Source organism: Cnephaeus nilssonii, assembly GCF_951640355.1.
Source record: "Cnephaeus nilssonii genome assembly, chromosome: 12".
In the NCBI taxonomy this organism is placed as follows: Eukaryota; Metazoa; Chordata; class Mammalia; order Chiroptera; family Vespertilionidae; genus Cnephaeus; species Cnephaeus nilssonii.
Window position 1 is genome coordinate 62,682,996 of NC_137083.1, and position 70,649 is coordinate 62,753,644.

The 70,649-nt window shown below is 46.3% G+C and overlaps 2 protein-coding genes across 4 annotated transcripts; both read left to right on the forward strand.

The window, feature by feature from the left end:
• The first annotated feature begins 8,437 nt into the window (after positions 1-8,437).
• On the forward strand, positions 8,438-16,748 carry PRRT4 (proline rich transmembrane protein 4). 3 transcript variants are annotated; one of them, XM_079786748.1, is made up of 4 exons: positions 8,438-9,100; positions 9,185-9,289; positions 9,637-9,756; positions 14,702-16,748. In XM_079786748.1, exons 1-4 carry the CDS (start codon positions 8,449-8,451, stop codon positions 16,546-16,548), a joined length of 2,724 nt encoding a protein of 907 aa, XP_079642874.1. In that variant the 5' UTR covers positions 8,438-8,448; the 3' UTR covers positions 16,549-16,748. The 3 variants fall into 3 exon arrangements, with proteins under 3 accessions (XP_079642874.1, XP_079642875.1, XP_079642876.1); XM_079786749.1 differs by having other exon boundaries at positions 14,723-16,748; XM_079786750.1 differs by having other exon boundaries at positions 15,984-16,601.
• A 4,919-nt stretch (positions 16,749-21,667) lies between these two features.
• On the forward strand, positions 21,668-56,142 carry RBM28 (RNA binding motif protein 28). The gene is made up of 19 exons (XM_079785929.1): positions 21,668-21,868; positions 25,833-25,991; positions 26,289-26,383; positions 26,762-26,837; positions 27,290-27,382; positions 28,555-28,626; positions 30,109-30,325; positions 30,492-30,634; positions 32,028-32,100; positions 37,588-37,697; positions 41,538-41,611; positions 42,421-42,556; positions 44,750-44,814; positions 46,555-46,713; positions 48,687-48,836; positions 49,166-49,240; positions 51,684-51,940; positions 52,525-52,624; positions 54,570-56,142. Exons 1-19 carry the CDS (start codon positions 21,751-21,753, stop codon positions 54,702-54,704), a joined length of 2,307 nt encoding a protein of 768 aa, XP_079642055.1. The 5' UTR covers positions 21,668-21,750; the 3' UTR covers positions 54,705-56,142.
• The last annotated feature ends 14,507 nt before the right edge of the window (positions 56,143-70,649 follow it).

Consider the following 70,649-nt stretch of genomic DNA (forward strand, 5'->3'; position numbering starts at 1 on the left):
GAGGAATGAGACACAGCAGCTCTATTTTTGGCAAGTCAACTGAGTGGAGAAAGGTAGTATTAAATAAAGCAGGAAAGAATGGAGAGGCCGAGGAAAAAGACCTTTTGGTAACTTTTGGTGTGTGTGTGTGTGTGTGTGTGTGTGTGTGTGTGTGTGTGTGTGTCTGTGTGTCTGTGTGTTTAGGAAGAATGGTTGAGAAAAGAATTCTATTTTGGACGTAAAAAGTTTGCAGCATCTCTTAGCTAAGTAGAGGTGTCAGGGAGGTGGTTGAACAATATGTCTGGAGCTTAGAGGTCAGAGTTGGTATTTAAAGCCGTATTACCAAGTGAGATCACCTAGGCAAAGAAGACTGTATGTGGAGGAGGCAGAGGGGCAAAGGAGGAGAACCGGGTAGGTGCAGTGTCTCCAGAATCAAGAAGAATGAGTGTGCAAGGAGAAGTGACTGATGGGTCTACTGTTTCAGGAAGGTCAAGGAAGAAGATAATGGTCCATTGGACTTGGCAATCTAAAGGCCATGGTGACTTGACAAGAGTTGTTTCGGAAGCTGGACAGGAGGTAAGAAAGTAGAGATGATGGCGCAGACAACTCTGGAGAATTTCTGCAGTGAAGAGCAAAGAAACGGGGCAACAATTTGGTTAGTGCTTCTTCCCACTGCTTTGACCTTCCTATTGATTCTTGTGCCAGAATCAGTTTTGTAAAAAACCATTATAGCTCTGTAACATAGTTTAATATTTATGTAAATGATTTTTAAATCATTGCAACTTTGTAATTAGCTTAATATTTATGTAAATGAATACATATTACCCAGGGGAGCATTTTTTTTGCCATACATCCTATTTGTCCCTCTTCTTTTCCCAAAGGTTCTTCAGAATTTTGCCTATTAGTCTTACAGGTGAGCGTTAGAATAATAATTTCAAATTTTAAAAATCTCATTGATATTTTATTTTAATTGGAATAGTACTCAACTTATAAATCAAGAATTTAATGACCTTATAAAATGTTGAGAGGTTGATCCTAAACAAGATTTGTTTCTCCATTTGTCAAGGTCTTTTCCTTTTTTAAAGCTTTATTGATGTATAGCTGACAACATTATAATATATTTAAACTGTATAATGTGATGATTTGATGTACATATACATTATGAAAGGATTTATTGAGGCCTCTTTTATATCTCTCAGTTTTGTAGTTTTCTTCACATAGGTTCTTTTCATTTTGTAGAAAGTTTCTTTCTTTAAAGTATTTTGCCTATGTAAAATGTGATTTTTCTTCCAATTCTTATGTAGAAAAGCTATCGATGGGAATATTTTGCTTTAATTTAATTACATTTTTTTAATGTTTTCCAAATGTTTCACAATATTTTGGCTTCTCCTTACTCTTTTCCAATATTTTACGTTTATTATTACTTATCCTCTTCCTCCTTTCTATATTTCTCTTCATCTTCCTCCTACTTGTTCTTCTCATCTTTTTGCAATGGCAACAATTTGCAAGTCAAATTTAAATGTCAGCATTAATAGCAGAATCTCCATTTTTAATTTTTTAATGAATATTTTTATTTTTTAAATATATTTTTATTGATTTCAGAGAGAAAGGAAGAGGGAGAGAGAGATAGAAACATCCATGATGAGAGAAAATCATGGATCAGCTGCCTCCTGCAAGTTCCCCCCTGGGGATTGAGCCCACAACCCAGGCATGTGGCCCTGACCAGAATCGAACATGGGACCTTTCAGTTCTCAGGCCGACGCTCTATCCACTGAGCCAAACCAGCTAGGGCTCTCCGTTTTTAATTTTAAGGGATTTTAAATTTTTCACTGTTAAGTATAGGGTTAGCTATTCTTTTGAAATAGAATTTTTATCAATTTAGGAGATATCCTTCCATTATTAATTTTTGAATATACCTTTTTAATATCTATGAAAATTATTATAGTTTTCTTTTAAATATTTTTATTGATTTCAGAGAGGAAGGAAGAGGGAGAAAGAGATAGAAAATCAATGATGAGAGAGAATCATTGATCGGCTGCCTCCTGCATGACCCACACTGGGGATCGAGCCTGCAACCTGGGCATGTGCCCTGACCAGGAATTGAACCATGACCTCCTGGTTCATAGTTTGATAGTTTTCTTAGTTGACCTATTGATATATTATTTAATGCATCTAAATTGATATTGAAAAAAAAATCGTCATTCAGAAGAGTATATAAAAGTACATGCAAAAAGGAAAAAAGTATATATTATTTTAAAACAAATAATAAAATGAACACCCATATATCTACCACATAGGGTAAGAAATAGGGCATGACCACTCTCTTAGAATCCCTGAGTTCCCCTCCCCCAGTCATATCCACTTCCCTGTTGCCTCCTCCACCCCAGGGAAGGAGTCTCTTGACTTCCAGGTAAATCCTCCTCTTGCTTTTGTTTATAATTTCACCACATATGTGTACATTCCCGAATAATGCTGAGAAGCAAGCATAATCCTAAGTGGGAAAGGAAAGGGAAATCTCATGCTAGATGAAGACTTCGGGAGGAGAGATGCCACGGAGCCTCAGGATCTAGGTGTGGCTTTGGCTTCTCTGAGAGTTTACAAGGGCCTTTGCTGGGACCACCCGTAGGCAAGGTGATGAGGGAGTCCTGGAAACACAGAACTCCCTCAAGCAAGGACTGTAGTGCCAACCAGACCTTGGCTAGCTGGATGGAACATGGTCAGGGGCAGTGGGCTGCTTTGTGCTCTCTGCTTCCGAGCTCACGCCTATCTCCTTCTCTCAGGGGCAGGTCAGAGGGGAACACTGCCTGAGCAGGCAGCAGGGCCTGGAGGGGAGAAAGTAGCCTCAGCGCACGTGGTCAAAACAAGGCAAGTGCAAGTAAGAACTGGAGCAAGCTCGCCCACATATTCTGGCCTGAGATTCCAAAGCTGGTCCCCCGGCATCAAGGATCTTGGCGGTGACCCCATCAACGTCTCCTGATTAGTCTCACGGCTCCCATCTGAACTGGGACTTGTGGAGTACAGCTGGCACCCGGGTGTCCCTTCACCATCTTCCAAGGAGCTCTGTGGCCTCTGCCTGTGGTGCGTCTGCGTCCTGCATCCCACGTTTTCTTTCTTGATTTACTTTCTGGTTTCGGTGGGGCACTTCCTCTAGTACCTTTTCCAGAAACTGTGCATGGGAGGTCAACTTTTTGAAATCTTAGGTGTCTGAAAATGTATGTATCCTATCGTTTTACTTGATAGCTTGAATGGATAGAAATTCTAGATTGAAAGTAAATTTTTTTTCAGCATTTTGAAAGCATTGCTTTTTAACCACCAGTGTTGCCTTGGTGTGGGTTTATCTTCACCCACAATCTTGGGTCTTGGTGAACGCACCCTTATGATCTGGCAACTCATGTCCTTCTGTTCTGGAAAATGTCCTCAAATTAGTTCATTGGTGATTTTCTCCCTTCCATTTTCCTCTGTTTTTTTCTTTTCTTTCTGAAACTTCTATAATGATGATGATGATGATGATGATGATGATGATGATGATGATTCATCACTCGAGGATATTTTTCCATTGATTTTTAGAAAGAGTGGAAGGGGTGGGGGAAAACAGAGAAGAGAGCTGGCCAAGGCAGGGGATTGAACCTGCAACCAGGTATGTGTCCTTGACCGGAATCAAACCCAGGACCCTTCAGTCCACCGGCTATGGCTGAAACATCTATTAATTTGATGTTGAACTCCTAGAATTGTCCTCTAAGGTTCTTATCTTTTCTGTCCTATATGTTCGATCTCTTAGTATGTATGCTTTACTTTCTAGGGAGATTTAATCAACCTTATCTTCCTATCTTTCTACAGGTGTTATTGTCTCTGCTGTTGTGATTTTATTTCTCAAGACATAATTGTTGCTGTTGCTATTCTCTGGATGCTCCTTTGTATAGCAAATTGTTCTTATTTCATGGATAGTGTATCTTCTCTTATCTCTCTAAGGCTATTAACAGTGGTCTTTTGGACACTTTCTTTTCTCTGCATAACTTGTTTCCTCCAAGTTACTTTTTCTGGTTGGTTGTTTTGTCTCTCTCTCCTGCATTAGAAAATGTCCTGGACATCTGGTGATCTTTGGCCATGAATAAGGTTGTGGGGGTGGGAGGGAAGCTAGTCAAAGACTGAACCCACAGGCTGGGGTTGGGTGATTTAGCTGGGAAAACACCTATGTCAGTATCTTTAGGTCTTTCCGGTTGGACTAGTGACATACCCCAGAGTAGAGTCTTCCAGTCTCCTGCCTAGATGCCAAAGGTCCTGCTCCCAGTGCTTTGGGAGCCCAATGGTGGGAGAAGGCTCGGGGTCCGTGCACTCAGCATCTCCAATGACATGTAATCCTCTTGCTTTCACTATGTTCAGCATAGTATCTCCATTCATAACCGTACTGAAGCTTCTCCAACGCAATACCCTCCATTTCCCCTTCTTCAGAGTAAGTCCTCCAGACTCGCTGGGATAGAGGAGGGGCGGTTCCCCAGTGACTTGGAGTTCTAACTCCTTCACTTCTCGGTCCTTATATTAGCAATCTCTCCCCCAGTTCCAGAGGTACCTTGGATTGCAAAGTTCTGTGCCTTCTGAGAACCTTGCACTGTAAGTCAGGTTGGCTCTCAGTTCCCTCCACTACCGGCTGACACGTCTTTTTCCTCAGGGCTGATAAGTCAGTAACCGCATGGGGGTCTGCCATCCTCCTTCAAAACTTTTGTGGCTGTTGTCTTTTCCCCCTGTGTGCTCCATCCTTGTAGGTTTATCGCTTGATTTAAAATTCTCTTTATTGACATTTTAGTGGGGTTTGGGGAGGGCGTGAAATTAGAAGTATTCATTCAACTGCCATCTTAACCCAGAGCCCTAATTTTCCTTTTCAATATATTTTTTAAAATATAATTCCTGGGAATAACCCTACTTGGTCATGGAGGATTGCTGTTTTAATGTAGTGGGGTTTGTTTATTTCCGTCTTTCCATTTAGAAGTCATTAAGTGAACATGACTAGCAGGAAATGAGCCTCTCTGTGAGGAGGATTCAAGGAAAATGTCTCTAGCGAGATCATTTTTATTCAGTATCTGAGAGAAAACCAGGGGCTGGATCCCAGGATGCAGCCTCCAGGCAGCCCCTGAAGGACCAGAGGCCATAGTGAGCTGTGAGGGGGTGCCCTTTGCAATGTTTTGCCTAAGGACCCAGAATCAGTCTCAGGCTTCACTTGACATTCCCTGGAGAGGGGCTCAGTTGGTGTTCTGATTTTATCTTCTATCAGTTGGGGGAATGCTGTGATAAGAAACTGAGTCCTGGTTTCCTTTTTTATTTAAAAAAAGTTTTTATTAAATGTATTGGGGTGATATTGGCTAATAAAATTTTATAGGTTTCAAGCATATGATTCTATAATACATATTCTGTATTTTGCACCCAAAGTCAAATTGGATGCCTTTCGAAAACGAAACCCAGTGCTCGTTTGGTCCCCAGAATCATTCATTTGTTTGTTCTTCAGGTATCTAATATTCACTGAGCATGTACCATGGGCAAAGCGCTATGCCAGCTCTCTATACCTGTCCTAGGTAACTCTGTGAAATGGGAACACACACAGTCTCTATACCTGTCCTAGGTAACTCTGTAAGCATCCCCTGGAGAGCCTTGAAGAGCAGCTAGGGAGGGGTCAGGATCACATACAAAGGTGAAACATGGTGACAATAATTTCTCTCTCTGTGTGGCTTGTGATGAGGAATAAGTGAGGGGATTCCTAAAGCATCCCAGCATGGTTCCTGGCGCACAGGAGGATGTCTGGATTTGAGGGACAGCTTTATTTGGTGCAGGGAGCCTCCCGTGTTTTATGTCTCCCCCCCCCCCCCCCCCCGCTTATACTTTTAAACACTAGCATTTTTGGAGGAACACCTGAAGGGATTTAGAGACTCGAGACAACACAAATGAGTCAATCCTACTTAAACCAGTCATGTGACAGCATAACAAGGACGATGAGGTATTCACAGTGACCACCCTGCTCTCTAGTCATCTTCCCCCCATGGCAGCCTTTGATTGGGCTCTCATACTCCTGAGGCTGCACACTTTCTTTGACTTCACTGTTCCCCCCCCCCACCCCCCCACCCCCCCACCCCCACCCCGCCATTGGAAACACGTTGTAAGCTTAGCTCACCATTCTCTCTGGCAGACATTTCTGAAATTCTAAGTACTTTGAGAAATCAGTTTTAACAACAACAAAAAAAGAAATATTACCCACATGAATTGACACTCCCTAGCGCTCCGAGTAGCAGTACAACTGTTGAAAGCCCCCAGGGGGTGGAGAGGGCAGCAGCCCAGAGACTGGGTTCAAGTCTCTGCAAACTGTGAGACTTGGGCAAATGCGTTAATTTTCTGAGCCTTAATTTACCCATCTGTGAAATGGGAACACACACAGTCCTGTGTTGAGGACTCGTGAGACAAAAGGTGTAGAGGTAAGTGCCTATTACACTTCTACTCACAGCTCAATAAACGTAGTGGGTCTTTTTCCATGGGGGTGACATTCTGGAGCCAGGGGTGTGTGTGTGTGTGTGTGTGTGTGTGTGTGTGTGTGTGTGTGTGTGTGTACACGGGTGCGCGCGTGCGCGCGGTGCTCAGGCCCACCGGCGTGTTTCCCGGGGAAGGCGTGCGTGAGGATGGCGGTGTGTGCTGGGCCGCCCTGGGAGTGCGTGGCTGCCCGCGCCGGGCTGAGAGCGAGGCGCCCGCGCCCGCCGCGGCGGATGGGCAGCTCTGGGTGAATGAGCGCGCGTGGGGGAGACGGGCACAGGCGTGCGCGCCCGCCTGCTGGCCGGGGTGGGGGGCGGACCTCGGGCCGCAGGAGGGTGGGAGGAGGCGGGGAGCGGGAGGGGGGCCGGAGCGAGGGGAAGGGGGTGGGAGGCGGTCGGACCGCGGTGCCGCGAGCCCGGCGCGGGCGGCTCAGCCGGGGAGCGAGGCTCGCAGCCAGGAGGCGGTGCCGCGGGAGGAAGCGCGGAGCGGGCCGGGCCGCCCGCCAGGGGAGAGCGCTGCGGGCCGCCGGCCGGGCCCGGCCAGACCCGGGGCAGCGCGCTGGCGAAGCCGAGGTGGCTGGGACCCGGCACGACCGAGAGAACCAGCGAGACTCCGCGGAGCATTGCCCAGCTGGGCGCCAGGGCCGCGACCTCCCCGTCTCCGGGACTTGGCAGGGGAGACGCCTCCGAGAGGGAGCGAGAGGAGCAGGTCGGCCGTCCGTGCAGGGGGAGTGTGTGCGTGTGTGTGTGTGTGTGTGTGTGTGTACGCGCCTGCAGGGTGTGTGTGGAGGGGATGCTGTGTGATGTGTGTCTGTAAGGAGTATGTGGATGTGTGCAGGGGTGTGTGCCTCTCAGTGTGACTGTATACTGTGTGTGTCAGTGAGGTAGGGGTGTGTGAATGGGGGGGGCGGGGGGGGGGACTGGGAGCTCACATGAACCCATGTAGGAGGGAGGGTGCTCGGCAGGACTGAATGTGTGTGTGAGCGCACTTGTGTGCAAGGCTGTGTGAAGGGTGAGTGGGTGAGTGTGTCATGGGTGCTAGGTGTGGCTGTGTGTGAAGTAAGGGTGCCGGGTGCACATGTGTCCCTGGCTCACCCTCCCCTTCCCCATCAGATGTGTGTGCAGGGAGGGCTCCTGGGGAGGGGGTAGCAGTCTCCTGCAGCAGCGCCTTGCCCAGCCTGCCTGCCCGGCCGTCTTCCCCAGGAAACCAGAGATGGCCAAGCTGCCCCTCCCCCAAATACTCCCAGGGTTAAGGGGAAGGGAGCAGGCCAGGCCCCAGGAAAGAGGGGAAAGGCTGAAGGGACAGAGCTTCTGCCGGACCAGGGAGCTTGGCTGCCTTCTCCATCGCTGCCAGGTCACTCAGCCCGGGCTTCCCCTCCCAGGGCCCTGTACTCCTGGGTCTGAGTGAGTAGAGGGCCAAGCTAAGATGTGGTGGGGGTGGGCCTAGGTTGAGACTCATCTGTGAGGGTTCGGTTGCTCACAGAAGGGTGCTGGGCACACAGTAGCCTCAATAAATATCTGAGGTTGGAAGGGAGGGTAGAAGAGAGGGTGGGAAGGGATCTGCGTCTGGGAGTCAGGTCCATCCCATCTACTATCAGTCAAGGATGAGAGCAGCTGGTTGTGGTCTCACCCCAAATTGAGCAGGTGGGGGAGGCAGGGGTCTAGGGAGAGGGAGCCTTAGGGAAACTGAAGGGGAGAGATTTGTGCTGGGCCCTGAAAGGAGGAAGGAGCTGGCAACTCTCCTGGGAAGAACCCTTTGCATCCTCTCTCCCCCTACCCCGCCCCCCCCCCCCCCCCCCCCCCGCCCCCTGCTTCTCTGTGATCAGAAGCCTCTCTCGGGGGCCATTCACCGCAGGCAGCCAGGGCTCACCGTGCCTCTCCTTTCTCCAGGACCTCCGTGCTCAAAAGGTGCTGAAGAACTGAGTCCCTTACCCACGGAGGCTACCTGAGACCAAGTGGGGCCATGGCAGGGCATGGCTGTCTGGGGCTGGGGCTGTTCTGCTGGGTCCTCCTCGCTGTTCCCGTGGGCCCCCAGCCTGCTTCCTCCATCCCAGGCGCCCCTCTCACCACTTTGACCCCACCACCTCAGAGTGAGGCCTCTATGCTGTCTCTCAATCTGGGACTTAACTTCAAATTCCACCTGCGGGGACCTGCTGCAGCCTGGGGGAGCCCCGTCACGGAGACCCATCCACCGTCTCCTGGACAGAGCCAGGAGCTGGAGGAAGAGGTGGCCAGTGGACTGAGGACCGACCCCCTTTGGGAACTGCTGGTGGGCTCCCTTGGGAACTACTCCCCAGAGTGGGGCTCTGCTGAAGGCAGTGCTACACCCTGGGCCTCCTCCCTGCCTCTAGAATCCACATCCCCCCTCTCTGGGCCCACCAACCGGCCTACCGCTCCCTATCAGCCCAGGATGGGTACTGTGACCTGGGACACCGCTCTGATGGCTACAGCACCTCCATCCAGTGCCCCCAGGCCCCACCAGACGGAGCTGGAACTGAAGTTTGACATGGCACTGAGAGCAGGCGCAGCCCCCACGCTCGGGCATCGAACCCTGCCCCTGCTGCCCAGTCTGCGGGCCAGTCTGGCAGAGATTGCCGGACGCCTGGGACCGTTTGGTGAGTACCCACTCCACCCTGAAGGGAGCCCCTGCCGGGCTGCCTGGCAGGTAGGAGGAAGCTTCAGCCGGGCTCCTTTTGCAGGGTTCTTTGGCACTACTCCGTCCCCACTCCGGAACTTCTCAGGCGTGAGCCCCCCAGGCCCAACGGCGTCCCCGAGCTCTGCCTCCAGAGTCTCGGCTTCGCCCGGTGAGTGTTGACTTCATGGCCACGGACATTTTCAGACTACCTCTGCATGTCAGGCCCTGCGCCAGGGGCCTACGCAGCACGCCCTTGCTTCCTTGACTCCGGGGGAGGTCTGCATTGCTTCCTCCTGGCCTGGGACATGGGCCCCTGCTCCCAGGAGGAAATTCCCTCTGGGCCCTATTCAGTTTGGTTTGGTCCATGGAGCTTAGCTCCTGGTAGACATGTGGCTATAATTCCTGGGACGCTGGCTCTCCGAGGGCAAGTTCTGGGGAAAGACAGGCTTTTCCACCAAAAGCCCAGAGGCCAAGGCTGGTAAGATGGCACTCAAAGCCCACGTGCTCCCTTTGCAGGCTTCTTTGGCACCACGCTGTCCCCACCCCCACCCTCCCTGGAGAGAAAGCTCCCGAGCCCAGGCCCACTAGACCCAACTGCTTCCCTGAGCGCTGCCTCCGTTGCAACAACATCGCTAGGTAAGTGCCCCATTCATTTGAACTTGACAGTTATTTATTGAGCACTTACTACAGGTTAGCCACTAATTGGTGTCCCGGGACCCCCTTTTGTTTCATTGTCAGTATAATCATAATCGCCATTCTCTTCATCATCACCATGGAGACACATATTAATGGTTTGAGAACAAGTGTTGCCTGCCCGTCCCACACAGAGTTAAGTAATGGTCCTATGGGAGTTTTGCAATCCCAGGCAGAGCAGGATGTAGACAAATGTATCAGGGGCAAACAGACACAGGAACTCCCTCATGAATTCCACAGCCTCAGTGCCAACCCCACCCTCCACTCCTGTCTGTCTGGCCTGATCCCCATCCCGACCCCAAACTTGGGGCTCTCTCCTTCGCTGCCTGATCTGACGTGACATGCTGTCAGATACGGGCAGCGCTGGGCTCCTCATTGGGAAGATCTTGAGCAGACAGATGCCATCCTTGTTCAAGAAAGCATGCGGACAAGCTGCCGGTGCAGAGGAAAGACCAGGGGCTCTGGAATCTTGGGACTTGGCTTTGAATCCCAGTTACTAACTGGCTGGGTGACGTTAGGGCAAGTTATTTAGTGTCCCCGGACCTAAATTTTCTCAGATATCTAGGGCTTAATAGTAGTACCTATTCTGTTATTGTGAGCTTCCAGATAATGTAAGCTCCTGGCATGAGGCTGGGCACAAAGTAGAAGCTCATTAAATAGTAGCTGTTGACCTTGCTTCTTCCCCTGCTGCAACGCAAATACATTTCCAGACCCTTCCTCTGAGACACTGCAAACCCTGGCCCCAAGATGTGATAGGATAGCACAGTGGTCGGCAAACTCATTAGTCAACAGAGCCAAATATCAACAGTACAACGATTGAAATTTCTTTTGAGAGCCAAATTTTTTAAACTTAAACTATATAGGTAGGTACATTGTTATTAACTTAATTAGGGTACTCCTAAGCTGGCCTTTGCTAAAAACTCAAGGGGCCAAAGAGCCGCATGTGGCTCGCGAGCCACAGTTTGCCGACCACTGGGATAGCACATAACCCACAGGACAGAAGGCACACTGGCTGGGGAGAGGTTCTGGTGGGTGAGGCCGAGGGAGCCACGGAGAGGGACCTCCAGGCCCAGCTTTGCTCTGCACAGGGTTTACTGTAGCTGTGAATCCTCTCAGCCACCCCACACTAGGAACCAGCTCAGCTTCTGGAAACCACTGGTCGCCCAGCTTCTTGCAGCTCCAGACTCAACACACCCAACTCTGGCTCCCTCCTGCATGCTCACTGCACTCCAGAGGCTGCCCAGGATCTGCTCTGAGGTTGGGGGCAGGCTCTGTGGCCTCGGGGGAAGGATGCTGCCTGGCAGTCTCTCAGCATCGGTGACAGCAGCGCTGCCAGGCAGGTTTAATGAGTCTGGACAGTATCAGAGGCAGCCCAGCTCGCCAGCCCCACCCACCTTCCCCCTCCTCACTGATGGCTGCAGGAACCCAGCCTCTTCCTGAGTATTCCTCTTGGACAAACCCAAGCGAGCTACAGTCCTCTCAGAGAGAAGGCCAAGGGGCCTTGCTTGAACCAGCGGTGTGTGGGGGGAGTGGTGTCAATCAGGGGACCAAGGGAGTCTCTCTTTGTCTTCTCTAGGACCTCTCTAACTTAGGTGCAGTTAACCTTTGACCCCGGGGCTTCTGTTGCCTTGCATTAGGTCTCTTTGCCTAGGACAGAGCTTGTATTCAGCCAGCACACACAGAAACAGTTGCTTAGGTTGTGAGAGACTTGTATTTCATTTGATAAGTACCCACTGCCCTTAGCCCCCGAGCACTCCCCTCCACTCCCTGACCACCCTTGCTGGCACCTGTGCCATTTCCAGTTGTTAAATATTTCAAATGTCACTCTCACAGAAAGTATCAATCCCCCATAACCCTGGAGGTGGGGGTGGGGAGAGGGATGGGGCCAGGACATTGAACAGGCTGCCGATTCCAGCATCCAGAGTGGAGCCTGCCCTTTGATCTGGGCAGCTGGTGGATAATCAGGCCTGACTCCTCCATAAATCCAGCGTCTCCTCTCTGGGCTCCTCCCCAGCTAGCTCAACCTCACCAATTACTCACACTGACATCCCATCTCCTCCCTCGACCCTGAGGTCAAGAGGGGCCGCAGAGCCAGAGTGGGACCATCTTGTAAGGGAGGCCTGCTCAGGAGAGGGATCCTAGGAAGTCACTCTCTTCTGAGGGAGACTGAGGGCTCCTCTGGGGAGGCCGCGAAAGGTGAGACATGGGCTGAAGTCAAGTAGACCCTTTAGGCAGAAGCTGGGTCTTCTTCACCTGCCCCCACCCACGTGGCCCAGTGCTGGGTACACCGGGCATGCCGTGCCCCCTGGGAGCAGTGCATCTACTTAGAACTCCCTCCTTTGACACCTGAGCTGTGCCTGTACTTTGCCTATTTTCTGGTTTTTATTCCTTTTCTGGCTTCTTAGGAGTGTTGAAACTTGCTCTAGCTGCCATAGTGCTTTGGGACAGAGGTGAGAGATGGGGCTTCCCGTGGCCCTCGGGTGAGAAGTGGAGCAGACCTCTGGGAGCTGCACTTGTCCGTACAGTGAGCCAGGAGGAGGCCTGCGGGTGGCAGGCTGGTGGGGCTCCTGGGCACGGTCTCCCTGCCTTGCTGCAGAGCCCACCACGGCCAAGGAAAGACCAGGCAAACTCATCCACTTTGCGAAGAAGTGGGTTGGGCCAGGGCATCGGAGGGGACCAAGGGATGAGGGTGAGGGAGGGAGCATGTGGTGCCCACCCCTTGTCAGCAAGCTGTCCTTTCCAGCTACGTCTTTAACTCATAGCTATGTCTTCATTAGGTGTTCCGGGATGGTCCGTCCATTCAAACAGTGTTCTTCAAACAGGGTTTACAAAGTGAGGATGTCTTGATGTTCGCTCATTTGAATAAGTGTTGATTTTCTAAGCAAGTTTAGGATGTGCTGAGGGACAACAGGCTTTTGTTAGTTAAATTGAGAACTAGTTTGAGGCCAGAAACGGTCGCCCTAACACAATCACAAACTGATGATTGGTGAGGGACATTAGCCAATAACGATGACACCAACAATAGTCACATATTGAATGCTTATTATGCTCCAGGCACTCCAAACAGCTTTGCACACATCATCCGTTTACCCTCGTAGCAGCCTATGCAGTGGGGACTCTTCTCCGTTTCAGGTGTGAATGCGATGGAACAGGGACCAGGGCACATGCTGCCCTTGGCAGTAGGCACTGAGCTGTGGATATTTAAGGTTTTGGCTGCTCCCTCTCCGCCCTCTGCAGTTGTCTGATTCTATCTTCCCCTCCTCTCTTTCCAAAGCCCATTTCTGCCTCCTCACTCCCTTTCCTTGTTCTCAGGAGCTGGCACAGCTGGGGTGGGGGTGCTCCCGGGTTCTTCCTGAATGGTCCAGCTGAGGCATGTTGCTGAAGCATGGCTGGGCATGGCCCGGCAGTTGGGGCAGGAGTCTGTTTGTCAGGAGACCCTCGCCCATCATTTTACAGCTGCCTCCTATGCACCTCCCCATCCGCATCAGGCTGTCCCCACCCTTCTCCACCGTCTTTCTCCCTCCACCCTGGCCAGCAGCTGCAGCTCTGCTGAGCCTGGTAGGTGGAGTAGGGAGAGGTTCAGCTTCCAGCACCCTCCCTTGCTGCCCGGCCATGGGGAGAATCATTGGATCTAACTCTTTCTAACTCACCTATTGCTCCAGGAGAGTAGGATTAGGGATCTTACTCCTCACCTGTCACTTGACTTCCCTTTCTCTCAGGATGTGGGGAAGGTGTTGGAGCACAAGATGAGGTTGGGAGCCTGAGTTATCGAGCCCCAGAGCAACCCCTGAGGGGCTCACTCACTCAGCATTTTATCCCACTAGGATCGCCCCAGTTGTTTCTTCCTAGGAGTTCAAGGGTAGCCTCAAGACCCAGGGGAGTCCATTCTCAATGCCACCTTCTAGAAAGTGGAGCTAGAACTAAAGAGGCATCTCTGTTAAGAGCCTTAGACCAATGTCTTTGTGACCGAGTCAGGATGGGGATCACAAGGGGAGGCTGAGGGTGGGGGTGTGGCAAGCAGGAAGGCAAGTGGATAGGACAGGTATTCTCCTCAGGGTGCTGGGTGGGGACAGGACTGTCTCACCTTTCCTCCCGCTGCATATGTGTGTAGGCGCCCCCATGCACAAGAGTGTGCCTGTGTGGCTGTCTGTCTGTGTAGAGGCTTTTCCTGAAGAGACGGGGAAGCAGTTGAAAAAGGGCAGGGGAGCCTCTCCTAGCTCCAGGATGGGAGCTGGGGGTCAGGGGTGCAGAACAAGCAACTGGTACTAGGAAGAGGCTCTGGAATTTTGGAAAGGGACTCCGGCTGGGGCTCAGATGTGGATTCTGGTGGCAGCTCTGTCCATCTGTGACCTTGGACAAGTCATGTTGCCTCTCAGCAGACCCTTAGTATCTTCATCTGGCAAGTGAGAGGATTCGTTTATTCAGTGTATATCCTGTATTGTCCGGGGTATCATTTATTCAATGTTAACTGTGCCAGGTGCCACGTTAGGCTCAGGGATTCAGATGTGAGCAAAGCAAACAAAACTTCCTGTTCTCATGAAGCTTCCTTCCAGGTGGGAGAATTGAACTAGGAGGGGCTTCCACAGTCCCCCCCCCCCCCCCCCCAGTTGTAAAATTCTGGGACTTCGTAAGAAAAACCCTTTGCAATAGGGTCACAAAGTGAGGAAGGGAAACGCACAAAGCAGGGAGCTGGGGGTGGGTTGGAGGGGGAGAGGTGTCTGGGAAGGCTATGAGAGCTGAAACTACTGCAGGAGGAGTTTGATGGGGGAGGGGGGTCCGGTCTCATATAGAAGACGGGTGTCCTGGTTGCGATGAGGACTCTGACCGGCACACAGGCCGGCTGGGGGAGCACAGGAGTGGCAGGAGGAGGGCTGCACAACTGCTTCAGACAACTGTTCTTTGCCCACAGACGCCACCATCCCCACCTCTGGTCCAGATGATCCCTCTCCCGCCAGCCTCGGAAACCCTTCTGTGCAGCCAGCGTGTGGGCCAGGGTCCTGCAGCGTTGGAGAATTGCCTGAAGGCGAGGGGCAGCCTCCTGCAGCGCCGCTGTCCCTCTTTTTCCTGACCCTGGAGGCCGACTGGGCAGAGGCCAGGGCTCGCTGGGGGTTGGCCTGGGAGGCCCATGTGTACGGGGTCGGAGCCCTCTTCGGCCTGGTAGCCCTGCTGGCGCTGCTGGCTCTGGCCCTCTTGCCCTGGCGCTGCCCGCCTGGCGCCCCCTGCCTGGCGCTGCTGGACGTGCTCCTGCTCTCGGCTGGGACCACGAGGGCTTTCCCGCTCTTCTACGACGCCTACGGGCATCGCGACCGGCTGCCCGCGCTCGCCTGGCTGCTGCTGCAGGACCTCCCACTGCCTTGCCTGGCCGCCGGCCTGGGGCTGGCCTGCCTGCTGCTGGCCCGGCCGCGCCCGCCGCGCTGTCCCGCCGGCCTGGCCGCGCTGCTGCTCCTGGGCCTGGCGCTGGCGGCCGCCGCCGCCCTCGGGAGCGCCGCCCACCGCCCGCTGAGGCCCCTGCGGCTCGCGTCCCGCGGGCTGCACGCCTTCCTCGCTGCCCTCCTGTCCGGGCTGCTGCTGGCGCTTTCCTGCTGGGGGGGTCGGAGGCGGCGGGCCGGAGCGCCCCTCGGAGGGTCCGGCCTCCAGGGCGCCACGCCTCTCCCGCAGGCGCGCAGCCCCTTCGCCCCGCGGGATTCCTGGCGGCGCGCGGCGCGCACGGCCCCGGTGGCCGGGACCTTCGGGCTGCTGAGCGGAGCCCTGCAGGGCTACGAGGTGCTGCACGCCCTGGGCTACGGCGGCCAGCCTGGCCTGGAGGGGCCCTGGCCCTGGTGGGCCTTCCAGCTGGGCCTGCGCCTGGGCGAGGTGGGCGTCGCGCTCCCGTTGGCGCTGCTGGGCCTCTACCCCGCGCTCTGCAGCCCCCGCGTGCCGCCGCGCTGTTGGGCCAAACTCTTCCGCTTGTCCCCCGGCCACGCGGCTCCGCTGCTGCCCGCGCGCTGGGTCCCCGGGTCCCCGGACAAGGAGCCTCTGGGCAGCGCCATCGCGCGTGGCGACGCGGAGCTGCTGCAGCTGTGCGCCTTGGCAGGGCCGGGCCCCGACCTCCTGTTCCAGGGAGGCGCCTGCCGGGGCTTCGAGGGATCAGCGGCCAACCCGGCCCCCTCCCTAGCCTCCTCCCCCTGCAGCGATTGCACCGTGGACTTCATCCCGCCATCCCCGATCAACCTGCGGCGCAGCATCGAGGAGGCCCTCTGCAGCGAGGCCCTGCTCGCGCCCGGTCTCTTCCAGGGCCCTGCCTTTGGGGAAGCCCTGCCGGGGCTCGGCCTCTACAGCACCGCCTCGCTGGGGGCGGTGGCCGGGGCTGGGCCCAGTGGGAGGTCCGAGGAGGCCCCGGGCATCTCCGCGCCCCCAGGCCTTTCCTCCCCGGGGGCCTGGCCCGCGGGCAGTAGCGCATCTTCAGGCTCGCTGTGCGGACTCTCCCGGGACAGCTCGTCCATGCTGCTATGCTCCAGCCCGGACAGGCCCCCGCGCTGCCCGCTGGTCTGCGTCCTCAGTCCCCCGCGGCCCGCTGGAAGCAGCCCAAACCTCCCAGCCTCAGGATCCTACCAGGCCCTGTCCCCGTCCTCCCGCGACTCCCCAGAGCCTGCTTGTGAGCTGCAGGCCGAAGAGGCCTTGCTGCAGGAGCAATTCCTGGACGCCTGCCGACAGATCGACGAGTTGAGCATGGGCAGCGACACCATAGACCTGTGAAGAGGAAGCCCCTCGGTGCCGGCCACACGCCCCCTCCTGGCGTCAGCTCTGCCCATGACCTGCACACTGTTGTAACCCTTCCCGGATCCGGCCTGGCTCACATACCTCGCCCTGCTTCCTCCCCCATCCAGGGGCTTCTGGGTGGGTGGGTCAGCAGCCAGGCTCTGTTGATTGGGAATTAGTGCCACCTCCTCTGGAGCCCTGGGCGTCGATGCCCTCAGCTGCCATTCTAGGCTGGCAGGGGTCCCACTTTCCTTGGCATTCACCAGCAATAAAGCTCCAAGGTGCTCCACTCCTGACCGCCACTGCCCACTCTGGTACTGAGTGAGGGGGGCCATCCTCAGAAGACCTCGGGATGGTCCTCAGCCCCCATACCCACCTCTGCCATGCCCAGGAGTCCCATCCCTGCGTGAGAGACTCCCTGTTCTCTACATGACCCTTCCCTAGAGAAGGGTCCATGGCCCACCTAGGAGACTCTACAGCTGATGTTTGGGGGGTGAGCGCTATCAGAGTTAATTTATCAATAAAATATTTTCAGAGGAGAAAGATCTGACCTTCTTGGAAAAGCTTAGATGAGACAACAGCGTTAGTGGTTCTGCCAGAACTGGAAGAGAAGCAGCATTTGGGTGGGGTGGGTCCATCCCAGACCCCGGGGACCTTTACTCCCAACTGCAAGGAGTTTTGTCCTGTGGCTGGGATGACTGAGGGTCCTGGGAGCAGCCCACTGAAGACCATTTGACTCTCTGGGAAGTGGCTTTTTTTTTCCTCCAGAGATGGAACGTGGCCCTTAGAGGTGAGGCAGAAACTACAGTCTTTGGTGGCACTGTCTGCATTCCTGGGAGCTGGGCTCAGGTCCTGGTGTTCAGGGGGCTAGGGACTAATTCTTGGTAAAATTCTTTGTGGAAATGTTGATACACATATCAAGGGCTTGGTCACCTTGAGCTGGGAGCCCAGCAATCTTCCTGCCACATTCCCAGAGGAATTCACACAGGCTCCACCTACCCACAGGGCCCCTTCAAGGCTGGACTCCCAGCCCTCTTCCCCTGTAGAGCACTTACCTCCCAGAGGTGCAGATCCTTCCTGGAGAAAGCCTGCCTTCCCCAACCCCCCACCGTATCCTACCCACCAAAGCAGAACTCACAGCGCAGAGACCTGGGGATACATACAAACCACCAGCACCCTGTGACCCGTCCCTTGTCCAGAGCACTTGGCTCTGAGCTCTGTGGCGTGCATTTATCATTTGACTAAGATGCAGGAAGTTCAGTGGCACTAAAACAGAGTCATAAATTAGGCTTGAAAACGAAAATCTGGCAGTGTTTTGGCAGATGTCCTGCACATCACAGGGGCCCACATCCTAGCCTGGAAGTGCAAAAACAGAACCAGGAGTGGTTTTTTCTTCCAACTCTGTCCATCAGCTGGTGGGGATGTGAGGAGGGAAGGGAGGGAGCCAAGAGGGAAGCAGGAGATCAGGTCCAGTGCCCTAGCGGAAGAATTAGCTACTGCTCTCCTTGCACAGGGGCTGGGACCTCAGAAGCAAGAGGGAGTCAGTGATGTTTGTGGGAGGAGTGAGGGGTCATATTGGGGAAGAAATTGAGAGGAGTGGGGGCAGGCATGGTTGAGGGATGGGGCTGGCTCAGCTGGGCTCAGAAATTCTTGCTGCATTGTCACTCTGGGCTGAGGCCCAGAGAACTGTCAGCCTCCTAATTACAGGCATTTCTCACTGGTGTCCTGGTGGCTGTAGCACCCCAGCATCAGAGCTGCTTTGTGACATGGAAGGAGAGCTTGCTGTTTGCCTCTGCCCACATGCAACTTCTCTCTGCCATCTCTTTCTCACCCCAATCCTCGTGCCATGCCAGCTGCTCATTCACTCTTCCCATCAAGGGTTCTCCAGTTCATGCACACATCTCCTGGACAAAGCAGTCCATGTCTCATACCCCAGCCAGCAGTCTCAGTCTCTCTCTCTCTCTCTCTCTCTCTCTCTCTCTCTCTCTCTCTCACACACACACACACACACACACACACACACACACACATACAGCTTTTCTGTCTGGAAGCTCTGAATGGGGCTGGTGAGATGGGGGTGGGACAGGACAAGGGACTACAGCTCCAATACTTTTCCCAAAGAATTACCTTTGACATTACAAAGAGGCTGAGATTTTGGTGAGACAACCCTTCCCTTTTGCCTCATAACTCAGCCCATACCCAAAGCAGGTTTTCCAGAGGAGCCCAGGTAATCCTAATGCATACACGCTTCCGTTCCAATTCTTAGTACTATAGGAGACCGAGAGACAAACTTACCTTCTTTCATCCAATTTCTTTCAAACATTTTATTGAATGCTTACAATGTGCTAGGTACTGGGGCCAGAGAGGTGAACAAGGTGATGCTAGCCCTGAACTTAAAAAGTTGAAGGTCTTTTTGTGAAGGCAGACATTAAAAAGTTACTCTTAGACTCTGGTTTGGCTCAGTGGATAGAGTGTCAGCCTGTGGTCTGAGGGGTTCCAGGTTCGATTCCGGTCAAGGGCACATGCCTGGGTTGCAGGCTCGATCCCCAGTGTGGGATGTGCAGGAGGCAGCCTATCAATGATTCTCTCTCATCATGGATATTTCCATCTCTCCCTCCCTCTCTCTTCTCCTATGAAATCAATAAAAACAAACAAACACCAATGACCATTGGGTGTCTGTTAACATTAAAAAAAAAAAAGTTACTCTTATAGTCCTTGCCAGTTTTCTCAGTGGTCAGAGTGTTGGCCCATGGAATGAAGGGTTGTGGGTTCCATTCCTGGTCAAAAGCACATTGCAGGTTCAATCCTTGCCCAGTCATGCGCCCGTGCGAGGAAACAATGTCTCTCTCTCATGTTGATCTATCTTTCTCGCTCTCTCTCTTTCCCTCCCTTCTCCCTCTCTCCCACTCTCTAAAAAAATCAATGGAAAAAATATCCTCGGGTGAGGGTTTAAAAAAAGTTGCTCTTATAAATAATTGCAATAGACAATAGAACAAGTAACTAATAAGAGTTGTGAGAAGCGCTAAGAACAAGAAGTATGCAGTGATATGGGAAGGTTTGCCTTACAGGGGGGAGTGCAGCCAGAGGGAGGAGGCTTTTGGAGAGGCGGCTGAGAACAGCCCAGGCCTCTGTACTTCCTTTCGTGGCTCGTGCACGGTGATGGATGACAGAGAGGCCAGCGGTTTATTTCCCCTGGAAGCGGCGTTGCTGGTGTGGTGCAGGGTATTACGACTCCTGCTATTTAATAAAGAACCCTGCATGTGTCCTGGGGAGATGGATGAGCAAATATTCCCGATCAAAGAACCATGTGGTATCCCTGATGTGAATGGACAGGAGGGGCTGGCTGAGGCCGAGGCTGGGAGACTAAGATAGGGAGCCAGGTCTGAAATGTAAGAAATGTAAAAAGCATCAGTTGCATTGCTATCCTCCACTAGTGCACAAAACTCCTTCACACTGTGGGTGGCTGCTGCCCCCTGATGGGCACAGGGACACAGTTTCATTTTGTCCTTTCAGGAGGGGTTGGGTCCCAGGTACTTAGAACTTAGCATTGTAGGGGGTGTCCCAAAGGAATGTTAGAATAGCCTTCTTCTTCTGGTTCTTTTCCCTGTGCACACTGCAGCCAGGGCTGGGAAGGCCTCCCCATAGCTGGGGCCCTGAAACTTGCAATTTAATCTTTGAGGATGGAATTTTGATTCCTAGAGTGGTGAGGGGGCAAGAGAGGAGGAGAAAAAAAGGAAGGAATGTGGAATCCCAAATCAACTTTATTTGAATGACCCATCCCATTTCCTTTGTCTATTTGTCTCACTTTATCTTGGGTAGGATTAACCCCATAGCCTTAAAAATGTGTTCTAACATAACTGTGGCATTTTCTTTTAAGTATCTATTTATTACTTACTTGGAGCTAGGGCTTCATAAATCTGATGTTGTGTTTTCCCTATTACTATCAACCAGTCACCCATCCATCCAGAATTTATTGAGAGTAAATGGGGTTTTAGAAGAGAAGGAAACTTACTTTTCACTGTACTGTTTGTACTTTTTGAATTTTTACTACCATGTGTTCAGGTTATACCATTTAAAAGTAATTATTAAAAATGAATCGGGTACTTTTCCAGCTGGATGTTCTGCAAGGTGCTGTAGTCTGGCACACAGATCAGTTCCTGAGCCCAATGGGATGACAAACATTCTTTGTGTTTCAGGATCCAGGAGCACCCAGATCCCCTGACCACTGAGGTCCCCTTAGCCTTGCATCTGTCTGATAAGCTGACCTGAGGGAAGATTTTCCCCTGTGTCTGGGAGGGCCTGGGTTATAGGTCTGTGTGTATAAGCTGGATGTTATGTCTGCTTTGGATGTGTTCTCATGTGATTTTGCAGTGTGCATATTGTGATTCATTTGTAAAAATTTTTCTAATTAATGTCTGTCTACTTGCACTAATTGTATTCTCCATGAGGGCAGGGACCCTTTCTTTCTTTCCTTTCTTTCTTTCTTTCTTTCTTTCTTTCTTTCTTTCTTTCTTTCTTTCTTTCTTTCTTTCTTTTCTCCTTCCTTCTTTTGGCCTAGCACATATAGTAGGAACCCAGTGAATATTTATTGAAAGAATGATTGCATACATCTGTTTCTATGTGTACTTTAGCAGCTGTAATTTGTCTGTGAATCATTAGAGGCACAGTTCACAGTTATCTGTTACAGTGTGGCAGATGTCTCACATCCTCTGAGAACAGGAGAATTGTTTGAATGATGTTTGTGATGTGCTGTGTCTGTGTGCACTCTGGCTGCATTTTATACACGTCATCTGGGAGTCTGTGGTGGCACTTCAGAAACTATTTATTAAACATCCATTATGTGTCAGACCTGGGTTAGTTCGCGAGCAAAACGACTTCTGCCTGCCCTGGTAAATTGGGATCCATCTCTTGGGAGTGAGATTTCTTTGCAGGGTAAAAGGTGACGAAGCCTTGGGTACGCAGGTGGGGGTGGGTGGAGCGGGGTGGAACCCGGTTCAGGAAGCTCCGCCCCGGGAGTCACCTTCCCCCCCCGCCCCCATTCCGGAACCTTTGTCCCCGTCCTATCACGTTTCCTTCGGACTCTTTTCAGTACAGAGCACTTCCGGAATCTCCCGTCTTCTCGGCGTGGTCTGCGTGCTGAAGCTTTGACTCGCGTGCGCCCGGTTCCTTCGCGGCCTCGCGCGCCTGTTCCCGGGCCTCATGGCAGGGCTGACGCTGTTCGTGGGCCGCCTCCCGCCCTCGGCCCGCAGTGAGCAGCTGGAGGAGCTGTTCAGTCAGGTGGGGCCGGTGAAGCAGTGCTTCGTGGTGACGGAGAAAGGTGAGGGGGCGGGGCGTCCAGGATGGGGCTGGGGTTCCTGGGAGCGGGGATGGGGGTGAGGACCCCTCCCAAACTGCAGCGTGCCCGCATTCTTGACCCGCCCCTAAGAGAAGGGTCTGGGAATTGAGTTTCTTTTTCAAACTGACTCTGTCCTAAATGAGTCCATAGGGGTCTGTTTCTGAACGTCAAAGCATTCCCTTAGTTTAAGTAGCGCTTTCCGGTTATTATGCACGCTCATATACAAAATCTCATTTGGTGACAGTGAAAATAGCACCCTTTCAATAAAGGATCAGTAAGGCTTATTGAGAGTCAGCTGTTGCCAGGTACGGTGCTGAGTTGCACACCTGTTACCTCATTTAATTTTCTCAGCGTTCTTATTAGGTGGAGACGAGGAATCTAGGGCTTAGAAGAGGAAGTTGGTAACTTTAACTTAAGTTTGTACAGCTGGTAAGTAGTGGACCCAGAATTTGATCACCAGACCCCCCCTTACCCCCCGAGCTCTCAACCATCCTGTTACTCATTTCCTCAGTTATTGATAAATATTTATTGAATGCCTACTAAGGGCCAGGCATGTGTAGGTCCTGGGGATACATCAGTGCACACAGCTAAACAAAAAGCCTTGCTCTTAGTTATGCCTTCAAGATGGGAAGACAGCCAACAGACAAATAAGCAAAATATATAGTGATAATGGTGGTAAATATTGAGGAGAAAAATAACTCAGGGAAGAAGGATAGGGAGTGTGTGTGTGTGTGTGTGTGTGGATGTATAAGGGGCGTAGAGTAGTGCCAGTTACAGATTAACCAGGGAAGGCCTGGAGGTGAGAGTGAATGTGTCTGTCAAGGGAGAGGAGCAGTCTAGGCAGATGAAACTTTAAGCTCAAGGATACTGAGGAGGACTGTGCCTGGTATATTGGAGGGATAGCATGGAGACCTGGGTGACTGGAGTGGAGTGAAAGGAAGGAATTAGGAGATGAAATCTGGGTTCCCAGATTATGTAGAAGCTCATAGGCCATTGGAAGGACTTTGGCTTCTACCTGAGATGGGAAACTACTGGTTTTGAGCAGGGAGCAGTACGTATGATCTGGCTTACATTTTGAAAGATTCTGTCAGGCTGTTGTGTTGAGAGTAGGCTGTTGGAGAATAGAACAGAAGTAGGGAGACCTCTTGCAATAATCCAGGTGAGAGACCATGGTGTTGGACGAGGATGATAGCCATGGGTGATAAAAAGTGATTGGAATGTGGAGATTATATATATATACATATATATATACATATACATATATATATATATATAATTTTATTTTATTTTTAAAAATATATTTTATTGATTTTTTTTTTTTACAGAGAGGAAGGAAGAGGGAGAGTTAGAAACATTGATGAGAGAGAAACATTGATCAGCTGCCTCCTGCACACCCCCTACTGGGGATGTGCCTGCAACCAAGGTACATGCCCTTGACCGGAATCGAACCTGGGACCTTTCAGTCCGCAGGCCGATGCTCTATCCACTGAGCCAAACCAGTTAGGGCTATATATATATTTTTTAAATGTATTTTTATTGATTTCAGAGGAAGGGAGAGGGAGAGAGAGATAGAAACATCAATGATAAGAGAGAATCATTGATCGGCTGCCTCCTGCATGCCCCCCCATTGGGGATGGAGCCCACAACCCGGCATGTGACTTTGACTGGAATCAAACCTGGGACCCTTTAGTCCGCAGGCCGATGCTCTATCCACTGAGCCAAACTGGCCAAGGCAGAATATGGATATATATATTTTTAATATATTTTATTGATTTTTTACAGAGAGGAAGGAGGAGGGATAGAGAGTTAGAAACATCAATGAGAGAGAAACATCTATCAGCTGCCTCCTGCACACCCCCTACTGGCGATGTGCCCGCAACCAAGGTACATGCCCTTGACCGGAATCGAACCTGGGACCTTTCAGTCCGCAGGCCAATGCTCTATCCACTGAGCCAAACTGGTTAGGGCAGAATATGGATATTTTTAAGGTAAAGCTGAGAGGATTTGCTGATGGATCAGATGTGGGGTATGAGAAAAAGAGGGGTCAAAGAGTCAAGTCTGAGTCTAAGGGTTTTGGCTTGAGCCACTGGAGATATTTACTGACTTGTGGAGTACTACTGTATGCTTCACATTCTGTTTGATGCTCATCACATCACTGTGAGGGAGGGATGGCATGTATTAGAATGAAGATGAATTGTAAGGGTTTTAATTGTAGAAGCATTCCTTCCTCTTACCTAGACTTTAGGGATACTCAAGACAGGCACCTGATGTTACCCAGAACATACATTTAGTTTAGTTCCCTTCTAAGTCATCAGTCTGTCTCTCTAGGTGGCTGTTTCTTTGCCTTTCAGCAGAACAAGTGGTGGGAATTGGCATCTTGTGCTCCCCCCCACCCCCATGGTATCTGAGTATGTGAGTAGGTAGGCTGACAGTGTGCTAACAATCACTGCATCCTTAGCTTCTATTTTGTTAGTAACAGAAGTTAGAGTAGGATTGTCATCGTGGCTCTAATTGCTATATGAGCCATTGCACATGCCTGATTATTTGTCATTTTAAGTGGTGAATGAGAGAATGAGAGTGCTATACAGCAATGCTTCTTAAGCTGCAGATCATTACCCATTAGTGATTGACTAGAATCCTATATAATAAAAGGCTAATAAGCAAATTGACCGAATGGCGGAATGACCGGTCGCTGTGATGCACACTGACCACCAAGGGGCAGACGCTCAATGCAGGAGCTGACCCCTGGTGGTCAGTGTGCTCCCACAGAGTGAGTGCTGCTCAGCCAGAAGCTGGGCTCACAGCTGGCGAGTGCAGTGGTGGTGGTGGGAGCCTCTCCTGCCTCTGTGGGAGCGCTAAGGATGTCTGACTGCCAACTTAGGATGTCAGTTGGACATCCCCCGAGGGCTCCCAGACTGTGAGAGGGCACAGGCCAGGCTAAGGGACCCTTTTCCCCTCCCCCCCCACCTAGTGCATGAATTTTGTGCACCAAGCCTCTAGTTTTTAAATGAACTAGGAGTATATCCATATATGGTAAAGCATAAGTATTCATAGAACTTTTTTTTTTTTTTTTTATATAGGAATATATATGTATGTGGACTGGGTTCACATAATGAGTTACATTCATTACTCAAAACAATTTAAGAAACACTACAGTCTGGGATAGTTGTGTTTTAGGGAAGAACAGGCTGTTGAGTAGGAATTCTTTGAGTCCTCAGAGTATAGGCTACATGTAATCTTACCTTTTACCTGTGTCTAAATCTTTAAAGAAAGCTCTTATTTTCTTATTAGGAAACCATATACTTTTCTGTCCAGACAGCCTAGATGTATTGGAAAGAGTGCTGCACCTGGTGGGATGGGAGGGAGGGTGTGGGATGAAGTCTTACTCTGTATTAGTGACTTGGGAATGCCACTTAACCTCTTTAAGATGGGAATAATTTCACAGGATTGTTGTGAGGATTCAAGTAAATATGTGCTTTGTGCAGACATACACAGTGCACGGCATTTATTGTGGGTACATTTTTATTCTGGCATTGAAGTCCTTCATGTTTCAGCTGCTTTATTTTGGTTGTACTGATCAGGAAGGGCCCTGATTTTTCTTGGTCTTATTTTCTGAAAGGTTGAGTGGGCAGACTTTTGTGAGAAATTGCTGCAAGTCCTTCTTTGGGGGTGTAATTTTTGTCACAGACCCTCCATAATCTTGAGATTATCAGGAAAGGAGGAAGAAGAGCCATCAGCAAAGACACCAAAGCAGAAGAGGAAGCCCAACACGTTCTGAGCAAAGTAGTGAAGGGGCCACTGATGTCAACCTTGTTTCTACCCGTCTGGAAGATTTTGGCAAACTGATGATACGATGGCCTGGCAGTGTATCTGCTAGTTTAGGGCTTTCAGAATTCACTGGTTTAGGTCTCTTGACTGATGATGATCTCTCCTCCTTACTGTTCAGGGAGTAAGGCATGTCGAGGCTTTGGCTATGTCACTTTTTCTATGCGGGAAGATGTTCAGAGGGCCCTCAAGGAGATTACCACTTTTGAAGGCTGCAAGATCAACGTGAGCGTTGCCAAGAAGAAACTGAGGAACAAGTCCAAGGAAAAGGGGGGAAATGGTGAGTTTCCAGTAACTGAAGGGAGTTTTCTTCCAGGGTGAAGAGGAAGTGGAATGGCAGGATGAGGGTGCGGGAATCTTCCAAATTTAGAGCTTCCTGAATTTTGTTTTTATATCCAAAATTATCCAATGTATTTTGTTTACTTCTGAGTCTGGAAAATCTGTGGTCCTGGGTGCTGTCATACCAGCCCCCGTGGTAAATGCTGTCTGCTGCTAGTAGCTTTTTTCCTGTGCTGTCCTGGGCCGCAAGGTGGATGGTTTTGGAGCACAGCCTTATTCCATTCCCTCTTATTTTTAGAAAATTCAGAGTCCCCAAAGAAGGAGCAGAAGCCTAAAAAGGCCAAAGTGGCAGATAAGAAAGCCAGATTAATTATCCGGAATCTGAGCTTTAAGGTAAGTGACAGAGAACGCTAACACTGCCTATTCTGAAAGCTGTTGGTCACGGGTGGAACTCCTCACCTGATGGTAAATTGGGAATGAACCTTAGCCTTGTTGAATTCAGAAAATGGGCCTGTATAAACAAGGACTAAGACAATAAGGGAAGATGTTTCCTGAGAAAGGGTGGGGAGGAAAAGCTCTCTGATATTTGTCCTTTTTGCTTCGTAGATACAGAGTAAGATGTCTTCTATTTAGAAATGTTTGTCCTAGTTTCAAAAGTAAAAAAGGAGTAAAAATACTCAAGTTCTTCCTAATGAACTAATCTAGTGATTAGTGTTTCATGTTTACTTGCTGAGATAACCTCTCCTTTTCTCTCTTTACTTTTGTCTTCAGTGTTCAGAAGATGACTTGAAGACCATATTTGCTCAATATGGAGCCGTCCTAGAAGTTAACATCCCTAGGAAGCCAGGTAGTGGCAAACCTTCATTGATATGGATTAGATGAATATTATTTAGCATAATGGTCTTTTTCCATATTACCCTTGAATTAAGCACCATTAGAACTAGAAATGCAAGGTTTACGTCATATTCTTTGTGAGCCCTAGATGATGTGATATATATAAAATATTAGGCACAGTAATAAAAACTCATGTAATAGTGCTGGTGGTATTTAAGTTAGGTATTTTTAGTTTAGGTATCCCCTGAATTAGTTAGATTTTTAGTTAGATCAGAACTAGTTTTAGAAGACAAGTTACAGTGTGAGAAAATGCATTACTCCAAGCCCAAGTCAGGGTATACTCAATAGGATGACGTAAGTTTTGGGCAAGGGACTGGCTGCCTGGCAAGCCTGTGTTGCTGTATATTCTTGCGTTTGTTGACTTTCCACCTGCTGTTTCTAACATTTTTGTACACTTGCACACAGATGGAAAGATGCGTGGTTTTGCTTTTGTTCAGTTCAAAAACCTGCTGGAAGCAGGAAAAGCTCTTAAAAGCATGAACATGAAAGAGATAAAGGGTAAGTTTTCTGTACTCATACCACTGACCTAGATATTTCTGGTGTTGGGGTGAATTAGCATAGTAACCCACTTGCTACATTTTCAAAAGGTATTTCCATTGTTGAGAGTCTCACTGCTAATATAGAAACTATTTTGGTGAAGTATTCCTAACATTTGATCTTAGGGTTAAACTCAAAAGAACCCATGTCATTATTTTCTTTTTTATTTGGAGATGAGTGTTCTTTTAAATCCCTAATGAAAAAATGTTCCTGAAATAATCACTGATGGATGCAGGTCATTGTCTAGGGCAATGGTCGGCAAACTCATTAGTCAACAGAGCCAAATATCAACAGTACAATGATTGAAATTTCTTTTGAGAGCTGAAAACCGACTTCTGCGCATGGGTCACGAAGTTTCAATCGCACTGTACTTGTGCGCCTGCACGTGGTATTTTGTGGAAGAGCCACACTCAAGGGGCCAAAGAGCTGCATGTGGCTCGCGAGCCGCGGTTTGCTGACCACTGGTCTAGGGGATATGAGATTTGTAGGTTTTTCCTTCTTGGTTATAAGCATTATTCAGCATCCGTGGGCTAGTAAATTGACCAGGAGGCTACTCTGGGTATTGATTTACCAGGTAGTAAAGAAGGATTGGCTTAGAGACTTCCTACCTTCTGACTATGGTGCAAATTATTCTAAAATGCCTGTTTTGCTTCTTTTTTAAAAAAATGTTTTTATTGATTTCAGAGAGGAAGGGAGAGGGAGAGATAGAAACATCAGTGATGAGAGAGAATCATTGATTGGCTATCTTCTGCACACTCCCTTCTGGGGATTGAGCCCGTAACCTGGGCATATGCCCTTGACCGGCATCGAGCCTAGGACCCTTCAGTCCGCAGACCAATGCTCTATCCACTGAGCCAAACCGGCCAGGGCTGTTTGCTTCTTGCTAACTGGAAACCTGTTCTAACTGGAAGCAATGTTCTAATTATTTTTTAAAATTATAACTTATCCCAGGTGTGGTGGCTGTGTAGGAAGGCAAAATTTATCTTATTTGTTGTTAAAAGAAAGGTTATGGTTTAAAAAGAATAGACAGTTATTACGAGTTTTATTTTAGGACCAGTATTCTTCTTTAATGAATAAGAAGCCATTTACAGGAGATAGAAGTGTTAAAAAGATGTCACTTTTTTGTCTGACAGGTCGGACAGTAGCTGTGGATTGGGCTGTGGCAAAGGATAAATATAAAAATACACAGTCTGCCTCGGCCCCAGGTAAGATGTGGTGGTGCTGTGTAGGAGGGGTTGTATGTTTTGGGGTGAGTGTGGAAGCAACTTTACAATAAAAGTATGTAGGAATCTGCTTGTCAGTGAGACTATTGGGCTGGAGATACCAAAAGCACAGGCTTGCCCCCAAAATGAGACTGAGTAGTAAGAAAAACTCTGAATACCTTCTGGCTCAGAAACCCAGAGCTGTTTGTCAATTCATATTGTCCCGTCTGGTGACCTGGTCCCAAAACATAGGATCTTTTTTTGTTTGTTTGTTAATCTTTACCTGAGGATATTTTTTCATTGATTTTTAGAGAGTGGAAGGGAGGGGGAGAAACACACAGAGAGAGAAACATCGATGTGTCTCTCACATCAATTGGTTGCCTCCCACAGGGACCAGTGCGGGGATCGAGCCCGCAACCAAGGTACATGTCTTTGACTGGAATCGAACCCTCGACCCTTCAGCCTGCAGGCCAACACTCTATCCACTGAGCCAAACCAGCTGGGGTCCAAAACAGGATCTTTTGAGTCTAAGCCCACTCCTGGGTGTGGAGTGAGGAGTGGGTCTGAGTTCATTGTTCCCTCTACTTGCTGTCCTTTCTCAGCTTTTCATAGTAAGAAAGGATGGAACATTAAGAATAGGGAAAGTTAAAACTTGCATTTTACTTAGGAAACAATTGGCTTTCAGGCTACCCAGAGCTCACCGAGATTAAAGTTCATGGTTGGGCTCCAGAGTGTGCATTGTGCTGGCTGTGGTGCAGGATGGTGAGCTGTTTGTGAAGTCTCAGTTGCTGCTTCTCTCATTCTGAGCCAGACAGCCTCCAAGGAAATCTCAGTGATGAGCTTTTTTTTTTTCTTCTTCATACTTTCTCTTATTCTATACAACTAGAGGCCCGTTGCACGAAGAGATTCGTGCAATAGGCCTTCCTTCCCTTGGCTTCCAGCACCAATTTTCCTCCAGCACCTGGGACCCAGGCCTTCGCTTTGGCCAGAGTCTGCCTCCTTCGTCTTCGCTACTTCCCTGCAGACTCCGGCTGGAGTCTGCCATCTTTGTCTTTGCTGTAGACTCCGGCCAGAGTCTGACGTCTTCGCTGCAGACTCTGGCCGGAGTCTGTCATCTTCGTCTTTGCTGTAGACTCCGGAGTCTGCAGTCTTGTCTTCGCTGTGGCACTCCGCTCCTGTAGATCCCTTCGCCCCCTGCCCTCCCTCTCATAGCAGGCGTCCTGCCCCGCCTGGCCACTCCATGCCTGGAGCAGCTGGGCGGCCGCCATCTTTGGCCTTCTAATTTGTATACTCACTCTGATTGGCTGTGGGCATAGCGGAGGTACGGTCAATTTACATGTTTGTCTATTATTAGGTAAGATAAGAGAAATACATGAGATTCTGTAAAACTAAAGGAACTAGGAACTTGATGGTATTATTTACTTTTAAAATAACCTTATTTTAGATACGGAATTAATTTCTAACTTTCTTTACTTCTTTGTGTAGGTGAGGAGAAGCAACCTGAACCTAAACTTCAGAAATTAGGTAAAGTAAATGGCAGGAAAGAAGAGGTTATGAGAGAGGAAGAGGATGATGATGATGATGATGATGATGATGGTGATATGGAAGAGGATGATGATGAAGATGGTGATGATGGTGATGATGAAGAGGAGGAGAAGAATAAAGAATCGAAAGTGACCAAGTGTGTGCAAATTCACAAGGGGTAAGCCGCTTAGCTTGTTCTGAGACAACAGGAAGATTCAGGATGGTCTCTGCGGGGGGAAAAAGGACTTTTCCTGTCCACATCATTGCGGAATTGATATGTGTAATAGAGTTGGATAGCCCCCTCTGTCCGCCCACGTTCTTAGTTCTAAACTGTGCCTTTGCAGAGCAGTCAAGAGACCAGTGCCCTCAGAAAGCAGTGACGAGGATCATTCTGATGAGGACAGCGGCCTGGAGGAAGGTGATAGTGTTGATAGTGGAGAGGACCTGGCTCAGAGTGACACCCACAGTGAAGAGCAGGAGGATGAAGGTTTGCCTGGGATTTTCAAATTTAAATTAATACGAGAAATGTGCATTAGTGCAGTGCAGGCCTCTTTAAATAGGACCCTAAGGTGTTTTGTCACATTTATGTTGAAATGCTGAAGATGAAAACTTGTTATTATTTTGGTTTTGTTTTTTAAATGAGTTTGGAGTGGTGTTTGAGGGTTAAGATTCCTAGGGAATTTAAAACGTAGCTTAATTCTACCTCTCTCTCTTGATTATCTCTCTAATTATCCAGCCCCGAATGAAAATTGGATAAACAGGATATTACATCTAAGACCAAGATGGATTTTAAACAACTCTTTTGAGTTGAGATGGGGATAAAGGATTTCTTGGGGCATTTTGTAAAACGGTAACCAAATGCTATTGCTATGTTTATCAGGAATGTTGGACAAACTCAAAAGCATTTATTGAGGGAAGTAGGTCATTGCAGAATGAGGAGTGGCCAATAACTGGTCCTTTATTTTGTCTGGGTGGAGGTTTTTGTTTACTTATCAGGTCTCTCCCTTCTGCTTCCTTTTCTGTAAGGCTGGCATGTTGGTTGGACCATATAAGAAATCTGAAGGAAAAAGCTTTTTCCATGAGGAGAGAATGGTAGATACCTTAGAATCAAAGAAACTTTTATACTGAAGGGACTACAAGACCTTGCATTCTACAACCAGATTCAGCTGTCTGTTACCTTTCTTTCACTTGAAAAAATTATGGGACTAATACATAATAATGAGAGAACATTAATAAAAAATAAACTGCAGAAGAGTATTGTATAGAAAGTAAAAGTTCCTCACCAATCCCTCAAGGTCCCCCAAAGTAATCACTGTTGTTTCTTTTGTATCTTTCCAGAAAGTTTCTGTGTATATATAAGCATGTATATCTATTCTTAGAAACAGTGAGTCTCCCTTATACCCAGATTCTTAGCCACGTAGGGTCCTTCCCCAGAGACAGCCAATGTTATGTTTCTGGTATATTTAAAGGTTATGGGTAAAAACATACACATATACAATATAGTGTATATTATATGTGTGACTGTGTTATTTTTTTCAAGTGTTCTATGTTTTGTATTTCTAAAAAGTTTACATTTTCACAGCAGCATATGGGACTCTATTTTTTATCTCATATCCTTACTACATTAGATTTAATCTATCTTTTTGGTTTTTGCCAATCTGTTGGTAAAAAATTGTATCTAATTTCTTGTGCTGTTTTTCTTTAATTATGAGTGAGCTTGACAGTCTTTTCATGTATATATTTGCATATCCTTTGTTCATTTTAAATTGATTTTTTTTCCTTACTGAATTATGCAATATCTTTATATATTTAAGAAGTTAGTCCTTTGTTGTATGGCTTGCACTAGTATTTTTCATTTTTTTTTTTTTTTTTTACTTTAGATGTACAAGTCTCAAAGAAAAAGAAGAGGAAATTACCCTCTGATGTGAATGAAGGAAAAACTGTTTTTATAAGGTATGCCTTTTTACTTTAAGAACTGCTCTATTTGTGTTGTCATCATAGGTTTCTCTTACCTCCCTCTCTCCCTCCCTTCCTTTTCTCTTCTCCTTTTTTCCCTCTTTACTTTTTTGTACTAGTTCTATTAACTAGACCAGAAGTTTGATGCCTCTAAGACCATTAGCACATCTGGCTCTAGGAGCATAGCAAACAATGAGAAACATAGAATCAGAACCATATACAGAAGTGTTTATGCAGGGGTTATGATGTGTTGTCCTTATTTTCTTTTTCTTTTTATAATTTTTTTTCATTGATTTCAGGAAGGAAGGGAGAGGGGGAGAGAGATAGAAACATCAGTGATGAGAGAGAATCATTGATTGGCTGCCTCCTGCATGCCTCCCACTAGGGATCGAGCCTGTAATGCAGGCATATGCCCTTGAATGGAATCGAAGCTGGGACCCTCCAGTCTGCAGGTTGACGCTCTGTCCACCAAGCCAAACCAGCAAGGGCCTTATTTAGATTTCATTCTTTGTAATTGGGGTGGCATCATTTGGAATAAATCAATTCTTCAACCATGAGAGACATCCTACTTGTTTTAGTTTTTTTGTTTTTTAATATATTTTTATTGATTTCAGAGAGGAAGGGAGAGGGAGAGAGAAATAGAAACATCAATGACGAGAGAGAATCATTGATCGACTGCCTTCTGCATGCCCCCTACTGGGGATCGAGCCCGAAACCTGGGCATGTGCCCAAACTGGGAACCAAACTATGACCTCCTTGTTCATAGGTCAGTGCTCAGCCAGTGAGCCACACCAGCCGGGCACTGCTGGCCTTTCTTTTAAGGGGAGTGCTAGAGAGGGGTGACACCACTTACCTCAAACAAGTTCTCTCTTCAAGCCTAACTTCTAAAGTAGTGTCCATAATAAAGTAAGGCATCCCATCTGTTTCTAGGGAAACTGAGGGAGAGAGTTGGGTGCAGATGGGTTTTATTTCTTGTTCCCATTGCTATTTTAGTCCTACTGACTGCAATAGATTGGCATTTTCAGAAGGTTGGGATATCTTCAGCACACCTCTAATATGCTTTCTTGTTCTTTCTTAAGTACCAATGTGCAGAGCCATTTGAATCTTATTTGAGAAACTAGGGTTCCAGTGCATGAATTCGTGCACCTTGAAAGGAACCGTGGGCTGCAAGGCTACGGTGGGCATAGGGGTGGGTCTTGGCCTATCCTCTACACCCCTGCCCAGCCCCTCCTGCTGCGGCCTCCAGTCTTTTGTCTGCTGGCAACCCTGCTCCTGCTGTTTCCATGCGCTGATGGTGCCGGCCCCGCTTGCACCCGCTGACAGTGCGGAGCGCACCCGCTGACAGCGTGGAGCGATTGGGGCCGGCACCAGCAGCGGGTGCAAGCAGGGCTGGTGCTGTCAGCGGCTGCGTGTGGTGGCTGCTGCCCCGATCACCCTTCAGGAGCAGGGGGAGGTGGAGAAGCCCTGGGGGCAATTGGGGCCAGCAGCCGCTGCTTGCACCTGCTGATGGTGCTGAGTGATCGGGGCCGGCATTGGCCAGCAGTGTGTGTGAATGCTGGCTCTGGCGCCGGCAGCAGGTGCGAGCTCTGGGTGGGACATTGGCGCGTGGGAGCAAAGAATTTTCATTACCACCAGAGGCTCACCCCAATGACAGTGACTGGCACCCCACCTTGGTCTGGCGCCCCCGCTCACCTGCTCCATCATCCTGCTGCTGCCCATGCCCGCCATGTTCCGTGTGCGCCTCCTCGTGGTCAGTGCATGGTTGTTCAGTTGTTCCACTGTTCGGTCTATTTGCATATTAGGGTTTTCTATATATAGACTAGTGGCCCAGTGCATGAAATTCATGCACAGGTGGGGGGTGTTCCTCAGCCTGGCCTGCACCCTCTCCAATCTGGGACCCCTCGAAGGATGTCCTACTGCCGGTTTACAGGGATCAGGCCTAAACCGGCAGTTGGACATCCCTCTCACAATCCGGGACTGCTGGCTCCAGCTGCTCACCTGCCTGCCTGATTGCCCCTAACCACTCTGCCTGCCGGCCTGCTCACCCCCTACTGCCCCCAGCTGCTGGCCTGCTTGCCCCCAAATGCCCCCCCCGCCAGCCTGATCACCCCCAACTGCCCCCACTGCTGGCCTGCTCGCCCCCACCTTCCCTCCCCACTGGCCTGCTCACCCCCAGCTGGTCCCCTGCTGGCCTGCTCACTCTAAACTGTTTCCCCCCCCCCTCGCTGTCCTGATCACCTCCAGCTGACCCCTACTGATAGCCTGCTCACCCCCATCTGGCCCCCCTGCTAGTCTGCTTATACCCAGCAGCCCCTGCCGTCCTATCCTGGCCTGATCACCACCCCCCCAACGACCCAAGGTCCCAGCCCCCCCCCCTTTTTTTTCTTCTTCAGCACCTCCTTGAGCGGAGGCTAGGGCCAGCTGGAAGCAAGTATCTAGGATTTATTTATCTTCTATAATTGAAACTTTGTAGCCTTGAGCGGAGGCCAGGGCGGGTGGGAAGCTTGGCTTCCTCCATTTCCGGAGTAACCCAAGTCTCCTGCTTACTCCAGCTCCGTGGCTGGCCACCATCTTGGTTAGGTTAATTTTCATACGCACTCCTGATTGGCTGGTGGGCGTGGCTTGGTGTAGCTGAGTGATGGTTAATTTGCATGTTTTTCTTTTATTAGTGTAGATGTGTATTTTATCCTCTTGCACAGTCTTCTGAGATTGTTTTTATTATATAAGTAATTTATGTTTAGTGTAGGAAATTTAGGAAATAAATGTGCAGAAAGACACAAAAACATTAACCTTAATCACTACTCAGAGAACACCCACACACATGCCCACATCATCATAAATATTTACAAATATGCATGCTGTGCATATAACCCAATATGCATGCTATGCATGCTGTGCTATAACCCATTTTTTTCTTTGCAGCATGTCTCTCCATAACTTCTTTTTACTGTGTTACATAGAATTGCCATATAAATAATTTTGTACTTTCAGAGGATTTTAACAGGAAAGAAGAAACATCACACTTAGAAGCCTGTGATCTCAATACCAAGGATACTGTTCCTTATACATCATTTAAATTAACAAAGAACTTAGGAAGGTAAAGGGATGAAAGAAAGAAAATTGTGTACATGATAAGGCATATTAGAAGAAGTAAGGTAGCTAGGATGTGTCTTATTGCAGAACTTTTTTAAAACATTTATTTATTTTAATGATTTCAGAGAGAGGAAGGGAGAGGGAGAGAGGGATAGAAACATCAGTGATGAGAGAGAATCATTGATTGGCTGCTTCCTGCACGCCCCCTACTGGGGATTGAGCCCGAAACCTGGTTATGTGCCTGACCTGGAATGGAACTGTGATTTGGTTCATGGGTTGATGCTCAACCACTGTACCATACCTGCTGGGCCAGAATATTTTTTTTTTAACCTCAGTTACTGCATAAGATAGAATCATTTATGGGGTTGTTAACTGAGTTTAAGAGAAGTAAAACTGTAGATATTTATTTTAAATTTTTTTTATTGCTCTTTTAGAGAGAGAGGAAGGGAGAGAGAGAAACATTGATGTGAGAGTGAAACATTGATCAGCTGCCTCTTGCATGCCACCTACTGGGGATTGAGCCCAAAACCAGTGCATGTGCCCTGACCAGGAATCAAACCGGAAACCTTCGCAGTGCATAAGATGATGCCCAACCATCTGAGCTACACCAACCAGGGTCAAAATTGTAGATATTTATTTGGGACTTTTTCTTACCCTTGGAAGGTTTTGCATAGCTGGGGAAATGAGGACTCTACACTGTGTTGAAATTTAGTAGAACAAAATCTCCTTCCAACATTTTTTAATCCCATGGAGAGAAATATGTAGTTTTGTTTTTTGCACTTAGCCACAAAACTTTACCATGTTTGTTTTTGAGTTATTTGGAAGGATTTTATTTTTTATAAAAAATTTCTTAATTCTTTTTTTATTTTTTGATTAACAGTTGACATTCAATATTATTTTATATTACAGGTAGTTTCCGGTGTATAGCATAGTGATTAGCCAATTATGTAATTTACAAAGTTATCCTACGGATAAGTCTAGTAATCCTCCGGATAAGTCTAGTACCCACCTGGCACCATAAATAGTTATTACAACATTATTTATATTTACTTATTTACTTTTAAAAATATGTTTTTGTTGATTTCAGAGAGGAAGGGAAAGGGAGAGAGCGATAGAAACATCAACAATGAGAGAGAATCATTGATTGGCTGCCTCCTGCATGCCCTCTACTGGGGATTGAGCCCACAACCTGGGCATGTGCCCTTGACCGGAATCGAACCTGGGACCCTTCAGTTTTTGCAGGCCGATGCTCTATCCACTGAGCCAAACTGGTTAGGGCTTACAATATTATTGACTATATTCCCTATGCTGTACTTTACATCCCTATGACTGTTTTGTAACAACCAATTTGTACTCTCTAATCTCTTCACTTGAAGGATTTTCTGACTTCTATAAAATTTTAACTGAAACCGAGATTTCATAGCAACACTGAGAAGAAAATGGCTAATCAGAGAGAGAGACACACACATTTGAGTATTTTGTTTGTAATCAGGGAAAGTAATTTTGGCCAATTTAAGTGAAAAAGCAGGTTTGTTGGATAAATGTTAGGTTGGCCCACAGAATTGTAGTTGTCAAAGAGCAAACCTCAAGAATGGGATGAAACTCTGGACAGTTCTGGGACCTCCGCTGCAGGTGGCAGTGGGTCTTTTCTTTGAGGACACCCCACTGTTTTTTTAACTTCTTTTTAAAAAAAAAAATATTTTTACCGATTTCAGAGAGGAAGGGAGAGGGGGGGAGAGAGAGAGTCATTGATTGGCTGCCTCCTGTACAACCCCTACTGGGGATTGAGCCTGCAACCCAGGCATGTGCCCTGACCAGGAATTGAACCCAAGACCCTTCAGTCCACAGGCCGACACTCTATCCACTGAGCCAAACTGGCTAGGGCTATTTTTTTTTAGCTTCTGAAGGTATAACAAATTCTGTAGACTGTATTAATGTAAATGTACAACTCAGTGAAATTTTTCGTATTTATATACAAGGTGTGGCAAAACATGTATATACTCGTAGACATTTACATATGCATATTTACATATATGAACGTATACATATATCCATGTAACCACCACCCAGATCAAGACATAAGCTTCCCTTGGGTGGGACACTGCTGTTTTGAAGTGAATATGCATCTACAACTTCTGGTCTTTGTATAACTCTGTTCAAGTTTTAAATTCCTGGAGGGAGAATCTGATTCTCAGAGGAAGGTCAAGGGGCAGAGTCATATATCAGAAACCTGGCCATTGGAGGCCTCCCATTTTGGTGCTAGTCCTGAACAAGGCAGGGTGGTCTTGAGCAAGGGAACCACTCCAGTTGGTGTCTAACTCGCTCATTTTGTAACCAGAACATGGGATCTTTTGTAATTGACCTTTCTTGTGATCTAATTGTCTTCCATAGAAACCTGTCCTTTGACTCAGAGGAAGAAGATCTTGGGGAGCTCCTCCAGCAATTTGGAGATCTTAAATATGTCCGCATTGTCTTACATCCAGACACAGAGCATTCTAAAGGTATTTGATGTCAGCTGGTCAGGCCCTAGACCATGGGCACTGAGGGGCTCACATTCAGCCCAAGTTTCTGTGGTCCATGGAAGCATCAAAGACATTCTGAGGTTGTCTTCTATGAGGTCAAATTCATGCAGCATATTTCATGCAGCTGCCAGCCATAATTTTGTCTAAGCTTTTTAAGCCCTCACTTATTTACTTTAGGGTAATGAATTCCATTTGTTGTTCTTTGAATTTCAAATGTGATAACATCTCATGGGTATTAATTATTCCACATTGCTTGACATAACTGGGATCTTTTTAGTTGCGTTTCTTAGAGATGGAAGATGATAGAAACTTTGTCGCAGTGGTAGCAGTCAGAAAGAGAACTATGTAAGAGGGGTTCTGCCTTAGATTTTTTTTCCCTAACGCTATTTCTTTGAGCTTCCAGGGTTGACTATTCCTCATTTCAGTATATTACTTTTCATAATCTTTGATTTCATCAATTGTAGTCATTCTCCTAAAGCAATGAATTCTTTTTTTATGTGTTTTTTTGTTGTTGTTGTTACTCCTCACCCAAGGATATTTTCCCATTGATTTTTTAAAATATATTTTTATTGATTTCATAGAGAAAGGGAGAGGGAGAGAGAGAAACATCAATGATGAGAGAGAATCATTGATTGGCTGCCTTCTGCACGCCCCACACTGGGGATCGAGCCCACAACCCAGGCATGTGCCCTTGGCCAGAATCGAACCTGGGACACTTCAGTCCACAGGCCAACACTCTGTCCACTGAGTCAAACCAGCTAGGGCTCCATTGATTCTTAAAGAGAGTGGAAGGAAGAGGGAGAGACAGAGAGAGAGAAACATCGATGTGAGAGACACATGGATTGGTTGCCTCCTACACACACCCTGACCAGGGCCCGGGGATCGAATCTGCAACCAAGGTACATGTCATTAACTAGATTAGAACCCCGGACCCTTCATTCTGTGGGCCAATGCTCTATCCGATTAGGGATCTCTCTTTTTTTTCTTTTTAATCCTCACCCGAGGATATTTTTTTCCATTGATTTTTAGACAGAGTGGAAGGGAAGGAGGAGGGAGGGAGGGAAGAAGAGATGGGAAGAGAGAGAGAGAGAGAGTGAGAAAGATTGGTTGGTTGCCTTCTGCACACATCCTGAACAGGGCTGAGTATTGAACCCACAGACATGGGACATGCCCTTGATTGGGATCGAACCCATGATCCTTTGGTCTGAGGGCTGGTGCTCTAACCACTGAGAAAACTGGCTAGGGAATTTAAAAAATATATCTATATTTTTATTGATTTCAGAAAAAAAGAAAGAGTGAGAGAGAGATAGAAACATCAATGATGAGAGAGAATCATCAATCATCCTGCATGCCTCCTACTGGGAATTGAGCCTGCAACCGCGCATGTGCCCTGACCCAGAATTGAACCATGAGCTCCTGATTCATAGGTTGATGCTCAATAACAACCACACTGGATGGGCAGTGAATACTTAATTCATTCTGATTCTTGATTCCTTTGCATTCTACCAAAAGCTATGAACCATTTCCTCAGAAAAAGGCCACTTCTGAGGTTTTGTGGGCTCCCTGGAGCCTATCCATGGATTGTTAACCTACTTTTTAAATCTTCTTATGAGCATTTTTGGGTTTTACTTGGCTAAAAAAGATGTACATAAGGCCTTATGATGGAAAGAAAATGGAACTGCTTCCTGGAGATTAATAATCTAATCCCAGCTAAACCATAGCCCAGCTGGGTGATTTTTGGCAAATCATTTAACCACTGTGGGCTTTTCTTATCTGTAAAATTAGTGTGTTCAACTAGAGTAATCACTTAAGGTGCCTTAAGCACTGATATTCAATTATACTTCTCTATTTCCAGTATGTTTTTCTAAAAATGGGCAACTGGAATTGCATAGAATGTTTAAAGTATGGTAGGATATTGCTTTAGTGTGATGTCTTTTGTCCCTTTTTGAGTGTGTGCTGTATTGGGTTGATATTTTCAGAATGTAGTGTACAGTTGACTTGCTTTAGTCTCTACCTTGGTCTGTTAATTTTAGTTGAGAGTTAATGATCTTAAGTATAGTTTTCATTCTTTTTTCTTTTTTAAAAAAAATATATTTTATCGATTTCTTACAGAGAGGAAAGGGGAGGGATAGAGAGTCAGAAAAAGGCCACACCTCCCACTGGGGATGTGCCCGCAACCAAGGTACATGCCCTTGACCGGAATCGAACCCAGGACCCTTCAGTCCGTAGGCCGACACTCTTTCCACTGAGCCAAACCAGTTAGAGCTCATTATTTTTTTCTTTCTTAATGCATGTCTTTCCCTAGCTCATAATTAAATTTTTCTGGCACTTTTTCTGCCTACTCATTCATACAGCTTTGGCCTCCTCCTCCAGTTTATCCCTGTCAGCAAGCCATTTCACTGCTTGGAAGAGCTGAATATTATCTGCAGACTTTTAGGGAAGTATTAAGACTGAATTCAGTACTGACCCTGGAAATTCCAATGATAAAATCCCTACCCATTCAAAGAGAAATACCCATTTTTTTCATATTGGACAAATAGAATAATCTGCCTATTAGAAACATTTCCTTCCCATATTTCTGTATTATTTGTTTCTTCATATGGAGCATTTATTAATGCCAGGCATTATGGTAGGTGCTAGGAATATGGGAACAGCCAAGAAACATGGCCCTTATTCCGGAAGCATCTAGTCTTTTTGTGAAGATGCCATCTGAATGGTGCTATAAATAGAGATGTGAGTGAAGGACTGGCAGGGTGGGACACTTGGCTCTGCCTGGAGGAGGCAGGAAAGATCTCACTAGATGGTGACCCTTGGGTTGGCCTGCCCATGTGTTCTTTCAGTGAGTCTGCTGCCATTCATTTTTTTTTCTTCCTTTTTTAAATTTTATTTATTAAATTGATTGGGGAGATATGGTCAACATGAACACATAGGTTTCAGGTGTGGGTTTCTGTGTTACAAGATCTGTGTATTGCACCGTGTGCCCACCACCCAAAGTAAAATCTTCTCCTGTCACCTTATATTAGGACCTCCTTCTCCCACCTACGAGTGAAATCATCTAGCTTTTTCTGACTCACTTATTTCATTTAGCATAATATTCTCAAGGTCCATCCATGTTGTTGCAACTGGCGCTATTTCACCCTTTCTTATGCCATTCATTCTTATAGGTGACAAAACATCACTCTCCCAGTGCAGAATACTAACAGAATATTATGAAACATATTTAAAAAAGGTGGTGGTTTTTAAATATCAATAACAGAAATTAGGATGGGCTAATTGACCCTGAGTCTAACCAGTGAGAGGGGTACCTGTGGAAATTCTGGGCTGTGAGTTGAGAATTGAGCTCATGGATTTCGGGTTCACTGCTGTATTCATTTGATAGAGGCCTGGGCCTTTTACTCCAAGAGGCAGGTGTCCCCATGTCTGATGCCTCCCAAGTAACAATGATGACAGTGAGATCTGTAATTAATTTCAGGGTTAAGTAGTTGCTGCCTCATTTTTTAAATCTTCTAATAGGCATGCAGTAAGCAATGCTGAATAAAATGGTAGGCTGGAATTTCTTGTGGATATTTGTTACTAAGGAGAGAGATGGTAAGACTAAAGGTCTAGGAGTATTGGAAAAGATGAAGGAAGTAATAAATTTCGTTGTGAGCAGTGTGCTATTTTATCAGTGCCTGACAGTGCCTGTCTCAACGGTATTTAACAAAAGGATGCTACCACCCCTTCCACTTGTGTCAGCCTCCCACCATTTGTGTGTTGTCTTTGGCTTCCTGGTGGGCCATGGGAGTTTAATTCTCACTTGAATTTTGTCTCTCTGTACAGGTTGTGCATTTGCTCAGTTCATGACTCAAGAAGCAGCTCAGAAATGCCTTGCAGCTGCTTCTGCAGAGACTGAGGTAAGGAAGACATTTCCTTTCCCCTGTAACCCAGGCAGTAGTAGCTCCTAGGGGCAACACCTGCTGTTTACGCAAAGCATTGTTATTATTATGTTGTCAATATGTAATAATAGTAAAGCTTACAGTTATTGGGCACTTAGTGTCTCAGAGGCACGCTCATTAGATAGGCACATGCATTGTCTTATCTAGTCCTTACATCAGCCCTATAGGGTTATATAAAGTTAGTATAATTATTATTCCTATTTTATAGGTGAGAACAGGTAGAAAGATGAACCTGCTATTTATTGATCACTATCTATATGTCAGCTTCTATCCTAGGCTGATAACATGAAAAATTGGAACAAGACAGGATTGGGCCATCTGTGAAGGGTAGTAAATGTTTGAGAAAGTGTGTGGATGATGGAGAATTTTTCTGTGTATTCCATAACCGAGTATAAGTTGTTGTGAGACACTTATCTTGTATTGCCATTGTCTGTTAAATTTTCTTGAGTAGAGATAACACTACCATTTCATTAGCTTTCTTTAGATTACTAAAAATTTGCCCATTTACACATCAGTTTCCTCAGTTTGGGCCTACTTTGGGCCTAATCATCTCACATAAAATAAATTATTTAGTCCTGACTGCCCTAAATACACACATGGCCTTTTGCACAGCTATAGTAAATACTGTTAGCTGGGCCACAATATCTTGGGGTTGGGTTCCATAGCTTAATTGGGGTCTGCTGTTTCCCTTTTCTTGCTGTTCCTTGTCAGTTGCTTAGTTTTTACTTGTTACATGTTTTAAGAGACAGGGTTGCAATCTGTTACAGGGTGGCGGGCTGAAATTGGATGGCCGGCAACTCAAGGTTGACTTGGCAGTGACCCGTGATGAGGCTGCAAAGCTCCGGACAAAGAAGGTGAAGAAGCCGACTGGAACCCGGAACCTCTACCTGGCCCGAGAAGGCTGTGAGTAGTGGATGGGAGACGTAAACCAGGCCTCTGAGAAGCTGGCCCTGTGCTGTGACAGTGACCCAGCAATATTTATGTTTGGGGGCATGTTTCACATTAAAACCCCAATGTCCTCAGTAGTAGTGTATTATTATTATTATTATTATTATTATTATTAATGTTTTCTGTTTCTGTTTAAAAAAATTTTTTTTATTTTAGAGAGGGAGGAAGGGAGAAAGAAAAGAGAAACATCGATGTAAGGGAGATACATCGATAGGTTGCCTCCTGTACACACCCTGACTGCGGATTAAACCTACAACCTAGATATGTGCCCTAAACCAGGAATTGAACCCGTGACCTTCCGGTGCATGGGACGATGCTCCAACCAACTGAGCCACACTGGCCAGGGCAGTAGTATTATATTATTATTTCACTTTAGTAGATGTGGCTTTCTGTTTGGAAACTTTCACCCAACTTGTAGATGAGCTAGTCTCGTCTTTTCTACCTGCTGGCCTTGAGACCTTTTCATCAGATATTGGCAGGGCAAAGAGGGAGGAAAAACTCAAGTTACCTTTGCTTCTTGTTATCATTTCTTTTAAAAAAAAAATTATTTTTATTGATTTCGGAGAGGAAGGGAGAGGGAGAGAGACAGAAACATCAGTGATGAGAGAATCACTGATCAGCTGCCTCCTGCACACCCCACACTGGGGATCAAGCCCACAACCTGGGCATGTGTCCTGACCGGGAATAGAACCGTGACCTCCTGGTTCATAGGTAGATGCTTGACCACTGAGCCACGCTGGCTGGGTGATTTATAATAAATGGTTTTCTGAAGGAGTGAAAATTATGACTAAAATTACTCTTTGGATTTAAAATGTGCAGAGTGCCTGTCTCTTAAAAAGATAATCAGAGCCCAAGCTGGTTTGGCTTAGTGGATAGAGTGTTGGCTTGTGGACTGAAGGGTTCTAGGTTCGATTCTGGTCAGGGGCACATGCCCGGGTTGCGGGCTCGATCCCCCAGTAGGGGACGTGCAGGAGGCAGCCAATAAATGATTCTCTCACATTAATGTTTCTATCTCTCTCTCCCTCTCCCTTCCTCTCTGAAATCAATTAAAGAAAAAAAAGATAATCAGAAATTAGCTTTAATTAAAAAAAAGAGAATTCCTCCCTCTAGGTCAGTGGTCGGCAAACTCATTAGTCAACAGAGCCAAATATCAACAGTACAACGATTGAAATTTCTTTTGAGAGCCAAATTTTTTAAACTTAAACTTCTTCTAATGCCACTTCTTCAAAATAGACTCGCCCAGGCCATGGTATTTTGTGGAAGAGCCACACTCAAGGGGCCAAAGAGCCGCATGTGGCTCGCGAGTTGCAGTTGGCCAACCACGGCTCTAGGTCATACAGTATTTGTCAGCCCACCTGCTGTACAACTGCCCAATGTGGACTGGTAATGGTAGGTCATTAGCGTTCGATACTAGGCCTCTATATGGTGATTTGGCTGTTTTCTGGGCTGGCTTATTTCACCACTTAGTAATGATCGATCCCCTAGTACAGTGGTCGGCAAACTCATTAGTCAGCAGAGCCAAATATCAACAGTACAACGATTGAAATTTCTTTTGAAAGCCAAATTTTTTAAACTTAAACTTCTTCTAACACCACTTCTTCAAAATAGACTCGCCTAGGCCGTGGTATTTTGTGGAAGAGCCACACTCAAGGGGCCAAAGAGCCGCATGTGGCTCGCAAGCCGCAGTTTGCCGACCACTGCCCTAGTACATGAGCAGTGAAATTCCAAGGGCCAGGGTACAGGTGGAGCAGTTTTGCATCCAAATGCCTAAAATGTACTTATTTTCAGAACTTCCTTTAGGTCTTTCCAGCTGGTATTGGGCATGTAGGGGAGGGAAGGAGAAGAGGAACGAAATTACAAACTATTCAGAGCAGCAGTCACCAACCGGTGGTCCGCGGACCACTGGTGGTCCATGAGGTCCGAAAGGTTGGCGATCGCTGATTCAGAGTATTAGTCCTTGAGAGCAGCTCTGAGCTAAAAAGTTAGCCCTGTAGCCTATTTCTGGCCCTACCCAAATGCCTCTATGTCCTGGCCAGCAAAGTCCTCTGGGCCCTGTACAAAGAGCTTGCATCATTCAAATCACATTCCTCTTGTTGCTCAGTGAAAATTCCCTTGCTGATGTCTTGGCCTTTTTCCCTCTTTCTGCAGTGATTCGTGCTGGGACGAAGGCTGCAGAGGGTGTGAGCGCTGCTGATATGGCCAAAAGAGAACGGGTGAGTAGGTTAGGTACCACCCTTCAGGTTCTGCATGACTTATAAATCAATAAGTAATAATTATTGAATGGTAGAGGTGTTCATCCAAGAGCCAAGTTTTGGTAACAGGCCATACTTAACACTGTTGTTGGAGAGAAAAAAGCACGCAGGTGAAACAGCAAATAACCCAAAGTTATCATAACATTAGCTCACCATTATATGCCATTAGAAGAACTGGATCTTATTCTTATTGTCCTAATGCTCAGCAGTAATGTCTGCTGAATAGTATGCTTAGAGATCGTGTAGTAGACACTTAGAGGCTAGGACTATGTATAATTAGGTGTCAGCGTAAATGCAGGATAACCTAGGAAAGGAAGTTCAGAGTAGGCTGGATTCAGTAGGGAAGAAGGTAGATGTGCGCCTTGAGATAGTTAAGATGTCCATTTTGGGGAGGAGGAGGAGGTCTCCAGATTATACAATCATTTTTGGAAAGCTCCATGTTATGAGAGTTTCTACTGCTGACTGATGCCCTTAAATTCCTCTGCTGCTTGGTAATGTTAGTTCCCAGTATCTTTTACTTTTGCCCACGTAGCTTACTTTCAGAGAGCTAAGCCAACCTAGAATTAGCTGTGGAACCTGAAAGTGCAGAAGATGGTGGACAGAGATGAGAATATAACGACAGTAGGAGGTAGTGTGTCTTTTGTGTAGTTTCCTATCTAGACTAGTGTTCTCAACCTTTTTGTTACTGAGCATCCGGAAACGATGGTATTTTAGGGGCATTGTATACCCTTTTCTGATCACATTGCAATAGTGACACATGTAATTTTCTCTTAGATGAATTTTTCTAGCAAAAAGCTCATAGATTATATGTATTATAATTCACAGCAGGCACAGCTTTTCTGGAAGAAAAATCAGACTGTTGAACTTAGGCCTCTTCAAATATCCCTTTACTGTTCATTTCCAGAGCATCCATTTTTTGTGTGATTTGTTAGTACCTTTGGCGAATAAGGAGCAGCAGGAATGAGAAGTCTTGATGAAAGAAAAAATATAACTTGAACCTTTTTTCTACTAATTTTTCTAATTTTAAAAACAAATCAGGAGAAGAATGCCATCTTTCATCTTAGAGACAGGCTGCCCTGGGTCGGTGTTTTGTGCAGCACAGTGGAGGCTGATGCTCTAGAAGCAGAAATTGTTTCTGTGGTCATGGACATTCCTTTGCCTAAGGGTGGCAGAGTAGAGACAAGACAGCATTCTCTCAAATAATCTTTAAAGAAATTCTATTTCCTTTTGGAAAGGCTAGATAGTTTGAGTTGGTGGGTAGATCAGGACTGGGCATAAATGTTAACTACAGTATTATTTATTTACTCTGGGCCAAGTTTTGAGGTCAGGATTTTATGTATATCTCCCCATTTTGGCCTTGCATCACTGCTGAGAAATTGACATTATACTAGTATTTTGATCTACAGTTGCACTTTGTAGGTGAAAAAATGTGGCTTAAAAAATTTCATGTAACTTCTCCAGTTAGGGCTGATTTCGAATTTGGTCTGATGCCATCCATGACTGTCCCACATGCCCACCATCTTGCCTGCTGATCCTTTCTTTCCCTGTGCTGGGATCGTACGGCTGCAGGGGGCGTGATTTCCCGCCTTTTCTCTATGTGCCTAGTTATTGGATGGGGTTGTGGTTCTTTCCTTTTGTAGAACTGTGAGCCTGCATTTTTAAAGGGTGGATTGGATTGTTAACAATTTTTTGTTCTTTCAGTTTGAGCTGCTGAAGCATCAGAAACTAAAGGACCAGAATATCTTTGTCTCCCGCACCAGGCTCTGCCTGCACAATCTCCCCAAGGCCGTGGATGACAAACAGCTCAGAAAGCTGCTGCTGAATGCCACTAGAGGGGAGAAGGGAGTGCGCATCAAGGAGGTGAGAGTTGGCCCTGTCCACTGAGAACTTTGGTCCTGGGTCAGATCGAGCATTTATTTTCAGGCTGTGGTACTAGCAGATTGACAGATTTTCTTCTGGACACATTGTCAGCAGACAGGGCTGACTTTGGCAGTTTTCATGCCTTTTTTTTCCTTTTTTCTAAGAACTGCCTTTCACATCTGACCAGATTGCAGTAGAATGTGAGGCAGTCTCTGCCCTAGTGAAGTACTTTAGCAAGCACTTATTGAATGCCTGCTGTGTGCTCAGCATTATGCCAGGTGCTGTAATGTTAATTTTCTTGCAGAGAAAATAATCTGTGTGCTTTGCTCTTTAGAAGAGCATTTTGCTATCCTTTAGGCTCCCAGCCTATGGTGAGAGTCCTCAGTGCCCTGTGGTGAGCACAGGGAGCTGCACGGGTCTTCAGCAGCTGTGCTGAACAACACTGCTCACCCCGACACGGTTAGACACTGTTTCCCGTTTGCCCCAAGCGCGCTTGCATCCCCCTGTCATAGTGCTTACTATTACAGTCATTTCTCCAACCAGACTGAGCTCTTTGAGGGCAGGTGTCATCTCATTGTTTCTAATGCTTGGCATAGCACCCGGCACATAGTAATCTATCGATCAGTATTTACTGAAAAAGTAACAAAGCCAGTGTTATGAATCTTCTGTGCTCTGTTTCATCCCCATAACTTTTCCTAATCCCTGAGAGCCTCACCAAAATGTATGGTATTGGTATTTGGGGAATTACGTGAGAGAATGTGAACATGCCACTCTTGGTAAAACTGTTCAAAGTGTTACTGGTATAGGGGTCAGTTGTGTAATTCCTCATATCAACATCCACAACACTTAAGTGTCTGCACATTTAAAACCTGTCATTTATAGAAACTTACGTGTTTTACAATATTTGCACGGTATTAAGTTTTTTCTTTAGTTCTTTCATATGTGTGAGTATAGTGTCTCAGCAAGAGAGTAAGCTTCTTGAGGACAGGAACCTCATTTTATGTTTTTCTTGATTTCCCTATAGTACATGGCACACAGTAGATACTGGACATACACCAAATGAGCATCCAAGTGTTCCTAATCCTAGACCTCTCCAAAATGAGAACTACAGCTTCTACGAGTGGTAGATGTGAACGATCAGTTTTCCCAAGATTCCTTGCTGTACCTCAGTGCCCCAGGATGCCTGTTACATTCAGCTTAAGGATTAGGGAAAGGCCACATCAGGGAGGATCTGAGTGCCAAGCAAAGACGGCTGAAGCTTCTTTTTGTATTTCTGAGACTGCATGTTGGGCAGGCTTCTCCCCATGCCTGAAATGCCTTTCTTATCTAAAGCCATCAGGCCTTCTTCCTTTCCTTCTTTAGTAATCTCTTTTCTTTTTTAAAAATATATTTTTATTGATTTCAGAGAGGAAGGGAGGGAGAGAGAGAGAGAAACATCAATGATGAGAACCATTGATCAGCTGCCTCCTGCACACCCCCCACTGGGGATCGAGTCCGCAACCCCGGCATATACCCTTGACTGGAATCGAACCCTTCAGTCCGCAGGCTGACACTCTATCCACTGAACCAAACCGGCCAGGGCAGTAATTTCTTTTCTGAGTGGTTTCTACAGTGATGAGCTCTAGCACTACATTTTATCCTCAGTGATAACTTAATATACAACTTCAGGTACCATAGACCTTTCACCTTGTATGTATTGTTAGTAGTTATTATAATTTTTTTCTTCGAGAGTTGATTTTATATGCATGCTTATTTGTAGGTCAGTGTTGATGTCTGTAAACTCTTAGAAAGCAAGAAAATATTTAATTTGCTTTGTGCTCTCAGTAGCTGTATTCTAATAAAACAGACATTCACAGTGTTATTTCAGTACAACTCTTGTGGTGGTGATCTAGCTGAAGAATCTGTCCTAATAACTGAATCTGTTAAGGTCCTCATCTTGTAATTACTGATTCTTTTCCTTGTTCTACTCATAGTGTAAGGTGATGCGAGACCTTAAAGGAGTTTATGGGAAAATTAAGGGTCAGTCCCTGGGCTACGCCTTTGCAGAGTTCCAGGAGCACGAGCATGCCCTGACTGCCCTACGCCACATCAACAACAACCCAGAAATCTATGGGCCTCAGAAGGTGAGCCTCATCCTGTGGGGAGAGCTGTTCCCCCTTTGGCAGAAAACCATTCCTCTCCTTTGTGTCCAGTGCTCTCTCAGACATTTGAATGATGGGAAAGAGTAGCAAGTCGATGGAGGCAATGAGCAGTGATTCAGGTAATAAGGTGATTGGCAGGAACTCTAAATTGTGTAGACTACCTACACCACGGGCCCCTTACCTTTAAGTAGAGTAAGTGAGCAGCCACCTCTGACTTGCAGAAAAGAGGGCAATGGTGGGAGACAACTCAGCTGATTGCACTCAGAGATTAAGAAATCGAATGAATGACATTCTGTCTCCTTCTGACACAGAGACCAATAGTGGAGTTCTCTTTGGAAGATCGAAGGAAGCTTAAAATAAAGGAACTGAGGATCCAGCGCAGCCAGGTACAGAACTGAAATGTTCTTTCTGTTTTTGTTATTTTTAAATTGTTGATCATAACACATAACTTACAGCTTACTGTTTTTAAATGTACACTTCAGTTAAAACAATTTTTAAAGGCCATATTTAAATTGCTGTTTTGTTCAGTTTGTGATCTGCCCCCTTGAAATAGGATTCTACCCCAGTAGCCTTTGTTACTCTTTACTCGTAGTTTCCCAGAACTCTCCAGGCCACCTCCTCTGCTGGCCTGTCTGTGAGAGCTCCACAGAAGGGAAAGGAAGGAGAGGAGAGAAACAGCCTGATATACTCCCAGTCAGCAGCTCTGTACAGTGCTCGGTGATGGTCCATATGTCAGAATTAATGGCCACGATTAAAGTTGTGCATTACCTGTAGATTTCAGCTGTCTCTTTCATAATTCTTCTTTCTTCTCAGATGGCTCCAGAAATGTGATGCCTGATAGTTTTGGTACTGTTTTTAATCCAGTGGGGTATAGAGGAAAGAACAGGGACTTTGGGAATGGGAATACTTATGCTCATACTCAGCCTCTGCTGCTTGCTGAGGTCCTTGGCAGGTTATTACCTCTGTCAGCTTCATTTTCTCGTTTGTGAAATGGGGTTAATAATGTCCACGCACATGGTTGATGAGGATTAAATGAGTTAATCCATGTAAGTTGTCTTGCATGTGCGTGGTCAGCACACAGTCAATACTCTCGCACCCATTTCCCCAGCCCCCGACATAGGACTGGACTATTCTTGATGCCAAAGCTCTTACCGCTGACCTCGCTGTTATACCCTAGCTTGCATATATATCAGACATTTGCAGTCTTTGTGATGGATAGTGTGAGCATGACCAGTAGAGGAGTAGGTTCAGTGCTTAACACAATGCCCTGGGTTGAAAACCTGTGATCTGGATCTTGTTCAAGGCAACTTTTTTATTCTGGGTTTATTTCCTGCCTTAAGCCATTGTTTCAGGAGGTGATTCTAAAGCTACTTTATTTGTGTCTTTTATCTCCATTAGGCTGTGAGTCCTGAAAGGTAGACACTATTCTCCCCATCTGTATGTGCCCTTACCACTTAGAAGCAGAGACGGCATATAACAGCACATAATAGATCTTTGTGTATCAATGTGCCTATCTCAACTTTTAAGGTGAAAGGACAAAACAATACAACATTGATTTCATGTGAAACTTCATTTTCTTTTTCCACTTTAGTGCAACATAAATATGTACCATCCTTGATGCCATACTTCTCATAGCATCTTTTTTTTTAGTATCTTTTTTTAATCTTCATTTATTCCTTCTCTAATGTTCTTTCCTTTTTTTAAAAAAAAAAAAATTTATTGATTTCATAGAGGAAGGGAGAGGGAGAGAAAGATAGAGAAACATCAATGATGAGAGAGAATCATTGATCGGCTGCCTCCTGCATGCCCCACATAGGGGATCAAGTCCACAACCTAGGGAATGTGCCTTGACTGGGAATCGAACTGTGACCTCCTGGTTCATAGGTTGATGCTCAACCACTGAGCCATACCGGCTGGGCTTTATTGATTTCTTAGAGAGAGAAACATCCATCAGTTGCCTTCCATATACGCCCCAACCAGGGATTGAACTCACAACCTGGGTATGTGCCCTGACTGGGAATCGATCCCACAACCTTTTTGGTGTATGGGAAGATGCTCCAACCAACTGAGCCATCCAGCCAGAGCTGTCTAAGAAAATCTTTATTTCTCTTTCACTTTTGAGGGATAATTACACTGGATACAGAAGGTTGGTGACTTCTTTACCACCCCCCCCCCCCAAAAAAAAAGGCCTTTAAATATTTTATGCTATTCTCTTCTTGTTTACATGGTTTCTGAAGAGAAATCCAATCTAATACTATCTTTGTTTCTCTGTAGGTAAGGGATCCCCCCTCCTTGGCTTCTTTCAAGAGTTTCCCTTTATCTTTGATTTTCTGTAGTTTGATATAATATGCCTAGGTGTCAATTTTTTGGTATTTGTCTTGTTGTGTTATTTGTTGAGCTCCCTGGATCTGTTTAGTGTCTGTTATTTATTTCAGAAAATTCTCGGTCCTTATTACTTCAAATATTTCTTCTGTTCCTTTCTTTCTTCTTCTGGTATTCCCATTATTTCACCTTTAATAATTCTCCCATGTTACTAGCTTTCCCCCGCCCCTCCACCCCACTGACTTTCAAGACTTGTGCATGCATGTACTTTCCCTCTGTTTCTGCTTATGGAAAGGAAAGTATTTATTTTGTGCCTCCACTCAGTAACCATGTGTTACTATATTAGGGCCTGTGAGCCACTTGTATTCACTTTCCTGTAGTCTCTACCTTTTGGTTGGAAGAATTCCTCTCTTTTCACCAAGCTCACCTAAAACTCCTCTTGTGCTGCGTGTTTCCAGCACATAAACCTCATCCAGAAACCAGGTGGTGTTCTCTTGTTTTATGCAGCAAAAAATGAAATCCAAGTCCACAACTGGTGAGCCCCAACAGGAGCCACCGGAGCTGAGAGAAGACCAGCAACAGAAAGCAGCTCAAAACCACACACAGGAGCAAAGCAAGGCCCCTCCAGAGCAGAAGGGGAAGGCGGGCTCTAGCTCATGGGCAGGATTCCAGACCAAGGCCGAAGTGGAGCAGGTGGAGTTACCTGATGGGAAGAAGAGAAGAAAGGTCCTGGCGTTACCCTCACACCGAGGACCCAAAATCAGGTGAGAGGCAGGATGACGGCGTAGAGCCGTGGATGGCTTCTGAGAGGGTTTGTTGTTGCTTAGCTCCTTTCCTCTCGTGGCTTTTGTTTGGGTGACAGGGATGTTCAGTGCTGCGCCCGTCCCAGAGCCCAAGCAGAGGTGTCAGTCCTGGACCACATGGAAGCCAGAACAGGACTGGAGAGGGGGCCTCAGAGGCTTTCACGCCATTTTCCTCCTTTTCTGAAGAGCTTCCTCCTGTCCAGATGGTCATCTGTCAGCTGAGGCCCACTTACTTGAGGTTCCCCTGCAGTTTCTGTTTGGGGCCTCAGATTAGTGCTATGAACAAAAGTTAATCTTCAAAAAAATATTTGTTAAATAAATGAAGTTTTTTTGAGATTCTCTTGAGGTTTTAAACCAAAACAAAAACCAAATGTACAAATGTTGAGCCTTAGGACATTCTGTTGCAATATCCCTTTTTAGAATGACTTGTCATGGGTTAGAAAAATCCAGTATAAGAAAAGGCATTTTATCTTCCTGGCTGAGAGAACCTCAGGAGTGCCAATTAGAGGAAGAACTCGGGGTGACCCGTGACTGTATTCTTTCAGGTTGCGGGACAAAGGCAAAGTGAAGTCTCTCCCTCCCAAAAAGCCAAAGCCCCAGATAAACCAGAGGAAGCAAGAGAAGCAGAAATTACCTCCCAAGCAGGTGAGTAGGGCACGAGGCTTTGGCATGACATGCTCTGCTGGGGCTGGCAGCTGCTTTTGTACCTTGATTAGTTGAAAAGGGCTTCTAAATTGCAACTACATGCAGGACTGCAGCTTTTTAGCGGATATTGAGGCACACAGTCCTAAAAGTGGGGAGAATAGGAAAATAAACCCCCACATATCAGTTACTGTGCTTCAGCAGTTATCCTGTTTTACCTGTCCTCCATACACGCTCCCTGCCCCCAGGGCAAACTCTACTTCACTTGTAAATGTGCCTTATGGGGAAATGTATATTGCTCAAAAAAATACTTCAGAAAGCATCTCCAACTGATCAGGACACACACACACTCTCACACACACACACACACACACAGCTATGATCACATCTAATGAGATTAACAAGAAGCCCTCAATGTCATCTAATACACAGCCCATATTAAAATGTCCCCAATTGCCTCAAAAATATTTTTTTATGGTTGGTTGGTATGAAGCAGCATTCAAAGTCTACATATTACATTTGGTTTTATATCTCTAAATTCTCCCCCTCCCCCCCAATAATATCCAGTCTTCCTTGTCAGCCCCCTTTTTTCCATGCTCTCAGTTTGTTGGAGAAACCAGGTCATTTGCCTTTTAGAATGTATTACATTTTAAGTTTATCTGCTTTGCTTCCTTATGATGTCATTTAAATTGTTTCTATAACACCCTATACTGTCTATACACTGGTAGCCATATCTAGAGGCTTGATTAGATTCAAGTTCAGTTTTCTTGGCAAAAGTATTTCATAGGTAATGCTGTATGCTTTCTGTTGCATCATATCATAAGGCATCTAATGTCTGGTTGCCTCATTTTTGGTGATGCTCAAACTCATCAGTAGGTTTAGGGATTGTCTACCTTATCCCTCCATTGGTAAAGTCCCCCACCAACCGCTCACCTGATGGTTTTAGCACCATTAAGGATTGCTGTCTAGATCCATGATTTCAATTTGGGTTGCAGAATGGTGATTTTCTAATTTTATCAATCCTTTGCTTTTTTTTTTTTTTTTTTTTTTTTTAGTAGAATTCTAGAAAAAAACTTTTCAACTTTTTGGTTACCATGATATACTATAGGAAAGACAGGATAAATGTTAGATATTTTTTTCTTTTTACCAGTTTTCAGAATAATGAGTTGATGTCCTATCAACCTCCTATGGTGACTAGAAAGATTTTATAGCATTATGAATTCCTGAGTTTTTGTATACTTGATGTGTTTCCATCAAATGCAGTCATACCTGTTAGGCCAGCAGAAACTTTGCCAGGTTGACCCCTGAGTCCTTGTGAGATAACCCTGTCTTTGTTATTGTCCTTGCTTTCTAGTACAATCAGATGTCCCAGCTCATCTTACATATTTCTTCCCTGGTCCTGGCATTAGCCATTTTTCCAAAGAACCCTACTTCCATTTAGGAGAGAATAGTAGTCCTAAGTTTTTGAACATTTGCGGTCAAGCTTTCTTTCTCCTTCCCTACTCTCTTTCTTTTAAGGGTATATGAAGCATTAGTTTCCCATCATCCTCAAAAAATCTCTTGTGTCTGGAAAGTCTCAGACCTATAAATACTGTCTTATAAAGCTCTGTCTCTGAAATCCAGTGTGCATTGCTCTTGGTGAGGGAAAGGGCAAGGGAAAGCATCCACACCTGGGCTGACTCACCTGTGAGGAGATTCAAGTGAGCGTTTGGAGTGGCCTCTGAAACACCTGAGCAATGTGTGCTCTTATGCATTCCTGGTCTGATTTCTTACCAATGGGTGATTCTTTGAGGGCTTTTCTCTGCAAGGGTCACTCTCTGGAAGTCCCCTCCTTTTGGTGGACAAGATCGCTATACTTCCTTATTTTTTCTCTTGGGTGGCCTTCGGGTAAGCTGATATTTACTGCTTGAAATTGACCATCTTTTGTTTTCTTACCTTTCATTTGTAGGTGCCTAAGAAAAAAGCTAAGGGAAATAAGACAGAAATTCGCTTCAACCAGCTGGTCGAACAATATAAGCAGAAATTATTGGGATCTTCTAAAGGAGTGCCTCTCGCAAAGAGAAGCAAGTGGTTTGACAGTTGATGCCAGCGGGCTGGATAAGAGCTGGATTGTGCGTTTCTTGGTAAAGCTCCCGGGCTCCTTCCCACCCCAGTGCCATTTACTGAGGGGAGGAACCCCCCGACGCACTGCCACTTCGTTGCGGGGGCTTCCTGGGCTGTGCTCATCTGGACTTTGTGTGGTTAGTTAACCATAAAGAGAAATATCAGAAAAACATTGTGATGCTTCTTGCTCATTATCCAGATTATCATGTGAAATTGTGTTTATAATTATTATCCATTTTAACTCTGTTTCTCAAATGGAAACAATTGTAAAATGCATTCTTGAGTGCTGAATTTTTAAGATGTATATTTTAAGTGTCTTCTGTAGATAAGATATTTTGTGACTATTTGAGTAACAGACTCTTATTTCTGATATATGTGAATCCTTTATTATTTATGAACATTTTTTATATCCCTAACTCTAATTCACTTACAGAGTCCTATACTGCAGGAATTGATTAAGAAAGAGCAGAGAAAAATGATTTCCAACCTAATCTCTGCGATGGGAGAAACTTGGAAAGTAATTGAGGGCAATGGGTCTGGCAGAGAGCAACATGTGATAATTATTTGCCAGATGAGTGGGTTATTGCTGGTAGTCGACAAAAAATCAGTTTGCAGTTGTCCACAGACACTAGCCTGGCTGGTGATAACCTGCATTTTCTCTCATCAAACGCCTCCTCCTGAGGACTTAGAGAGGTAAGCGGTGGCAGACAGAGCAGTGAGCTCGAGGCCTAGCCTCTAGCCTGACCAGCCTTTACCTAATGGATGGCCTTGAACCAGACAGACTCAGTGAGTCTTAGTTTCTTCATCTATGGGATGAGGAGTTCAACTAAAGGTTTTGCATGATCCTTCCCAGCTCTAAACTCTTTTTCTAATTCATTCTTATGCGTGTTCATATTCTTTCTCAATTTAACCTCAGTGAAGATAGAGATGACTTCCATTACTTTTCAGAATTTATGGTGTCACAAAAGCTGGGAGGGATAGTGAATATTAGAGGGTTGAGGTCCAAAAGGATCATAATAACCTGAAGGGATGAACTGAATCTGATAGGATGAAAATCACAGGGAGCATCATAAATTCCCTCCCTTGGTCCAAAAACCTTACTGCACAAGTTCTGGTGGGAGAGTTTGAGGCAGGTGATTTTGCACTGGAGAAACAACGTGGCTACCACAATGTAATAGGACTGTTGGGCTGTGTTAGTGGAAATGGGATGTCTCCGGTGAGTTGCTAGTTTTCTGAGCGACCAGACCACACCTGTAAGACATGTAATGATGAAGTTAGCCAAGGAAATAAAAATGTCAGATGGAAACTAAATTGATCATGAGTTGGTTGGTGTTGAAGTTGGTCATGGGTAAATAAAAGATTTGTTATACTATTATCTCTGCTTTTGTGAACATTTGAAGTTTTCCATAATAAAAAGTTAAAAGTCAGATGAGTAACCGGTACTGACCTTCTTGAGAATTCTTGCAGTGTATTAGCTGTTGGTAGAGCCTGGGAAGGGTATAAAGGGCAGATGAATGAAAGTCACAAGGAATCAGGTTTGGACTCAGTATCAGGAAGAGCTGTAATGCAGGTGGGGCCTGCAATGGGGCATGAGCCCCACCTCTGGAACAGCTAAGTGTGGGCGTAGTAATCGATGACGTTGTCCAGGGGATTCCAGTACCAGGCGACTGGGCTAAAGGAGGTGGTAAGTATCAGTCAGCTCATTATTATTTGGCCCCAAGGTGACCCAAGATATGTCTCACCTCAGGCCCTGAGGCCCCTTTCAAGAGAAAACCTGATCATTCTCTATGTCAGCGCTCGCCAACCTTTCAGACCTCACGGACCACCAGTGATCCGCGGACCACCGGTTAGCGACCGCTGCTCTATGTAGTATCCTTCATATACTTGGTCCTCAATAAGTCTGGGCCATGGTTGAGATGGTTTAGCTCCTGTTTAAACCCTCCAGTGGTTTTCATCTCACTTTTTAAAAAATTGCGATGTAATTGACATACATTATTACACCCCCACTACTTATTTCTTTTATAACTAGAAGTTTGTATCTTTTTACTCCACACATTTCACACACCACCCTCCCCCTACAACTACTAATCTGTTCTCTCTACCTATGAACTTGGGTTTTCTTGTTTGTTTCTTTAAAATTCTACATATAAGTGGGATCATATTGTATTTGTCTTTCTCTGACTTATTTGACTTAGCAAGGTCCATCCATGTTGTCACAAATAGCAACATTTCATCCTTTTTCATGGATGAATATTATATACTAGAGGCCCGATGCATGAAATTAGTGCAAGAGTAGTCCTTCCTTCCCTCGGCTGCTGGCACCGGCTTCCCTCTGGGACCCAGGAACCGGGCTTCCCTCGCAGCCCCCACTTCATCCAGAAGGTCATCCAGAAGGACATCTGGTCTAATTAGCATATTATGCTTTTATTATTATAGATACAGGTCACATTTTCCTTATCCATTCATTTATTCTTATCTCACTGTGATTAAAATTTCAATTTTTCCCCAAAGCATGCAATGCCCTAGGTTCTCTAGCCTCTGTCACCTCCCCTACCTCATTTTTATCTACTCTTGACCTTATATTCATTTTTGGCCACACAGGCCTTCCTTCAGCTCATGTGACTTTTTGCCACCTCAGAGCCTTTGTATTTGTTTTCTTGGCCTGGAGAAATATTCACTCAGATCTTTTGCCTATGGCTCAAATCTCCACTGCGTGGTCACTGCCTCCCAGAGCTCTTCCCTGACTAAAGTAGAGCTTTCCTATCCCTCCTCTCTGTCCTACCTGCACGGAATTCTATTATCCTGCTTATTATGATCTTTTTAGCACTCATCTCTACCTGAAACTATTTGTTTCCCCTGCTTGCTTGCTTGCTTTAGAGCCTGAAGTTTCATAAAATTGTGAGAGGAACTTAATCTCTCTTGTTCAGTCATGTAGACCCCGCACCTAGAATTGAGCCTGGCACATAGAAGGTATTGAGTAAACATTTTTTTTGAATGAAAAGATAAGGGGGCAAAGGGAGAAACAGTACTCAGTAGGCCAGAGAAAGAGTTAAATATAGCCCAAAGTTCTTCATTCCTCAGTCCAGCCTGGTGCTGTAATAAATGATGTTTTCTTCAGAACTATTGCTGACCCAGGGATATGGCTATTTCATTGCACTGTCTTGGGAAACAAACGAATGCTCCACAATGCCCTTAATTGGTTTAAAGATGGATAAAACAGAGAATGAGACAGGGGCTTTATCTCCAGTTACCTTGAGACAGTGTGACTTGGGGAGTTTGAAATGTTCTTGCAATAACTTGACAATACATCTTCCCCAGTCTGTCCACTGTGGAGGGAGTAAGCTACTTTATTAAGGTTATACACGAATATTGACAACCTGCCTGTCAGCTGACCTGTTTTCCCTTGGCCATCTCAGTCTGCTCACCACTTTTCCCCCTAAAATACAGATATCTATGAATTAACATTCAAAAATACATCTTAACATTTAGGAGAGATGAAAATTAGTGTTCCTTCAGATAACGTTGCCAGATTTTCTTAGATCTAGATATTTCTTCTGTCAGCTTTAGCAACCCAGGATGTTTGAAACATTCAACTGCTTGGAAAGTGATTGCACAGTTCTTCTAAAATAATGATAGGACAGGCCTGGCCAGGTGGCTCAGTTGGTTGGAGGTCGTTCCGTATACCAAGAGGTTGTGGGTTCGATTCCTGGTCAGAGCGCGTTACAGGAGGCAACCGGTCGATGTTTTTCTCTCTTTCTCTCCCCCTTCCTCTCTCAAATCAATAAAAACATACCCTCAGGTGAGGGTTTTAAAAAAAGTGATAGGACAAATGATCCACCGGATTCTCAACAAACCAGGTTCCTTGTGTGGTATCCTCCTTTGGCACACCTGACTGTTATCGGGGCAGCTCCATGTACCTCGCCTGGGGAACACGAATGCGAGGAGAGTTATGCTTGCTTACTTGCTTTAGAGCCTGAAGTTTCATAAAATGGAGTTTTCTGAATTAAACATGAAGGTGGAGGTACAGACTGCTTGGTTAAAAAACAACACCAATAACCAACATTTTTGTTAGCATCCAAGACTGAAGGCCATCAGAAAAAACGGTCAAGTTTCAGTAGTATTTTCCTGTTTGGTGACACAGTAGCCTGGCTCAGACACATTTCCTTTAAATAAAGAATCTTAAGGTTTGTGTGCTGGCCGTTCCTTAGCGGGGGTTTTGTTTTTGTGTTTTTTGGCTACAAGGTAGTTTTGAAGAACTGCTCCCTGCTCTGATTCAGGATGTACAGTCCCTTCCTTAGAGTTAGCCTGCAGCTGTTCTTCAACTGTCTTCAAAGGCCTGCAGCCTCTTTGGTTTGTTCTTGCCTTGAAAAGAGGTTTTCCAACTAAAAATTCAGAGCCCAGAACCTCCAGGCTCCAGTGACCCTCTTCTCACCATGTATTTGGCCTTCAGTCATCTGAGGAAGTAGGGGTCAAGTACGCCACAGTGAGAGCCAACCGCCCAGGATCTTATCCCTCCGGCTGACCCAGGTCCCAGTTCTCTGCTTAGCACCCCTGCGACTCCCTTTTTGTGAAGTGACTGACAGGCATCGGCCGATTTTGTCATATAAATAGAAACTCTGCCCATGTAACTTGGAAGGTTCCTGAGCGTCTCTGTAGACTGCTCATGGCAGTAGCCACATCACTCGACTGTGAGGATGCCCAAGACGAGTTTGCATTTCAATTTGTCTCAGGCGATGTCAGCTCCTGCTTTCTCCCCCTCCGCTCTCACGGGCGCTTTAAGGACCAGGATTAGGTTGCTTTGTTTCTCTCGGGCCAAGCAAAGACTTCCTTTTGCCCAAGGTTGACCAACTGAGAAGTCACCCACCTGTGTTGCTTTGTTTTGCTCCAGTCCACTTCCTTTCCAGAATTAATTGCAGAGTTAATTACTTCAGTGGCCCAGCCACAGGTGAGTGATAGGTACATCTGCAATTACTTTGGCTTCTGATTCTGAACTGGTGTTTGGCTGCAGACAAGCCTCTGTGCTTGTGGAGGAAAACACTGGAAAGAATGTGAGAGACAGGACTGACTGAGCCTGGAAACCAATTCTGAGAAGAAAACTGCAGAGTCACTGAAACTTCTTGGACCACCTCCAAGTAGAGCATCTTGATAGATGGTGAATCCAGTTTTCTTGGACTGGTCCATGCTGCCCAGAGCCCGCTGCCTTTTATCAGACCGAAGAGTCACCTGGAATCTCCCTCACTGGCCACTTGACAGAAGGAAAGTCCTCTCTGTCCTTGAGGGCAGCGACTATATTTTATACTTTTCAACACACTTTGCAATACTTAGCAATGATTTACACATAGTAGGAGATCATTTAATTCCATTGAACTCACTGAAGGCCATCTGTCCCAGGACTGAGCTGGGCTTGTGAAGGACAACAGAGTCATTTCCTGAGGTAATGTATGTGGAAGGGCCGCAAAATACAAAGTGATAGAAAAAGAAAAAAATTGCTGGTCATGGTCCCTTGAACACACCACCTGTGTTCTTTCTGCACTGCCTGTCTGTATGGATTTATCTATCTCCACTCAAGTGCCATCCAGCATTCAAGTTCAGGCTCAAGGCCATTTCTCCCTGGGGACCTTAATCATCCCAGGGCCATATGATCCCTCTCTCAGTCCCTGACACACCTTCTGGTTGGCATCCACTGAATTGATAGATAAGGTGACTTACTTGTCATCTCTTTAGTAGGGTTTGTCTCCCCAAGTAGACTGTGAGACCCCTGATGGCAAGAACTCCCTGTAATGCCAGCACACGGCCATCCTAGTAATTGTTTTCTGAGGAGAAGGAGGAGGAAGAGGAGGAGGAGGGAGATACTAGACCATCGTCTGCGGCAGCGATCTCTCCCAACCTGTTATCTTATGTATTTTCACTTGCTCTTTTTTCTTACTCAGCCTCATTTCTCATAGTAGGCGCTCAATGTCGGTTCCTCTCACTCTCCTTTTCATCCCTGCACTGTCTGGGCCTCAGTCCACCAGCAACTTCCCTTAGATGTTGCTTAATTAATCCTTCTTGTGGCCAGAGTCCATCCCATCCTGGTCCAGCCCTGCTGTCCGAGGGATCCAGGGAGAGACTCAGCTGCACTTTAGAGGCCGTGTGTGCAAAAAGCCTACTTGTAAGAGACTGATTCTCGAGTGTCCCTTTCTCACTCTCAACCTCTCTCCATTTGTCCTTCCCTTTCCTCTCTCCTGGGTTTGACGCTGCACTGCTCGCACTTTTCAACCAAATGATACTTAAGCATTGTGCTTCTGATGAGGTTCCCCTCTGGATGCTCCTGCAGGAAAAGTTGCTGGCTTTGCATTCTTCTAGCCCACGTTGGGGAAGGCTGGCACCTCAGATGGGGGTGAGGTCCAGAACATTGTTCCTGTACTATGTACAATGAGAGGACGGGATTCAGGTGCACCCTTCTAATAAGAGAATATGATATGATTTATAATAATAAACACAGTATATTTGGTCTTTGCTAGGAGAACCAACCATGGAATTAGAAGATTGGAACTTTTAGTCCCACCCTCTGATAGGAGGAGAGAAGGCCTGGAGGTTGAACCAATCACCAATGGCCAATGAGTTAACCAATCAGGCCTATGTAATAAAGCCTCCATAAAACCCCAAAGGACGGGTTCGGAGAGCTTCTAGTTGGTGAACAGGTGGAGACTGGGGGAGAGAATGGTGCCCCTGGAAAAGTATGGAAGCTCAGACCCTTTTCCCATCCCTTGCCCTATGCATCTCTTCCATCTGGCTGTTCCTGAGTTATATCCTTTTATAATAAACCAGTAATCTAGTAAGTAAAATGTTTGAGTTCTGTGAGCTGCGTTAGCAAGTTAATCCAGCCCAAGGAGCACAGATCACAACCTGGATTTGCAATTGGCACTGAGGTGGGGCGGGGACAGTCTTGTAGGACTGAGTCCTTAACCTTTGGGACCTGACCGTATCTCCAGGTAGATAGCGCCAGAACTGAGTTGAATTGTAGGACACCCAGCTGGTGTGGGAGAATTGCTTAGTGTGTGTGTATGTGTGTGTGTGTGTGTGGGGGGGACCTACACATCGGAATTGGATGCAGAATTGTGGTTGATGTCAGAATGAAAGATAATTTACTTTTAAAAGCATGCCAGCCCTGGCCGGTTTGACGCAGTGGATAGAGTGTCGGTTCTGGGTTTGATTCTGGTCAAGGGAAAGTGCCTTGGTTGTGGAGGCAACCGATCAATTTATCTCTCTCACATCGATGTTTCTCTCTTTCTCTCCCACTCCCTTCCACTATCTCTCTTAAGAAAACACACACACACACAAAAAAAACAATGGAAAAATATCCTCGGGTTGAGGACTAACAAAAATAAATAAATAAAAACCCGTCAACAAACATCCCCCTCCAGTAGCACAGTGACCATCAGTTGCCAGAGTAAGCAAAGTCGGCCAGCCCTCAACACCACCAGCTCCGCGGCAGGGTTCTGGGAAGCAAAGCAGACTGGTGCTGCTTCAGAGTGAGTAACACAGAAAATGATGAACAACTTAGAGGCAGAGCACGTGGGCCCCTTCCTAGCCACCTGAATTCTGAAAGCATCCTCTCTTCAAATCAGACCCCAGGCCCTCCTCAGGTGGTAGGCAGACCGATGACTACAATCCCCAGGTGCAACTGAGGCCCAGACAGGAAGGAGCAGGGGATGGACCCAAGTCTTCTAACTCCCAGGCCAGTGCTCTGTCCTCATCTGATCTCAGCTGCCCCGTGACCTTATGCCTCAGGGGCCTCAGTTTCTCCATTGGTACAAAAGAGAGTTTCCTAAAGAAGCATGGGCTTCCCTTGCCCAGCTTCTCACCAGCTCCTGGATGATGTGGCCCAGAGGAGTCCATGGCTATTGAGAGGGGGCAGGATCATAGCCACAGACTCTGGATCAAGGGTCAAGTCTGGATAAAAATAGGACTTGGGGGCTGCCAATCAAGCTCAGCCTGGGACCTGGGGCTTTCTGAGGCAGTTCCGGGACCATGAGGCAGTCCTGGGACCCGGAGCCTCTCCATCCCTTGGGAGAGACCCAGGGAGTGAGTGGGGCAGGGGTGCTGGGCCCCTCCATGTCCCTCCTGGCTTTAAACATTTTTCCAGATGAGAGAGAGCACAGAGAACCCTCCTTCCTTCGCATCCCCTTCCTGACTCTTCCCGGGGAGAGTAGGGCAGCCTGGCTGTTGGAGAAGTGGGCGCAGCTTGCCTGAGGACAGGTGGTCTGGCTGTGATGGCTCAATCCAGGTTTGCAGAATGGTGATCATGCCGTCCCATAATGGGTTTGAGCACTGCTCATTTCAAATGAAGACTGGCTGAGCAGGGCTTGTTCAAAACCCTCTCATATCTTCTCTCAGGTGATCTTGGCAACAATTCTGGCCATGGTGCCCACCCCCGTCTCACAGCTGATGGAAACAGAACGTCACCCTCCTAAGAACCCTTGGCTGCTTGGGTCAGGACCAGAGCAGGGCTCCAAGCTGGCCCAGAGCTCTGTCTCTGGGGCCTATTTAGGAACTCTCTTGTATTTGAAAATACTTTTTCCAGCTACACCAAATGTTTTCAGGGTAAAAAATTGTTTCTCTTTTCACATTATATGGTAAGAAAAGGGAGGACATTTTTCTTCTCACACATTCCTTGGATGACAGTGAAACCTTTTAAAAATATATATGCTTTTTATTTATTTCAGAGAGGAAGGGAGAGGGAGAGATAAGAACATCAATGAGCAAGAGAGAGAATCATTGGTTTGACTGCCTCCTGCATGCCCCCCACTGGCTGCAACCTGGGCATGTGCCCTGACCAGAATTGAGCTGTGACCTCCTGGCTCATAGGTCAACACTTAACCATTGAGCCACGCTGGCCAGGCGGCAGGGAAACCTTTTAAAACTTCCTTCATGTAATCGATAATGCAAAGTTTTCATAACGAATTATTAACGTAAAAATTAATTGCTTTCCTTGACCAGTTCTTCCCTGCTCCCCCCCCTCCCCCAACCCAAGGGCAAAAGAAACCAGGGATCACATACTTTTGTAGTGTTTTTATTTGCCCCTCTCTCTGACTCCCCTGAGCCATCAGTGCCCAGTTCTGAATATACATAACAATAGGTGAAAAGCGGGTTGAGCTGTGAACGCATTTATTTTGTGACTTCCTTGGCAGTAGCCAGAGCTCCATACCTTGGCTTTGCATTGGGATTGCCAATGCCCAGAGGCTGCGCTGGCTCCGCTCGGTTTTATAACGGCCTTTCCTGGAATTTGCAGACATCCTCATTCCCTGGAGGTCAGATAAAGGCTATTTATTCTCCATAGTTATGAAAACCTCTGGGGGAGCCATGGCAATTTGACGAGGGCTATTAAAGGGACATTAGGATTGAAGTGGCTGCTCAGGAAATCGCAGACCCTTGCTTCCCGGCCTGCGGGGGACAGCTGCCAGCTGGGTGCTCCTGCCCCGCAGCCATCTGTGTGTGGGTGCAGCTGGCCACGGGGGAGAACCCTTTGCCTCTGCTCTCTTAACTCCCGGGAGGATGGAGGCTGGGTGCTCTGCCCTCAAATAGTAGTTCCTACAGCGGCTAACACTGCTGAGCACGCAGCGTGTGGGTGGGTGCTGAGGATCATCTCGTTAAGTAAAATGCGTGTGCCACCCCTATCCCCACACCCAGAGTCCCAGATGAGGACGACAAAGGAAGGCAAGAGGTCTCTTTCCTGCAGACCTTCTGGGGCAGGAGACTTACACCTACCAAAGCACCCGCCCCTTTTTACCAAGCTCAGAACACACGGTTCCTCAGGGATTTGGGCTAATTACCTGAGCTAGTCCCCTCTGCACACCCAGAGCGCTATGGTTCCCTCAGCGGCGCCACTGAGAGTCTATTTCTGGTTTTTGTCCTTCCTCCTGGGGTACAAGCTGCAGGAGGGTGGGTGGGGTGGGTTGTCTTTCTGTCTGCCCAGGCCCAGGGCATACTTGGGAAGGGAGCAGGCACTTAAATAAATATGAGCGTGATCTCCATGCGACCCCCAGCAGCTGTGGAGGTACAGGGTGGGGTGGGGGTGAGGCTGCCTATACTTCCAGGAAGTATAAACATCCCCAGGGGTGGAGGGCTGCACACCTGGGCCGGGGCACGGCCTCTACGGCTCCCAAGGACTTACACAGAGCCACTGGGCTGGGGGCACCTCCATGAGATTTAAATTTAGAGTCTTAGCAAGGGCTTGGTGTCCTTTCCCAAGGAGGCGGTGAACCATTTGAATCCTTTCACGTCGGTGAGGGACACAGGGAGGAAAGCGAGAGAAAGGCCAGGTCTCCTCCCAAGAGATTTCAAGTTCTGGAGGGCAGGAAGCACCGCAGTATATGCTACCACATGATGGATCTTGAAAACATTGTGCTAAACGTCTTAGTCCGTTCAAGCTGCTGTACCAGAATAGCATTGACCGGGTGGCCTATAAATAATAGGAATGTATTTCTTACAGTTCTGGAGGCTGGGAAATCCACATCATGCCTCCAGCAGGTTCCGTGTCTGGTGAGGACCAGCTTCCTCATCCGTAGCCATCATTTCCCTGTACCCTCACCTGGCTGAAGGAGCAAGGATCCTCTGGGGTCTCTTTCACAAGGGCACTAATTTCATTCAGGAGGGCTCCACCCTCATGACCTAATCACCGCCCAAAGGCCTCACCTTCTAACATCATCGCCTTGAGGTTAGGATTTCAACAAATGAATTTGGGTGGGTGACATAAACATTCAGTCCATTGCACTAAGTGAAATAAGCCACAAAAGGAAAATGTATGATTCCACTGATAGAAGGTACCTAGAGTAGGCAAATTCATAGAGACAAAAAGCAGAATTCAGGTTACCAGAGGCTGGAGGGAGGGGGAATGGGGAGTTATTGTTTAATAGGTATAGAGTTTCAGTTTGGGATGATGGAAAAGTTATTGAAATAGATAATGGTGATGCTTACACAACATTGTGAATGTACTTAATGCCAGTGTATGTACATTTAAAAATGGTATATTTTATATTATATATATTTCACCACAATACAAAAGAATTAAAACCATCCATAAAATCACACTGTCCAGAAAAGATAAATGTTTTGACTGAGTTCAATCCTTTTCCTTCCCTGTAGATATGTTTTCTAAAAGTTGGTTTATAGCACACATATAGCTTTTTAGTTTTACATTTTTATTGTGAATAGTTTCCATGTCTCTAAATAGATTGAAATCACTGCCTTTAATGGTTGCATAATTTAACATTACATGGTTGTGCAGCGATTCCTCTATTGTTGGACATTCCGGTTGTTTCTAATTTGTCATTATTATAAACTAGAGGTCCGATGCACAAAATTCGTGCATGGGTAGGGTCCCTAGGCCTGGCTGGCGGTCAGGGCCAATCTGTAGGGTGACCTGTGGGGTGACTGGTGGGACGACTGGCAGGGCGATCGGGGGGCCCCGCTGGCACTCACCTTGGCTGGCCTGGTCCTGCCTGCTCTCTGGCCCCTCCCCTTGCTGCTGCCACCACCGCCGGTTGTGGGGTGACTGGCGGGCTGATTGGGGGGGCCCTGCTGGCACCCATCTTGGCTGGCCTGGGGCCTGCAGGCTGGGGGAAGCTCCTGCGTTGAGTGTCTGCCCCCCGGTGGTCAGTGCACATCATAGCAACCGGTCGTTCCGCTGTTTGGTCAATTTGCATATTAGGCTTTTATTATATAGGATAATGCAATGATGAACATCTTTGTACATAAATATTTGCCAATATTTTAATTGTTTCTCTAAGATATACTTTTAAGAGGAGAATTACTCGGTCAAAGGTATGGGTTTTTAAAAGTCTCTTTATACCTAGCACCAGATTGCATTCTAAAAAATGTAGAAATTTATATCTTGACAGTATTATGGAGGGGAAACCATTTTTACTGCACCCTTATCGATATTAAGCACTATCAGATAAAATATCACTAATTTGAAAAGCAAAAGTTATAATTTATGAGGACTGGATTACTAATGAGATTAAACATTTTTTTATGTTTACAGTCACGTGCATTCTGTGAGTTGTCTGTTCCTGGTCTCCACCCATTTTTCTTTAGAGTTTTCCTTATATATTAAAAATAATGGTCACTTGTCATTTTGTAGCAATTACATCTCCCACGTTGCTGTTTACTTTTAGTTTTGGGAAACTAAATTTTTAATATAAGTTTAAGATTTAAAAAACAAACAAGCAAACCTGGAGGCTGGAAGTCTGGTGATAACTGGGCTGTGCTCTGACTGAAATCTGTAGGGGAGGAACGACCCTTTCTTGCCTCTTCAAGCTTCTGGTAGCCCCAGGTCCTTGGCTAAAGCTCCCATCTGTCTTCACCTTCAGCCTTCTTCCTCTCCTCCTCCTCCTCCTCCTCCTCCTCCTCCTCCTCCTTCTTCTCCTCCTCCTTCTCCTTCTCCTTCTCCTTCTCCTTCTCCTTCTCCTTCTCCTTCTCCTTCTCCTTCTCCTTCTCCTTCTCCTTCTCCTTCTCCTTCTCCTTCTCCTTCTCCTTCTCCTTCTTCTCCTTCTCCTTCTCCTTCTCCTTCTTCTTCTTCTTCTTCTTCTTCTCCTCCTCCTCCTCCTCATCCTCATCCTCATCCTCCTCCTCCTTCTTTTTAAATATATTTTTTTTATTGATTTCAGAGAGAAAGGGAAAGGAAGAGATAAAAACATCAATGATGAGAGAGAACCATTGATCGGCTGCCTTCTGCACACCCCCCACTAGGGATTGAGCCTGAAACCTGGGCATGTGCCCTTGATTGGAATTGAACCCAGGACCCTTCAGGCTGCAGGCTGATGCTCTATCCACTGATTCAAACTAGGTAGGGCCATGTGCAGTCTTCTTGTAAGGACACCAGTCACAGTGAGTTAGGGGCCTGCCCTACTCTAGTATGACCTTATCTTAATTAGTTATATCCACAAGAACCCTATTTCCAAATAAGGTCACATTCTGAGGTGCTGGGGGCATTAACATATCTCTCCCCTCAAAGGATATAACTCAACCCATAAAAACTCTTTCATCACCTGGAATCTATTTATTTGGATGTGTGTTGTGAGAGAAGGCATCATCCCCCCCCCCCCCCCCCCCGCAAATGGTTAACAAATTGTCTCTATTCCATTTATTAAATAATGTGGCCTCTCTGACAGGAATTTGATGACGCCTTCTTTGGACACTAGATTCTTGCATATTAACTTCTGCTTGTAAGTATGACCCAGTAACGTGTATGCCAACTCTTGTACTAGGGATATACTGGTTTCGTTACTTTAGCTTTATTGTATATGCAATATCTGGTAGGGCAAAATTCCTCCTTATTCATCTTCAAATTTTTTCTTAGCTATTCTTATCTATGTATCTCTTCTGCTAAACTTCAGAATAACTGTAACAGGACAATCAACGGGTCCGTGCTGCCTATGAGCCAATTAAGCAGAGACAGGGTTGAATCATATATGAGCTGTATGGGAGAGCAGCAGGTCATCCACAAAAATCTGCTCTGCCTCTCCCCATAAGCCAGCTGCTTATATTGGGTAGAAGGACAAAGATTACAAGGGGAAGTAGGCAAAGGGTATGCCAAATGGGCAGTTTATAGTAATACAAGCTGGAGATTTGCAAAGGCCTATGGGTGCAAAGGCTGGGGGGGGGGGGTGTGTTCAAATGACTTGTGATATGCAAAGGGCTGAGGGTCTTCAAAGGGCTGAGGGCTCTGGTTTCTGCAATAAGGTTGTTAATCTTTCCATGATAACAGGCAGCTCCCTGATGGGGAGGATGGGCTGCATTTCCAGGTGAGCTCCCAGGGCCCATGGGCAACTCCCAGCCAGGTTAGAATGCGCCTTCTTTAATCAGAACAAAACAGTCACTGTTAACAGAACATGAATAATATTTCTTACAATTATAGCTGGTCCCCAACATTCTATTTCTGTTCCTAGCATAACTGGCATGCTTAACAACAACTTTGAACTTTTAATTGGACTGTGATAATTCTACAGCTTAGCTTTGCAGCATATTCAGTCTTTCTGTTTAGGAACATGACATGCCTTTCCATCTAATTAATTATCCCATGTGTTCTAGAGAAGTTAACAAATTTTTAAGATAGAGTATTTCCATTTTCCACATTTGTCGGTAAGCCAACTCTAGGTATTTTTGTTATTGTTGTTGCTATTGTAACTATACTCTGTGCTCCTCCATCCCACCCACCCTCGTTATATTTCCTAATTGGTTATTGCTAGTTGATGAGGAAGCTATTGAATTTGCATATAGCCACTTTATTAAATTTGCCTGTTAGTTCTAATAGCTTTTCAATTTATTCTTATAGGTTCTCAGGAGCCTTTTGCTCAAACCAATTCAAATGAATAATTAACTCTCCAGCTGAATCAATGACCTTTCCAAAATCATGTCTCTTATAAATGTGGGAGTTTGGCTGAAGGAGACTGCCGTTTAAACGCAGTGTGAATAGGGACCTTGGAACGTTCTGCAGCCTCCAAGAAGCTTATGTTTTTTAACTCAGTTTCATTGCTTAAAATCTGTCCTAGAAAAAAGTGATCAGACTACGGACCAAAGAATTTAGGTGTCAAGATATATTGCAATGTTTTTTTTTATTTATAAAAATATTTAAAATAATAATACTAAATTTTAAGAAAAAACAAAAAATAAAGAAAAAGTAATAAAACATCATCATCATCATCATCATCATCATCATCATCATCACTATAGCAGATAACTCTTTCTGAGTGTTTACTCTGGGCCGAGTAGCTCTAAATCTTTTTACATGTACTCACTCATTGCATCTTCACACTAAGAGCTAAGTTATGTCATTATCTCCTATGTTTGGTTTACAAAGGAGGAACTGGGAGCACAGAGTGGTTAAGTTAACGGCCCAAGGCCTCTTAACGGGTAAGCATCAGAGCCAAGGTTTGGTCCCAGAGTCCGCTGCAGGGTACCTAGCATGATGCCACAGGCACTCAATATGTTATTTTGAATAAACACATGGCTAGATACAATAACACTTTAAATATATATATACATATGTATATATGTATATATATACACACACACACATATATATTTTAATTGATTTCAGAGAGGAAGGGAGAGGGAGCTAGAGATAGAAACATCAATGATGAGAATCATTGGCTGCCTTCTGCACACCTCCTGCTGGAGATCGAGCCTGCAATCCAGGCATATGCCCTGACCGGGAATCTAACGTGACCTCCTGGTTCATAGGTTGACACTCAACCACTGAGCAACACCGGCCAGGCAATAGTGAAACTGGCCACATTGTCTCCAGTCCTCTCCTTTACATGGTTGAGATAAGGCTGTACTTTTGAACTTTGTGTAGTGCTTGTTTCCCATGATGGTAGAGGATAAACCTTTCCCTACAAATGTGGTTTCAAAGACTGTAGATGATGGTTCATTTAATTTTATATGTCAACTTGACTGGGTATTCCAGGGGATACCACTTTGTAGTAGTCACCGTTCTCCAGAGGAGCTTATTAATCTATTTATCAATCAATTGATCAGTCGAGGTGTACTAGTATTATGAACAATTGGCTCATGCAAATATGGAGGCTGAAAGTCCCATAGGCTGGATGTGTAAGCTGGAGCCCCAGGAAAGCCAGTAGTGTCATTCAGTTCAAGTCTAAAGAGCTGAGAATCAGGGAACCAAGGGAGTAAATCTGGGCTGAGGGCAGAAGATGAGGTGAGATGTCCCAGCTCCTGCAGAGAGGCAGAGAAAAGATGCAAATTCCTCCTTCTGCCTTTTGTTCAGTTCAGGCCCTCAGTGGATTGGATGGTGCCCACCCACACTGGGGAGTGCAGTTTACTGAGTCCACTGATTCAGATGTTAATCTCCCCTGGAAACACCCTCACAGACACACATAGAAATGAGTTCAAGCAGGATACCCATGGCCAGTCAAGTTAACAT

Excerpts from the sequence above, each read along its gene's own strand:
- RBM28 (XM_079785929.1), top strand. The coding sequence starts at position 21,751 with ATGGCAGGGCTGACGCTGTTCGTGGGCCGCCTCCCGCCCTCGGCCCGC. Across the intron at positions 26,838-27,289 it reads TAACATCCCTAGGAAGCCAG|ATGGAAAGATGCGTGGTTTT; the intron begins GTAGTGGCAAAC and ends ACTTGCACACAG. Across the intron at positions 46,714-48,686 it reads AGGGAGTGCGCATCAAGGAG|TGTAAGGTGATGCGAGACCT; the intron begins GTGAGAGTTGGC and ends TTCTACTCATAG.
- PRRT4 (XM_079786748.1), top strand. The coding sequence starts at position 8,449 with ATGGCAGGGCATGGCTGTCTGGGGCTGGGGCTGTTCTGCTGGGTCCTC. Across the intron at positions 9,101-9,184 it reads CGGACGCCTGGGACCGTTTG|GGTTCTTTGGCACTACTCCG; the intron begins GTGAGTACCCAC and ends CTCCTTTTGCAG. Across the intron at positions 9,290-9,636 it reads CAGAGTCTCGGCTTCGCCCG|GCTTCTTTGGCACCACGCTG; the intron begins GTGAGTGTTGAC and ends CTCCCTTTGCAG.